At 42.4% G+C, this 57447-nt stretch overlaps 1 protein-coding gene across 2 annotated transcripts; it reads left to right on the top strand.

Annotated features, from left to right (window-relative positions):
* The first annotated feature begins 23680 nt into the window (after positions 1-23680).
* LOC147461960 (uncharacterized) lies at positions 23681-57092 on the top strand. 2 transcript variants are annotated; one of them, XM_086509425.1, is made up of 6 exons: positions 23681-23829; positions 41287-41551; positions 41644-41909; positions 53885-54006; positions 54075-54157; positions 56305-57092. In XM_086509425.1, the coding sequence occupies exons 2-6, from the start codon at positions 41324-41326 to the stop codon at positions 56605-56607; spliced, it is 1002 nt and encodes a 333-aa protein (XP_086365551.1). In that variant the 5' UTR covers positions 23681-23829; positions 41287-41323; the 3' UTR covers positions 56608-57092. The 2 variants fall into 2 exon arrangements, with proteins under 2 accessions (XP_086365551.1, XP_086365550.1); XM_086509424.1 differs by lacking the exon at positions 23681-23829 and adding an exon at positions 23942-24201.
* Positions 57093-57447: the final 355 nt, after the last annotated feature.

Raw genomic sequence — 57447 nt, 5'->3', positions numbered from 1 at the left:
GTCCAAATGATATAATTAAATAATACGAGAGAGAGAGAGAGAGAGAGAGAGAGGTGGACCAAAAATGAGAGGGGGGTATACTCTCCCACACACACATGCATTCTCTCATTGTGTGGGTACAAAGTGCAAGAGCTCCATCTCCTTCTCCAAGCTTGTTGAGAACCAACACTCTTGGCTATGGAATGCAAATCCAACCATGAGCCATGCTTCAATGCTTAAGCTTGCCATCTTCATTACTATGCTATTATTCTATGCTAAGAAATAAGAGTGATGATAAGTGAGGAACTATTTCTTTCTCCTATGAATGATTCTTCTTTCTCTTTTTCCCTGTTGGGGCTGAGGCTTGGGATAGTTAATGCTTTTTACAAATTTTATGTTATGCTCGTGATGCATGAAGCTTTCCATCTTCATAGCATCACCAAGGTCACAAGGAATACAAATATTGTATTGTACCAAGTCTCTCTTGATGGGAGAATATATAATACAAACACATTTTGGAGGGGGGACCAGCTCCAAGTAAATCCCGTCCTCAACTATTGTCATGTTCTCTAATACTCTCTCTCTCTTGCAAAAGTATTGTTCATGCCAAGTTAATTAAGTACTATGTTCATGTTGCTACCATCAATTAAGTTCATCCTCTATGTTCTCAAAGTAATCTCACAAAAATTTTCACTCTAATTCTCTTAATACCGTTGTTCTCAAAGTTCATAGGCCATTTCCATTACAGTGGTATCAGAGCATTTGGTTTCTCTTTTCTTGCTTAAGAACAGAGGTCCTTAAGTAGCCTATTGATGGTTGATTTTGTTAATTATATTAGGGTAAGTGGGACTGGGATCTATTATCGGTTTTGTTGAGCCCAGTATGTGGGATATGGTGCACACCTCGAGAGCTTTGATCTTAATAATGGTGTCTTTTTAGACTTGCCTATGCCTTTACCATTATTGAGCCATAAGAAGTCCGAAAGGAGCTATCCCTCGGCAATTCTGCTATGTTAGACTCACTCCACTACTCTTTATAATTAACCAATTTGAGCCATGGGTGTAGATACTTAAGTGCTGATTTTCAAAGGCGCAGAGGAGTAGCAACTAAGGTTTTGAATTGCCAAAGAATACACTAAGTAAACACATAAGTATAATTAGCATGGCTGATAATAACCAAGAGAGTAGAATGAACATTGATAACTTTGATTTTGCACATGAAGGTGATAATGATGATGCCCCCATGTTTATCAATTATCTTGTTACTAGGTTGCATCAAGCTATGGGCAACCCTACTTTGCAAGCCGAGTTACGCAAAAACTTCGTGCTTATGGGATTTCCCTTCCAAGAGGAGAGAGAGTTTAGGAGGCCTCTTGATGAGACTCCCAAAAGAAGACTCTCTCCCATAAGAGAGGAGGAATCCAAAGAACGAGAAAGAAGTGAATCCCTAAGTTCTCTAAAGATGTGGCTTCATGAAGATAGCAGTCTAGACTATCGCCAACTCCTCCCAAGAGGAAATGGTCAACCCATAGTCCTTCTCTTGATCACTCCAAAAGGGAAGAGAGGAAACAAAGGAAGAAAAAGGCAAGAAAGAGGTCACCCTCTTCTCCTTCTTCTTCACCTTCCTCCTCTTCTGACGAAAGCAATAGTTATTCTCCTAGAGAATACAAGCAGAGAGGACATCACAAATCGTACCCTACATGGAGAAGATCACAAAAGCTCAAGAAATTCAAAGAGGGAGGAAAGAGTGTCTCTTTTCTCACCTATGATGGCACCTTTGGTGCCGCAGACAAAGCATTGGCCTTCATCCAACAATTTGATGCGGCCTTTGGAGATGAGTCCTCCAAGATACGCCATGTAGTTATGCACTTCCAAAAATTTGCTCGTCAATGGTGGGCTAGCCTTCATGGCAACGGCAAGGCTCCAAAGACATGAAAAACTCTAAGAGTTTCCATCATGAAGCAATTCCTTGCAAGCGATGCAAAGGACAAAGTGCTCACCGAATGGTGGAGCTTGAAGCTGCTCTTCAATGAGTCTATCCACAAATATGTAGACAAGTTTTGGGATTTACATCTCAAAGCTACAATCTTTCAAAGGATAGACTTCGTCAAACAAAAGCAACAATTTTGTGCGGTATTACCTGAAGAAATGGCCGAGTATGTCAACTCACAATGGCCTAGCACTATCACCGAAGTCATCCACCACACTATGGTTGCTTCAAGGATCAATTTTCAACAAGGGGCGAGAAGAAATGTCAAGCCCATGGAAAACAAGGATCAAAATGAAGCTAAAGGGAAGAGATATGCTCAAAAATGTTCCCAAGGCAACACCAACAACAACAACAACAAGGCCAAGGAGAAAGGATCCTACAAAGGTAAAAATAAGCTCTCTCCCGAAGAATTAGAGGCCTTTCGGAAAGACCATAAATGCTTTAAGTGTGGGGAGCAAGGACATGGTTATCGTTCTTGCCCCAAAAGAAATGTACTCAATGACACTCCTAGAGCTTCCATGGTTGAAGCTCCAAAAGCGGATACTCATTGCAAGGGCTCATCACTCTCCTATGCTTGGGAAAAAGTAAGGGAGCGTGATGCCTTTATCTTGTTTGACCCTGGCTCTACTCTACTCACAACTTCATATCAACGGACTTGGCCACCAAGTTGAGCATTCAAGCTTTTGAGATGGGAGATACTATAACTGCTGACATAGCTTTCAAGGGATAGCAAGCCTCCGTTACTCCCTTGATTGGGAAGTTGAGGCTTCATGTCCAAAGCTACGTCGACAAAGAAGACTTTTTTTAATCTCTCCTCTCCAACATGAGGATGTTATCCTAGGGGCACCATGGTTCAACCGCATGGCTGCCAACATGAAGTTCCCTAAATGGAGAATCTACTTCACCTACATTAGAAAGAGCGTGTACATAGATGCTAATGAGTTGGGGAACACCATATCCTTGGTAAATACGCTTGCTTTTGATAAGTCAATGAAAAGCTCTATTTCTTTGCGCATATGATTTTTGTTAGAGAATCTGTAAATGATTCTAATGTTTTCACAAGTAGCAATAAAGGGAATCAAGAGGAATTAGTGTTATCTAATTTCCTAAATGGATTCCAAGATGTTTTCATTGATGACATCCCTAGTGAGCTACCTCCAAAACGAGGCGATGATGACCTACTAGGAAGCTCATCACCTACTAATAAACCTCCATATTGAGTTTCACAAGCTCAACAAGAGGAGATCATGAGGCAAGTGCATGAATTGGTGGAAAAAGGGATGATGAGGCCTAGCACCTCTCCATTCTATTCACCGGTACTTTTAGTACAAAAGAAAGATGGCACATATCACATGTCGTAGACACATGGAAGCACTATCTCTTGGGGCTCCATTCATCCTACGAATGGATCACAAAGTCTCAAGAACTTCATGACGTAAACCAAGCTTTTCGACAAACAAATGAGGTGGGCAAATTTTATTTCGCAATTAAATTCCATATTGCTCACATTGTTGGCAAGCACAATCAAGTGGTCGATGCACTTTTACAACGGCCAAGGGTAAATGTGGTGTCTATAGCAACTCACAATGATCTATCTTTTATGATAGATGAGTATGCTATTGATCGAGACTTTTAAGAACGTAATTATAGCCTTTGCATTAGGGAAGAAAAAGAACCATTCACCTTGAAGGATGGTTATCTTCCAAACTGAAATAGGCTATGTGTTACTCACCTATACGGCCTGTCAAAAAGACTATTAAGGCACATCAAACGGAAACCCTCTTTAGATCTCAGATTTTCAAGTATCATGGCTTGCCAACATCCATAGTGTCGGACAAAGATCCTAGAATGACCAATAATTTCTAGAAGGGTCTCTTTGAGAATCTAGGAAGTAGATTAAATTTCTCTTTCGGCCTATCATCCACAAATGGATGATCAAAGTGAAATAACTAATCTAACGATTCTTGAATCTACTAAAAGCCTATGTCATGGAAGTAGATCAACGTTCTCAATGAGAGAAGTACCTACCTCTCATAGAGTATGCGTACAATGACATTGTATATACTTTTATGGGAAAAGCACCTTTCGAGGTTAAAGAGAGAAGATCCAAAAGTCCCTTACTACTTAAAGTACATGGGGAAATGTTCGCTGCTGATGAATATAGCTGAGACTCACAAGAATATTTTCCAAAGATTAAAGAGGTTATATCCATCTCACAGCAAAGGCAAAAAGGGCTGCTGCTAATAAGCATAGAAGAGTTTTAGCCTTTAAGAAAAACGATTGGGTCTTGCTAAAGTTTCTCAAGGCTCATCTAAGGCATACTACGTGCAAGAATCCTACAAGCCACCAAGAGTATCATGCTAAACTAGCAAAAAGATACTGTGGTCCTTTCTTTTTGAATTCTTAAGCCAATCAATGACATGGCTTATCAATTAAAGTTTCCCAACCATTGTCTCATTCACAATGTTAACCATGTGAGTCTACTCAAGCCTTACAAAGGAGAGCCACAAAAAGAACCAATAATTGAGGACCCTCAGAGATCGAAGATCAAAAAGAGGTGTTGCGGCCCGAATTGATTCTTCGACACAAAGACAAGGTACTAAGAAACGGTAACGTTATCCAATGATATCTTGTTAAGTTTAAGGATTATCCTTTTAAAGATGCTAGAGGGATGCAAGGAACCTAGCTTAAGGATAATATGAATTTTGTCAATGCTTACAATCCTACACTAGAGTAAGCAAATGAAAATGCATTTTAAATGAACAATGTTTTTGTCTTATAAGAGTCATTCTCTTTCTTTTATTGTGCACAAAATTTAAGAAGTATGCATGGTTAAAATCATGTTTGTGGTGACGACGTCTCCCAAACACCAAGTAGAACTTGTCACTCTACTTTGGAAGTATGATATGGACTAAAGAGCAGACATGCTTGCAGCAGCTAAGTCTCCCGAGCACCAAATGGATTAGTCATCCATTTTGGAATGATGTCGTAGGGTAAAACAGGATCCTCTACCCGCTAAGAAACATGGACTAATGACTAGGCTTTATCTTCTCTACCTCATAGTCGAGGACGACTATGATTTCAAGAGAGAGGTAACGTCATAAAATATAATATCTAACTTTACCAAATGATTTTCTCATATTCAACTGTTCATTTAACATGGAACATAAAAGGGGAACAAGAGTTAGGATATAGATATGTGCTTCAAGACCTATCTCAACAGGGGACCAAAAGGAGAAATGGTTGCATCTCAATAGGGGTCCAAAAGGAGACGGTCTACCAAAGAGCAATGTGCAATAAGTGCTTCTAGATTTACCTCAGCAAGGGACCAAGAGGAGAGATGGTTACATCTCAATAGGGGTCCAGAAGGATGTCTATCAAAGAGCAACGTGCATCTAATGGAGCTTAAAAGACCTTAGAGTTAGCTTCATTAAAGACCTCCAAAGTTTAGAGTTAAAAAGTCCTTTGACCTTACGCAAGCTAGAGCTAACCTTGAGGTGGGAATCCTACCCAATCATGAGGTGCTTGTTAGCTTGCTAAATAAAGTGCTTAAAGTATTTGTGGGAACCTTGCCCAAGCTTGAGGTGATTCTCATACTTAAATAACTAAGGTTCTTGAAGTGTTCAATTCAAACCTAATCTCTCAAGAGACATAAACGATTTCCATGTTTAATTGACTAAGTGCTTGAAGTGTTCAATTCAAACCAAATGACTTAAGAAGCATAAAAGACGCATGTCAAAATCCTCCACATGTGGCCCTGATGAAGTGCTTGAATCCTATTGGATAGGCTTTAAAGGGGTCCAATGAGAATTTAGATACATAAAAATAAATAATTGAGTTCTTTATCTCAAAGAGGAAAAAGAGGACACATGTCCAAATGATATAATTAAATATAAGAGAGAGAGAGAGAGAGAGAGAGAGAGAGAGAGAGAGAGAGAGGGAGGTGGACCAAGCATGAGAGGGGGTATACTCTCCCACACACATACAAACACACACACACACACACACACACACACTCTTATTGTGAAGTGAAAAGTGCAAGATCTCCATCTCCTTCTCCAAGCTTGCTGAGAAGTTGAGAGCCTACACCAACACTCTTGGCTATGGAATGCAAATCCAACCAAGAGCCATGCTTCAATGCTTAAGCTTGCCATATTCTTCATCTTCATTACTATGCTATTATGCTATGCTAAGCAAGAAGAGTGATGATAAGTCAGGATCTATTTCTTTCTCCTATGAATGATTCTTCTTCCTCTTCCCTACCCTCATTCCCTGCTAGTTCTCTCCACCTTCGAAGGTGTTTGAGGCCTTGGGACTGAGGCTTAGGATAGTTAATGCTTTTTGCAAAGTTTATGTTATTCTCATGATGCATGAAGCTTTCCATCTTCATTGCATCACCAAGGTCACAAGGAACACAGAGATTGTCATAATAACTAATATCTAATTCTCCTAAATGATTTTCTTAGGTTAAACTAATCATTTAATATGGGGAAGTGCCAGGGGAGAAAAAGTTAGAATATTGGTTAAGCTGGCAGACTGCCAACGGTAGGGATCCAAAGGAGGGAAAATAGGGATCCAAAAGGGAGGCCATCTTTAAAAGAGCAAGGTGCAACAATGGGCTTAAAAGACCCTAAGGTTCATCCCATTAAGACTTCCAAAATGCTAAGGTTCCAAAATTCAAAGGTTGTGTCCAAAGGTCATCACTAGGGAAATTGGATGCTTTGTGTGTGTACTAAAAAAGTCTTCATGCATCCTCCCTACATAGGAGGGGACGAGCCCTAGAAGTAGGAGAGGAGAGAGAAACACACACACACACACACACACACACACACAAGCTCCTTTACACAAAGGGAAAGAGGGACACATGTCAGCTCCCTAGCCCAGATGCCCACAAGGTGTACTCAAATCCTATTGGATGGCCATGGAGGTGGACCAATGAGAATTAAGCTAGAGTAAATCTAGTTTAATTAATCTAAAAACACTTAATAAAAGAACCAATAAGAATTAAGCTCTCTAGAAGACTATTGGATAGTCTCCCAAGGGGTCCAATGAGCATTCAACAGCCCCCCAATGGCTTGCCTAATTCCTAATGGCGAGAATACAAAGGGGTCCAACGAGAGTTTAGTAGAATTAATTAATTACCTAAAGCTCTCACAAAAGGGGAAAGGGGGACACATGTCAAAAGGCTATCACTTATGCTGCTTAAATTTCATTGGTTAAGCCTGACATGGACCAATGGGGTGTCAGAATGAGCAAATCGCAAGAGGGGTCGACCAAGAGAGAGAGAGAGAGAGAGAGAGAGAGAGAGAGAGAGAGGGGGGGGGCTGATTTTTCAAAGGCATTATTGCATACACACTCACACTAGTCCATTTGTGGAGTAAGAAGACTCTCTCTCTCCTTCTCAAGCTTTAATGGAAAGCTTATCACCTACTCCAAGCTTGGAGAAGGGAGGCCTACACCAACAACTCTTGGCTTTGTGATGCAAATCCAACCAAGAGCCAAGCTTCAATGCATGCTCGTCTCCTCTACCATGCTAATTACTAAGCTAAGCTATGCTAATATGAGTGATTATGTGAGAAGATGTACATCTTTCTTGTAAGACTACTCCTTCTTCCTCTCAATCTACTCTCATACCCCGCTAGCTCTCACCATCTTTGAAGGTTTGTGAGGTCTTGGGTCTGAGACCGTGAGGGAATTGATTTTGTGTTTGATAAGTGTTTTGCTTAGTGCTTGAAGCTTCCATCTTTATTGCACTAGCTAGTATTGAAGGCACACAAAGAATTGTATTGTAAAATGTCTCTCTTGATGGGAGAAACCATAATACAAAGCCTTTTGGAGGGGGGACCAGCTCCATGTAAATCCGGTCTTCACCTGTTGTCAATAGCTTAATTTCTCTCTCTTTTGAAGTAGTGTTCATTCTATCTAACTAGGTGTTATACTTTTTGTTGTTCTCTCCACACAAGCACTCTTGTTCTCATTAGAAATCTATTCTAATGAAATGCTCACTATGTTCATGCTATTTTCCGCTATACACAAGTATCTAGGCCATTAAATGTTACATTGGTATCAGAGCACAAGGTTTCTCTTTTCTTGCTCAAGAAGGGAGGTCCTCAAGCAAGCTATAAATGGTTGGTACTATTAATTGTATTTGAGTAAGTAGAATAGGGATTTTTCAGCCTTGCAGTGCGCCTACCTTCGTGCAGATAACGGGGCATCACCGTCGAGAGCTATGGTCTTAATAGTGGAGTCCTACGGGGCTTGCCTACGGCTTAACCACTATTGAGTTATTAGAAGCTTGACAAGAGCAGGTGTTGTTTTGGTGTTGAACAACCCTCTCTTCTATTCCTTGCAATTAATGGTATTCGAGCCACGGTTACAGTAGCTTGAGTGCTTTTTCTAAAGAGGTAAAGAGGAGTAGTGTAATGGAAATTTCCTATGAACTTTGAGAGTAGCGGAATTAGGAAATTAGGTGAAGCACTTTTGAGAGATTCTTTGTGAGCCGATAGCGGTTGAACTTAATTGATGGTAGCAACATAAACATGGCATGAACAATACATATGCAAGAGAGAGAGTTTCGAGAACATGACAATAGCTGAGGACCGGATTCATATGGAGCCGGTCCCCCCTCCAATAGGCATTTGTATTATAGTTTCTCCCATCAAGAGAGACTTAGTACAATACAATCTTTGTGTTCCTTGTAACCTAGGTGATGCAATGAAGATGTAAAGCTTCATGCATCACAAGAATAACATAAACCTGAAGAAAGCATTAACTATCCCAAGCATCAGTCCCAAGGCCTCAAACACCTTCGAAGGTGGAGAGAGCTAGCGGGGAATGAGGATATGGAAGAGGAAGAAGAAACATTCCATAGGAGAAAGAAATAATTCCTCACTTATTATTCCTCTTCTTGCTAGCATACATAATAGCATAGTAATGAAGATGGAGAAGATGGCAAGCTTAAGCATTGAAGCATGACTCTTGGTTGGATTTGCAAACATACATAATAGCATAGTAATGAAGATGGAGAAGATGGCAAATGTTGTACGAAACGCGGTCTTTAGGATATCTTCGTTCACTATCCTTATTTGATGGTAGCCACTTTTAAGGTCAGTCCTACTGAAGTAGGTAGAGCCTTGTAGCTTATCAAATAGGTCTTCTACCCGAGGTACGGAAAATCTGTTTTTGATAGTGATATGGTTTAGTGCGCGATAGTCCACACACATGCGGTATGTACCATCTTTTGCACTAAAAGGACTGGAGAGCAAAAGGGAGAGGAGCTAGGCCTCACCATTCCTTTGTCTAGCAATTCTCGTACTTGCCTCATGATCTCCTCTTGCTGAGCTTGTGAAACTCGATAGGGAGGTTTGTTAGGCGGTGAGCTTCATGATAGGAGCTCAATTTGATGGTCATCATCCCCTCCTTTTGGAGGTAAGTCCATAGAGATATCATCAATGAAAACATCTTGGAATCCTTTTAGAAAGTTAGACAAGTCTAACTCTTCTTGATTCCTACCATTCACCTTTGATGAAACATTAGGACCTTTTAGGGATTCTTTGACAAAAATCATGTACACAGAAACTGATCTTTTCATTGATTTATCAAGGGCGAGAGGATTTACAAGTGGTATAGTACGACCAGACTCATTAGCATCTATATACATATTATTTCCCCTGTAGGTGAAGTAGATTCTCCTTTCAGGGAACTTCATGTTGGCAGCCATGCGGTTGAACCATGGTATCCCTAGGATAGCATCCTCATGTTGGAGAGGAGAGATGAAGACGTCTTCTTTGTCGACATAGCTTTGGACATGAAGCCTCAACTTCCCAATCAAGGGAATAACGGAGGCTTGTTGTCCCTTGAAAGCGGCATCGGTAGTAACAGCATCTTCCATCTCAAAAGTTTGAATGCCCAACTTGGTGGCCAACTCCATTGATATGAAGTTGAGAGTAGAACCAGGGTCAAACAAGATGAAAGCATCATGCTCCCTTACCTTTCCCCAAGCATAGGAGAGAGGTGATCCTTTGCAATGAGTTCCTCTTTTGGAGCTTCGATAGTGGAAGCTCTAGGAGTCTCATTGCGAGCATTTCTTTTGGGGCAAGAACGATAGCCATGTCCTTGCTCCCCACACTTGAAACATTTGTGATCCTTGCAAAAAGTTTCAAGCTCTTCAGGAGAGAGTTTATTTTTACCTTTGTAAACTCCTTTCTCCTTGGACCGATTGTTATTGTTGTTGTTGGAATGGCCGTGGAAAAATTTTGGGCATTGATTTTTCCCTTTGCATCACTTTTGTCTTTATTTTCCATGGGTTTGACATTCCGTCTAACCCCTTGTTGGAAATTGATGCGTGAAGAAACCATGGTATGGTGGATTACTTCACTGATAGAGTCAGGCCGTTGAGAGTTGACATACTCGGCCATCTCTTCAGGTAATCCCGCATAGAATTGTTGTTTTTGCTCAGCAAAGTCTATCTTTTGAAATACAGTAGCCTTGAGATATAAATCCCAAAACTTGTGCACATATTTGTGGATAGACTCATGAGAGAGAAGCCTTAAACTCCGCCATTCGGTGAGCACTTTGTCCTTTGCATCACTTGCAAGGAATTGCTTCATGATGGAAACTCGTAGAGTTTTGCATGTCTTTGGGGCTTCGCCATTTGCCTCGAAGGCTAGCCCACCATTGACGAGCCGATTTTTGGAAGTGCATAGCTACATGGCGTAGCTTGGAGGACTCCGTGAAGCTCTCGTCTCCAAAGGCCGCATCAAATTGTTGGATGAAGGCCAATACTTTGTCAGTAGCACCAAAGGTGTCATCATAGGTGAGAAAAGAGATACTCTTTCCTCCCTCTTTGAACTTCTTGAGCTTTTGTGACCTTCGCCATGCAGGGTAAGATTTGCGATGTCCTCCCCTTTATATTCTCTAGGAGAATAGCCATAGCTTTTATCAGTAGAGGAGGAAGGTGAAGAAGAAGGAGAAAAGGGTGAAGTCTTTCTTGCCCTTTCTTCCTTGGTTTCCTCTCTTCCCTTTTGGAGTGACGAGGAGAAGGACTATGGGTTAACCGTTTCCTCTTGGGAGGAGTTGGTGATTGTTTAGTCCTCCTTCTTCGTGGAGCCACATCTTCGAAGGAATTTAGGGATTCATTGCTTTCTTGATCTTTGGATTCCTCCTCTCGTATGGGAGAGATTCTTCTTTTGGGGGTCTCTTTAAGAGGCCTCGTAAGCTCTCTCTCCTCTTGGAGAGGAAAGGAAATCCCATAAGCACGAAGTTGTTGAGTAACTTCGGCTTGCAAAGTGGGGTTGCCCATAGCTTGTTGCAACCTAGTGACAAGATAATTAACAAACATGGGGGCATCATCATTGGAACCTTCATGTGCAAAATCAAAGTTTTCAATGTTCATTCTCCTCTCTTGGTTATTGTCAGCCATGCTAATTAAACTTATGTGTTTACTTAGTGTATGCTTTGGCAAGTCAAAACCTTAGTTGCTACTCCTTTTAGCCTTTGAAAATAGGCACTTAAGTATCTACACCCACGGCTCGAATTGGTTAATTATAAAGAGTAGTGGAGTGAGTCTAACATAGCGAAGTTGTCAAGGGATAGCTCCTTTTGGACTTCTTATGGCTCAATAATGGTAAAACCGTAGGCAAGTCTAAAAAGACTCCATTATTAAGACCAAAGCTCCCGAGGTGTGCACCATATCCCACATAGTTGTCTCAACAAAACCGACAATAGATCCGAGACCCACTTAGCCTAATATAATTAACAAAAACAACCATTAATAGGCTACTTAAAGACCTCTCATCTTAAGCAAGAAAAGAGAAACCAAATGCTCTGATACCAATGTAATGGAAATTGCCTATGAACTTTGAGAGTAGCGGAATTAGGAAATTAGGTGAAGCACTTTTGAGAGATTCTTTGTGAGCATAGCGGTTGAACTTAATTGATGGTAGCAACATAAACATGGTACTTAGTTAACTTGGCATGAACAATACTTTTGCAAGAGAGAGAGTTTAGAGAACATGACAATAGCTGAGGACCGGATTCATATGGAGCCGGTCCCCCCTCCAATAGGCATTTGTATTATAGTTTCTCCCATCAAGAGAGACTTGGTACAATACAATCTTTGTGTTCCTTGTAACCTAGGTGATGCAATGAAGATGTAAAGCTTCATGCATCACAAGAATAACATAAACCTCAAGAAAGCTTTAACTATCCCAAACATCAATCCCAAGGCCTCAAACACCTTCGAAGGTGGAGAGAGCTAGCGGGGAATGAGGATATGGAAGAGGAAGAAGAAACATTCCATAGGAGAAAGAAATAATTCCTCACTTATCATTCCTCTTCTTGCTAGCATACATAATAGCATAGTAATGAAGATGGAGAAGATGGCAAGCTTAAGCATTGAAGCATGACTCTTGGTTGGATTTGCATTCCATAGCCAAGAGTGTTGGTGTAGGCTTTCACTCTCACAAGCTTGGAGAAGGAGGTGGTGTTCCTCAACTTTCACCAAGTGAGAATGGCTTTGCAAAATGAGTGTGTGTGTGTGGAGTATATCCCCCTAGCACCCACCTCCTTGCTTTGGGCGAGTGGTGACCTTTTTGCATGTTGCAAGCTCATTGGATCCCTCGCCCCCTAGCCAATCACATGCAGCATGCAGTCAATTACATGGGTAGTGTTTTGACAAGTGTCCTCCTTACCCCTTAGAGAGAGAGAGCTTGAAAATATCTAGATATTTGTTAGATGGAAGTAGAAGCTCATTGGACCTATTACTGATGCAGATGTACATGATGTGCTTGATGAGGAAAGGGCTGAAAATGAGCAGGCTAGAGGTATGCCAAAATGGCTGGTGCATACTTTGCGTGACAGTAAATTGGATGCACCTTTGTCTAGTCGTACTCGTTCAGGCTCTCGCCATGCATCTTATGCATCATATTGTTATGCTTTGGGTGTGTCTAGCTTACATGATGTTGAGGAGCCTCTGTCTTTTGATGAAGCACAGAATTCAGAAAATTGGATGGCTGCCATGCAATCAGAATATGATGCACTTATAGAAAATAACACATGGACTTTATGTGATTTGCCTCCTGGCAAAAAGGCCATTGGTATGAAGTGGGTTTACAAGTTGAAACGCAAGCCGGATGGTGAGATCGATCGCCATAAGTCTCGACTTGTTGCAAAAGGTTATGCACAACAAAAAGGCATAGATTATGAAGAGACTTTTGCTCCCACTTGTCATATGACTACTGTGCGTTTTCTATGTGCATTGGCAGCTCATTTTGGTTGGGATGTACATCAATCAGACATTGCTACTGCTTTCTTGAATGGTGACATATTTGAGGAAGTTTATGTAACGCAGCCTCCCGGTTTTGTCATAAAAGGACAAGAGGACAAAGTGTGCAGATGTAAGAAGGCTTTGTATGGGTTGAAGCAATCTTCTCGTGCTTGGTATGAGGAAGTTGACACTCATTTGGTTAAACGAGGCTTTCGTAACAGTCCAACAGAAAGCACATTGTATGTAAAGCGTAAGGGTGATGTACTTCTCGTTGTGGTTCTTTCTGTCGATGATTTGCTGATCACTGGACCAAATGAGAGACATATTGTTGAATTTAAGGCTGATTTGAATGCTACTTTCAAGATGAAAGATTTGGGGCTGTTGCATCATTACAGTTTAAGTAGTGTGATGATGGTATTGCCTTGTGTCAGAAAAGTTACATAGAGACATTGCTATGTAAGTTTGGACTTGAGAATTGCAAACCTGTTGCCACTCCCATGGAAACAGGTTTGAAGTTGAGTCTACATGATGCTGGCGATCCGGCTGATGTCACTCTTTACCAAGCTGTTGTTGGCTGCCTCATTTATGTATGCAACATGAGGTCGGATACTCAGTTTGTAGTCTCACAGGTCAGAAGATTTATGCATAGGCCAGGGTCTAAGCATTGGCAGGCTATCAAAAGGATTTTTCACTACCTTAGTGGCACTTTACATCTTGGCTTGTTTTATCCCAAGGGGGGATCATTGCCGCGAGACTTACATGCTTTTTCGGACTCAGATTGGGCTAGTTGTTTTGACACGCGAGTGTCCACAAGTGGTTCTTGTTTCATGCTTGGCAGTTCATGTATATCATGGTTGAGCAAGAAGCAGCCTACTCTGGCCACTTTGAGTTGTGAGGCTGAGTACAGGGCAGTCTTCACAGCTACGGTTGAGTGTGTATGGCTCAGACGCCTTATGGCTGATTTGGGTGTTGGACAAGACGCTGCCAACACTATCTACACTGACAGTCAGAGCGCATTGGCAGTTGCGAGGAACCCATTTTTTCATGCTCGCACAAAGCACATTGAGGTGCATTACCACTAGGTCAGGGAGAGGCTCTCAGCAGGAGAGATCAGCTTGGCTTATGTGCCAACACAGGACAACCTTGTAGATCTTTTCACAAAGGCATTGTCTCGTGAGAAGCTTGAAGCTTTCCGCAAAGCTTTGGGCATACTCCCCTTTGTGGACTAATCATGTCCTCAGGGCATGGCACTTCCCTTTACTCATGTGCCAGCTCTCGTTCACCGCATCACTCCAGGGGGGATTTGTTACCATATAATGTGGTAGTGATGTGTGTGAACACACTAGGACCGCCGAGGAATTTTTTCCCTCTTTAGGAGGTTTTTTCCCCCGAGTATTGTATATACGCCCATCACTCTAGGGCTATCTATCTTTCCATTGCACACTAAGTAACACACTCTCTTTTGTGTGCCTTGAGCTTCCTTCATCTTCTCCAAGCTGTGTGCGTTTCTCTGCAACCCTAATTCCAACAGTATGTCAACTCCCAAAGGCCATGCACCATATCGGCGGTTATACACCATACTATGGTGGCTTCTCGAATCAATTTCCAAACAGGGGCTAAAAGAAATCCTAACCCCATGGAAAACAAGGGTTCCAATGATCCTAAGGGGAAGGACAATGTCCAAAAGTCTCCTAAGGGCAATTCCAACAAAGCTAAGGAGAAGGAAGTTTACAAAGGCAAAAACAAACGCTCTCTTGAAGAGCTTGAGCGTTATCGCAAGGATAATCGATGTTTCAAGTGCGGTGAGCAAGGGCATGCGTACCGTGCTTGTCCCAAAAAGAACACCCACCATGAGCCTCCTAGAGCTACCTTGGTCAAAATCCAAGAGGAGGAAACTTACCACAAAGGATCTCCTTTATGCCATGCTTGGAAAAAGGTAAGAGAACATGATGCTTTTATTCTCTTTGACCCTGGTTCTACTCACAATTTTTATATCCACAGAGTTGGCCACCAAGCTAAGCATACAAGCTTACGAGATGGGAGATGTCCTACCCGCAGACGGTGCTTTCAAGGGGCAAGAAGCTTCAGTCAATCCCTTAATTGAGAAATTGAGGCTCCATGTCTAAAGTTATGTGGACAAAGAGGACTTCTTTATCTCTCCTCTCAAGCATGAGGATGTAATCCCAGGGGCACCATGGTTTGATCGCATGGCTGCCAATGTTAAATTCCCTGAAAGGAAAATCTACTTTAGGTTCAGGGAAAAAGATATGTACATAAATGCTAAGCAAATGGGTAACACCATACCCATTGTACATACGCAAGCTTTCAATAAGTGAATAAAGATCTCTATTTCCATGTACATGATTTTTGTTAAATATTCTCAAAATGAACGTTTTAGCAAAAGAAAATATACACACTCACAAGGAATTAGAGTTATCCAATTTTCTCAATGTGTTTCAAGATGTCTTTATTGACAACATCCCTTGTGAACTACCTCCTAAACGAGGCAATGATGACCATGCAATTGAACTTCTTCCAGGAAGTTCACCGCCTAATAAACCTCCTTATAGAGTTTCTGAAGCTCAACAAGAGGAGATTATGCGGCAAATGCATGAGTTAGTTGAGAAGGGCATGGTTAGGCCTAGCTCATCTCCATTTTGCTCACCTGTGCTATTAGTGCAAAAGAAATACGGCACATATCGTATGTGTGTCTACTATAGAGCACTAAATAGGATCACTATCAAGAATAGGTTTCCCGTTCCATGGGTAGAAGACCTATTTGATAAGCTACAAGGATTGACCTACTTCAATAGGATTGACCTAAAAAGTGGCTATCAGCAAATAAGAATAATTGATCAAGACATTGTAAAGACCGCATTTCGCACTACGTTTGGTCTTTACGAATACATTGTCATGCCTTTTGGCTTGACCAATGCACCAGCCACATTCAACCGCTTGATGGAGAAGCTATTTAGGCCTCACCGAACCTTTACTGGAGTGTTCTTTGATGATATCATCATCTACTCTAATTCATTAGATGAACACAAGCAACACCTCCAGGTAATATTTCAAGTTCTAAGAGAGAATAAACTTTATGTTAATAGAAAGAAAAGTGAATTTTTCTTACAAGAGATTCAGTATTTAGGTCACATTGTCTCTCAAGATGGCATCCAAATGGATCCATCAAAATTAGAGGTAATAAAAGGATGGCCTAAACCAAGGAATCTTCATGAACTAAGAATCTTTATAGGTATGTGTGCATACTGTAGACGCTTCATAGAAAAGTTCTCACAAATTGCAGGACCGTTACATGACCTAACAAAGAAAAACGTTAGGTATACATGGTCTGCCAAGGAGAGCAATGCTTTCAAAAAGCTTAAAGAAAATCTTATCCCTCAAACTGTGCTTACACTACCGGACCTCTCATAGCCATTTGAGGTCCAATGTGACGCTTTGTGGTGATTGCTTGGAGATGTTTTGCTTCAAGAAGGGCGCACCATAGCCTATGAAAGTCGAAGGCTCGACCCTGTTGAGCAAGCTCTAGGCATATAAAAGGAACTCCTCGCAGTTCTACATGCCTTAGACTCATGGAAGCACTATTTATTGGGGACTCCTTTCATTCTATGAACGGATCACCAAAGTCTTAAGTACTTCATGACAAAGACCAAGCTCTCCGACAAACAAATGAAGTGGGCAAATTTCCTTTCACAATTTCATTTTCATATTGCTCACATTACTAGCAAGCATAATCAAGTAGTCAATGCACTCTCAAGATGGCTGAGAGTGAATGCGGTTTTCATAGCAACTCACAATGATCTATCTTCTATGATAGATGAGTATGCTATTGATCTCGATTTTAGGGATGTGGTTTCAGCCCTTGCATTAGGGAAGAAAGTGAAACCATTTACCTTACAAGATGGTTATCTTCTCTATGGCAATAGACTATGTGTTACTAACTCACTACGTGAGAAAGTAATGTATGAATCTCATGCTCCTCCTTATGCAGGGCATAGAGGGATTCAGTCTACCATAAAAGGGATTGAAACATACTTCTATTGGCCTACCATAAAAGCAAACATACAAGAGTATGTTTATAAATGTGTGATATGCCAAAAGACAAAGTTTGGTATATGGAAGCAACTTGGATTGCTTCAACCTTTGCCAATCCCTAAGTCACCATGGGAGAGCATATCCATGGATTTTATCTTTGGATTGCCTAAGTCTATCCATGGGAATACGAGAATATGGACGATAGTAGACAGGTTCAGTAAACAAGCTCATTTTATACCTGTCAAAAAGACTATCAAAGCCCATCAAATGGCAACCCTCTTCATTTCACAAGTCTTCAAGTACCATGGCTTGCCAATGTCCATAGTGTCAGATAGAGATCCTAGAATGACCAGTAATTTCTAGAAGGGTCTCTTTGAGAATTTAGGAACAAGGCTAAATTTCTCTTCGGCCTATCACCCGCAAATGGATGGCCAAAGTGAAATAGCTAACCTAACAATTCTCGATCTACTAAAAGCCTATGTGACAAAAGTAGATCAAAGATCCCAATGGGAGAAGTACTTACCCTTAGTGGAGTATGCCTACAATAACATTGTACATACTTCCACGGAAAACGAACCTTTTGAGGTAATTGAGGGAAGATCAAAAAGTCCCCTGCTACTTAAGGTATACGAGTAGATCTTCGCTGTAGATGAGTATAGTCGAGACCTACAAGAATCTTTCCAAAAGATTAAGGATGCTATCTCTATCTCACAGCAAAGGCAAAAGGCTACTGCTGACAAGCACAGAAGAGCCCAAGCCTTTAAAGAAAATGATTGTGTCTTACTTAAATTTCCCAAGGCTCGATTAAGGCACATGACGGGCAAGAATCCTACGGGACACCAAAAGTACTATGCTAAATTAGCAAGAAGGTACTATGGTCCCTTCCAGATTCTTAGGCCAATCAATGAGATGGCCTATCAACTCAAGTTGCCCAGCCATTGGCTCATCCACAATGCTTTTCATGTGAGCCTACTAAAGCCTTACAAAGGAGATCCACCTCAAGAACCAACTATTGAAGACCCACCGGAGATCGAAAACCAAGAAGAGGTGCTGCAACCCGAGTCCATTCTCCGACATGAAGACAAGGTACTAAGAGGCGGTAAGACTATCCGACGATATTTTATTAACTTTAAGAAATATCCTTTTGAAGATGCTAGATGGATGGAAGGCATACAACTAAAGGATAACCTAAACCTTGTCAATGCTTACAATACTTCCCTAGAGTAAGAAAATGTACAAATGTTTAAAATGAAAAAAGAAGTTTGGGGAGACGACGTTTCCCAACGACCAAGTAGAGCTTGTCACTCTACTATGGAAGATTGATATGACTAATGTGCAGACATGCTTGCGACAGCTTAGGCCTTCAAGCGCCAAATGGACTAGTCATCCATTCTGGAACGATGCCGTAGGGTAACATAGGGATCCTCTACCCGCTAGAAAAAGGACTAATGAATAGGCTTTATCTTCTCTACTCCATAGTCGAGGATGACTATGATTTCAAGAGAGAGGTAATGTCATAATAGCTAATATCTAATTCTCCTAAATGATTTTCTCATGTTAAACTGATCATTTAATATGGGGAAGTGCGAGGGGAGAAAAAGTTAGAATATTGGTTAAGCTGGAAGACTAGCCATAGTAGGGATCCAAAGTAATAACTAATATCTAATTCTCCTAAATGATTTTCTCATGTTAAACTGATCATTTAATATGGGGAAGTGCCAGGGGAGAAAAAGTTAGAATATTGGTTAAGCTAGCAGACCGGCCACAGTAGGGATCCAAAGGAGGGAAAATAGGGATCCAAAGGGGAGGCCATCTGCAAAAGAGGAAGGTGCAACAATGGGCTTAAAAGACCCTAAGGTTCAGCCCATTAAGACTTTCAAAATGCTAAGGTTCCAAAATTCAAAGGTTGTGTCCAAAGGTCATTACTAGGGAAATTGGATGCTTTGTGTGTGTACTAAAAAAGTCTTCATGCATCCCTACATAGGAGGGGACGAGCTCTAGAAGTAGGAGATGAGAGAGGAACACACACACACACACACACACACACACACACACACACTCACATGCTCCTTTACACAAATGGAAAGAGGGACGCATGTCAGCTCCCTAGCCCAGATGCCCACAACGTGTACTCAAATCCTATTGGATGGCCATGGAGGTGGACCAATGAGAATCAGGCTAGAGTAAATCTAGTTTAATTAATTTAAAAACACTTAATAGAAGAACCAATAAGAATTAAGCTCTCTAGAAGACTATTGGACAGTCTCCCAAGGGGTCCAATGAGTATGCAGCGGCCTAATGGCTTGCATGATTCCTATTGGCAAGGAGACAAAGGGGTCCAATGAGAGTTTAGTAGAATTAATTAATTACCTAAAGCTCTCACAAAAGGGGAAAGGGGGACACATGTCAAAAGGCTATCACTTATGTTGCTTAAATTTCATTGGCTAAGCCTGGCACTCAGAATGAGCAAATAACAAGAGGGGTCGACCAAGAGAGAGAGAGAGAGAGGGGGCTGATTTTTCAAAGGCATTATTGCATACACACTCACACTAGTCCATGTGTGCAGTAAGAAGACTCTCTCTCTCTCCTTCTCAAGCTTTAATGGAAAGCTTATCACCTACTCCAAGCTTGGAGAAGGGAGGCCTACACCAACAACTCTTGGCTTTGTGATGCAAGTCCAACCAAGAGCCAAGCTTCAATGCATGCTCATCTCCTCTACCATGCTAATTACTAAGCTAAGCTATGCTAATACGAGTGATTATGTAAGGAGATGTACATCTTTCTTGTAAGACTACTCCTTCTTCCTATCAATCTACTCTCATACCCCGCTAGATCTCACCATCTTTGAAGGTGTGTGAGGTCTTGGGTCTGAGACAGTGAGGGAATTGATGTTGTGTTTGATAAGTGTTTTGCTTAGAGCTTGACTCTTCCATCTTCATTGCACTAGCTAGTATTGAAGGAACACAAAGGATTGTATTGTAAAATGTCTCTCTTGATGGGAGAAACCATAATACAAAGCCTTTTGGAGGGGGGACTTGCTCCATGTAAATTTGGTCCTCAACTGTTGTCAATAGCTTAATTTCTCTCTCTTTTGAAGTATTGTTCATGCTATCTAACTAGGTGTTATACTTTTTGTTGCTCTCTCCACCCAAGCACTCTTGTTATTCTCATTAGGAATCTATTCTAATGAAATGCTCACTATGTTCATGCTATTTTCTGCTACACACAAGTATCTAGGCCATTAAATGTTACAAAGATTGTATTGTACCAAGTCTCTCTTGATGGGAGAATCTATAATACAAACGCCTTTTGGAGGGGGACCGGCTCCAAGTAAATCCGGTCCTCAACTATTGTCATGTTCTCTAATACTCTCTCTCTTGCAAAAGTATTGTTCATGCCAAGTTAATCAAGTACTATGTTCATGTTGCTACCATCAATTAAGTTCACCTTCTATGTTCTCAAAGTAATCTCACAAAAATGCTCACTCTAATTCTCTTAATTTCACTATTCTCAAAGTTCCTAGGGCATTTCCATTACACACAGCAGGGCAAGCCTCATTATTCAACCCTCTTTCTCTCTCTGAGCCTCGAGCTGCGCATCACAGAGAAACAGTAATATCTTTTACTGTCTTTAGCATCTTAAAAAAAATTTAATAATAAAATCTTTGAAATATTAAGAACCAAAGTATTATTAAAACACTTTATATTTGGGAGGCAAGATTATGCCCTCGGTTATGCCATACCTTGTAAGTTTTTGTTTGCTTTTTGCTTTCAATTTTAGTCGCATGTGTTGATGACAGGCACACACAGGTCTTGAGGTTTCTTGACTTGCTTATATCTTGATTCTTCCACATGATCCACATGAGCTTTTATATATCTTCTACATGGCAGGCCTTGTGATTTATCACTTGTTCTAAAACTAAAGCCTTTGCATCCTTTTTTACATGCTAAAGGCCTTAGTATCCATATGTATGAAAGGTCATTCAAATTTGTTTGCTTGACATGTGTCCCTTTAAAAATTGAAGAAAAAGAAAGCATTTCCTTTCAAATGCTATTTCCCAAAGTTGCTGTCATTTTTTTGGCATGCTGAAAAAGACTAAAGAACAAAAGATTAAAGAGGCTCCATAGGAGTTTGATCCATATATGATGTGAAGTATTGATTCAATTTATTTTTCTTATATTCTCACTTGTAAAGAGTCCTTTTATTTAAAGACTTCACCGAGATTCATTTTATTAAATTATTAAATTGCTTTATTATTCTCAATGCTTATTATATATATCTTTTTAAATGACAACATTAATATGTTCTTTTGTTTTAGTTTTTAATGTGTTTTTTTATTTTATTGCTTCTATTTGATTTGTTTTTTTAATAAATAATAATGTGTAATGTGCACCTTTCACCTTATTAATTAAGTGGAGCTTTTTTTTATGTATAAACCATTTGAGATTATGGTTGTGTTCACGAGAGTCGATGAAAGACATTCAAAAAGGAATGTACCTTCACCATGGAGGCTGTCCATTGGCACAAAAGGAAATTATACTTCTCTGGACTCACAAAAAAATTAGCAAGTCTTCTCCCCCTCGAAAGAGTAGCTCTTCCTTCGCTTTTCAGCACAAAACATGGATCGGTGTGATTAAATTGAATCCTACAGCTACATACTCAACAATACTACCACTACACTACAGCTCATTGGATGTCAAAATTGTATAGAATAAATTTTATAGAGCTACCTCCATCCCTTGTGAATGAAGAGAGAGGTGGAAGAAGAGAACAAGGTTTTTGCCGTCGACACTTGTGAATTTAGCTTGCGTATGTATAATGAATAATATAATGTATATTTTATTTTATTTTTTTTCATTTTATTTTGTTTTCAAATGATAATGTGCAATGTGTATCTTTCACCTCATTATTTAAGTGATGCCCTTTCTAATATATAAACTATTTGTGATTATATATGTATAAGGGATAATATAATTTTATATTAAAACATAATAAAAATTTCATGTACTTTCCATAAATCTCATTCCTCCCTGAGATTAACAGGCCTTCGTGCCTCTTCACCTTTTTTAGGAAAAGGTGAAAGTTTAATAAAGACTAAAGTATCACATAGGTCACTTCATCTAGAGGATTCTCTCATGCAAATTCTATTAAAAAAAATCTAAGATTCTCCTCTTCGTTGCTTCCCTTGGAGATGCACTTTATATGCACATCACTTGGTCTCTTGCAAACCCCACAAGCATCACCTCTTTGCTGTATTGCTCTCTTGCAAGCCCATGCAAGTCCACACTCCCCTTCTTTGCCATGCTCGTTTTGCCAATAGTCCTCTATATGTGTGTTGTGCACCCACACAATGGCCTTCCCCTTGTCTTGTGTATATTGCAACAACATATCCAGAGTCTCCATCACATGATTGGCTTGAACATTCCACAACTTTAGGATGCTTCCAAAACATCACTGCTATGTAGTACTTCCTTGCAATGGCCACAATCTTTGCATTTTGCATCACATCCTTCGCCAGCCCATCATTCTCTTGAGAGCTAACTTCGAAATGCTTATTCCTCAGCTCATTCAAATAGTCAAGCGAAGACTTCATGACATACACAGAAGTTGCTAGAAGTATGTTTGCAGGTCTCCCTTGCTTAGTGATTGTGACTAAAAATTTAGGAAACCTTGCAAAAGCCTCTTGATTGATTTGATATGAATCCATTTTTGAGCACATTTGCCTCACCGATAAGAAACTCTAGTTGTCCTAGCTATGCACTCTTCAAGGTAAGCAGCATGCTCTTTCTCAAATTGATAGGTATGCTAATAAAAACGGTGATTGGATTCACCTTGAACTTCATGCTCAATTTGTCAATACTAGTGTGATCGTGCAAGCTAGCCCCGACTTCAACTTCACACTTGTTTGCCATGGTGAGGTAACCGTGCACAAATATATCCAAGCAAATGACATGCTCTTTTATGCACGTACATGCACCCTATATTAATTGCGAAGCTAGGAGTCGTTGTATGTAGAGAAGCTCGTGTTTTGAGTCTCATGAAATTAAGCAAGATCTTTTTGTAGCATGTGCTAATGAGACATATCCTCCAAGAACTCCATTCAAAAGATAGCATTTGCAATAGAATTCAAGAAATTTGTCAAGGTCTAATTATGAACATTAGATTTTCACTTGATCAATGAAGGAGCATCTACTTTTCCTGCTATACTTCTAGGATGCTCTATTGAAAGGAGACTGCCAAGAGTGCATTCGATTGTTTCACGCCTCTCTCGCTTTCATCAATCGTGAGGACGACAACAACTTTTTAATAGGGCTGGCAATACTGAAAACTCTCTAGGACATGGAATATTCTCGATCCACCCAAAAACCCTTCTTATAAAATGGTAAAAAATTGCCAAAAAGATGACAAGCAAGTCCCGAGGCAAGTAATATATGAGTAATGGGAGAGTTTGAAGGGCAATGCACTTGTGATGCCACCAATGTAGGTGAACTAAAATCAACCGGCGTGTGTGTTCGATAGGAAAGCTCTCACCAATTTTGTAGCAGGTACTGTCTCCATACGACGGCCTTGCATCATCATAGCTACTATTCCAGAGCTGTCATTTAGTTTTTCAGAGACTCAGTTGAGGTTCTTTCCTTGTTGATGATGGTAGTTCAGGTTTTGTATTGACGCACGCTCAATGAGCCTGTGATGTTTCTGGACTCTAGTATTCTGGCTAAGTAACACAGGAACATGAGGAAGGCAAAGGATGAAGACCTTTGAGACTCTAGAAGGCACATAATCTAGGGGGAGAAAACAAGAGGCACTTGCGGAGTGGGTTGTGAGCAATGAGGGAAGACTATGTCAGTGAAGTCTTGCAGCAGGAGTATTGTCGTGCTTGTGTTTTCAGGGCTTGCACATCCGCATCTCATGTCCATGTAAAGATTAACTTTCATCCTCTAATTGATTTAAGTTTTTCTCTTGTGTATGCATCTGGTAAGTCTCCAATTGATTTAAGTTTTTTGAACTTTTTTCTCTCGTGTGCGCATTAGACAATGCGTTAAGTTACCCTGAGGCATTTTCCAGTAAATTGATTTTTTATAGGTGTACATGTAATGACCAGTCATTCCCTTTCAGCATTTTGGAGTGGGGGTATGGGTTTTTGGTCCTAAATTCCTAATGCAGGTCCCCCCCCTCTTCACACACACACAAAACAAAATCCCGCCTGCCCCCCTGTGCCCCAACCTATGGTTGATGGGACCATCCATCTATCCAGCTTTTGGACCGCCCAAACTCTCTCTTTTTTGGTCTGTCTATTGTTTGTGCATAAGTGAGGTTGTTATGGCTTGATCCTCTTGTTTGTTGCCTTATGTGTTGGGACCACCATGATCCATTTAGTCACCTTTGAGACCTCCCGCCAATCTTTCTTCGACTGGGTCTAACAATAAGCTGTGCGTAGAATGGTAGTATGAGCCACATTATGGACAGAAAATTTCCAATAATAGTAGTACTTTTTGAAGGCAATAGTCCATTGTAATTGTGGCCTTTTGACCTTGATCATTGATGGCCTTGATTCCGTGTGTATCTGTGTGAAGCTGGGTACTCTGTCCAAAAGTTTCACCAGTTGATCGGTTTTCTTGTGTAGAGCTATGGTGATTTCGTATAAATTTTCTAATACTGGGGCTATTGGAGTGGGCACTCTTTACAATTAAACTATTTTTGACCTGTCCTAATGCTTTATCGCAATAGCTGAGGTTGGTGTTGGACATGCTACTTCTCTTAAATATCATAATAACCTATTTTTGAGTTGTCCATGCTTTATCTTAAAAGTTAAGGCAAGTGATGGACATGGTTCTTCTTTATAACTTGCTTCGTTTAGTGCTGGCAGCCTATGCTTCATTATGGTTGAGTTTGCTCTGCATCTCTCATCAATACAAAGATCTGAGTACTTAGTTTCAATCTTAACTCTAGAGAGGTGTGGGTGTGTGGGAGCATATGCCTAATTCTACAGCGAGGGTTGGGCACTGACGACGTTATTGGGGATGTTGTAGTATATAATCAATATTATGCATGATGAAGTCGATGGTTATATTGTCTTGCTGCTAGCTACCATGTTTTTTTACCTTGCACTTTTCTTTAAAAGTGAACCTATATACATACATACATATATCTATATCTACACACACACACATATGTGTGTCTACATACATACATACAGATATATATACATACATACATATATATATATATACATATATACGCATATACATATATGGCCCAAAATAGCAGTTCTCTAAATTTTAGGAGATGCTTCCATGGCACTTCCATTGGTCATCTGACCATCTATCATCTCTAGGATCACAACCAAAAATGCAATGTAGCCCAGTTATCGGGTGACCTTCTCTTCAAACTTTGAATAGAGCCTACATATACTTTTACTGCTCGAATTCCAGTGCGAAAGGCCCGACCAACTCGTGGCGACAAGGCTTTCCCATTTGTAGGTGAAACTCTCGGCGGTCGGCCGTTTTACACTGGCCATACAGTGTCAGACCATTTGCAACTTAAAAAAGAGGGTCCCAAAAATTAAACAAAAATCAAGGGAAAGAAACCAACAACTAAGGTTAGCAGTTGCTACGAGGACGTGACAACTGCTAACCTCGTGGTAGCTCCTCGTGACATTCCCCCCGTCTTGAAATCACAAACTTCCTCGATTGCATGCCATATATACATGCCATTGATGATCTTGTGTTGTTAGCACGCTTTTATCATCGCATGTACCTACAAGAAAGGTCATAACACATAGATATAAATGACTTAATGAGACCTTCATACTTTTGTCATTTTCATCTATGATAGAAGTGAGCATAATACCTTTAACACTTGAAGAGCGATGCACACTTCTATTGAATCCGCATGTACATTTGATGTGCTAGCTCCATCACTACCCCTCATTTGAACACGTTGGGTTGGGGCATACGTAGGCTGTAACCCAAAGGCCTCAAGGTAAAGCTGCAATACAATTGGTGACTCTGACAGTTCATGCTCTTCCATCCACTTTGCATCCATAGGTGGATAGTTCTTGAACATCACCAAATAGCGTCTTGCAACTTGTCCCTTAACTTTTCTTCCCTTATGTGCCAAAATCTACTTAGGTACCAAGATCTCATCAAGTTCATCGACTTCTGGTTGATCCTCCTGTGGCACATCTTTTGGCACATCACCCACGAAAGGTCTTAGAAGACTCACGTGAAACGCATTATGAATCTTCTAAGTATCAGGCAATTTCAGCCTATAAGCAATATCACTGATCTTATCAAGCGCTTGCAAAGGCCCATAGGAATGCATGCTGAGTTTTGGAAATAACCTTTCCTTGCCCTTCATCTTCTTTAACCTTGCCTTTTCAAACTGTAAAAGTACCCAATCACCAGGTGAAAATAGTAATTTACGACAGTGACGATCAATAACATTTTTTTGCTTTGCCCGAGTCTTCTCCAAGACAACTTTGATTTTCTTATACATTTCATCCATGTTTTCAACATATCGATCTGCCTCAAAGATCTTGTCCTTTGTATGCAAAATGGGAGGAACCTTTTTGCCACCTTCAACAAAATCTCAAAAGGTGCCTTGCGTGTGGACGAATGCACCGTATTGTTGTACGCACACTCAAGCATAGGCAAATACTGTTCCCACTTGCCCTTATTATGTGACACATAGCATTTCAACAGATCCAAGACAATAGAATTAGCCTCTTCTGATTGTCCATCAATTTGTGGATGAAACGAAGACGAGAACTTGAGCGTAGTGCCCATGTTCTCAAACAATCCTCTCCAAAACAAAACTTGTCATGTGAGGATCGCGATCACTGACAATCGATTGTGGCATAGCATGGTACTTAAACACGCTGTACATTAACAACCGTGCCATCTGGTCAGATTTTATCTTTTTATCTTCTTCCTGATAGGAATAAAATGGGCCTGCTTGCTGAACCTGCAAATAATGGTCCATATACTATCATTCCCTGTCGGCGTTCTTGGAAGATCAAAGATAAAATCCATAGCAATACTTTCCCATGGCTTATCCGGAATCGGCAGTGGCTGTAATAACCCTGGTGCCTTTTGCCTATCAAACTTGACCTTTTGGCAAATCACGCATGCTCGCACAAAGGCATCCACATCTCTCCTCAAAGTAGGCCAATAAAAGAATGTCTCTATCGCTTTCATTGTCGCATCAATTCTACGATGCCCTGCATATGGTGGGTCATGACTTTCTACCACGACCTTATGTTGCAATGGCCTAGTAACACAAAGTCTGCCATGCATCATCATAAAACCGTCACCGAGGAGGTAGTGCTCATGACATTGCCCATCTTTCAAAGATCCTTGCAAAACCTTCATTAGTAGCATACCGTTCCTTCAATGCTTTACATTTGACCAATGAAGTGGGAACACCTCCTAATGCAACTCAAGCATGTCCCAACACTTGTCTCTGTTGCCTTGGCATGCTAGAACTCGCCCCCCCCCCCCCCCCCCCCCCCCCCCCCCCTCCCCCTCTCTCGGACTCTTCATGGCAAGTGCACACACCACACACACTCACACACACTTGTTAAGTTCACATAAAGCAAGTGTGTGCTACTTTAGACATGTGGCCTAGCTAAGCTTAGTAAACAAAAAAGGCTAGAGTTAACTTACTAAATGAGGAAGGGCTGGTCTAACCTTAGTCTTTAGCTTTTCCCTTGCATTCAATAAAAACCATAAGCTTATCTTTTAATTAATTAGCTTGGGTGCAAGACCTTTGCACATAGGCTTAAGAATTTGAAATGGGCCATAATATCTTTTTGCTAACTTAACATAATATTTTTTGGCGATCCGTTGGGCGTCCTTGTGTTCCCTTGCCCGTAGTGTGACTCAGGCGTGCTTTTAAAAACTTGAGCAATACCCAATTATTTTCTTTGAAGGTCAAGGCTCGTCTATGACTATCAGCAGCAGCAGCCTTTTGCTTCTGTTGCGTGATGGATATAGCTTCTTTGATCTTTCGAAAAGATTCTTTAAGATCTCTGCTATACTCATCAACAACAAATATGTTCTCAAGTGTCTTGATTATCAATGGGAGCTTGGGTCTTCCTTCAATCACCTCGAAGGGTGCCTTTCCTGTAGAAGTATGGACAATGTTATTGTACGCGTACTCTATTAAGTGTAAATACTTTTTTCATTGATCTCTTTGATCTACTTTCGTAACATAGGCTTTAGGTAGATCATTGTTAGTTGAATTTACTATCTCACTTTGGCCATCTGTTTGTGGGTGATAGGCCGAGGAGAAATCCAACTTAGTATCCAAATTCTCAAAGAGACTCTCCAAAAGTTATTGGTCATTCTTGGATCTCTATCTTATACTATAGACTTTGGTAAGCCATGGTACTTAAAGACCTGTGAGATAAAGAGAGTTGTCATATGGTGTGCTTTAATAGCCTTTTTGACTAGTATGAAATGAGCTTGCTTGCTAAACCGCGAGCTATGTGAGCAATACAAAAATTAATTGTGAGAGAGTGGTTGCTTACCTCATTTCTTATCACTTAACGTCAAAAAGTATATAAGACTTTGGTGGTGTGTGTCACAAACTGCTGACGTGTCAAGCCCTGAAGAATGGGGCCAACTTACAGATGTCAGCCGAGGGGCCTAAACCCTAAGAAGAACAAGTAACAGAAGAAGTCCTACCAACTTATGGGGATCCCGTTCGATGAGGCCCCAAGCGACATAAAGGATTTAAATAAAGCAGGACCCACACACACACAAATCCGAAAATTGCGTTGATATGATGACGTGGCAGAACTGTACGGATTTTCGTGTTTCACGTTGATAATGCTGACGTGGCAAATTTTCCTAAAACGCGTTGATATTGCTGACGTGGTAGTTGTACGGAATTCTGTGATTTACGTTGGCAGCTTTTTGGCATTGCTTTTGGACTAGAAGCTTTTGAGTATGAAGGCTTTTCATGTAAACTACTTTTCATAGGCCAAGGGCCTTTAAATATGTGCTAAGGGCTCATTCTCTGGCATGCTTCCTGGAGAAGGTGTAGAGTCTGGAGTACTGGCTTGTACTGTGTTGATGCAATATAAAGAAATATCGAAAGGGGCGCCAAGGTTTGGGGCCAATACTCTCTGAGATGGAATTCCGCCACTCCGTGGTGCGTGTCGTCTCTCTCTCTCTCTCAGTTCAGTTGTTATTGAAGTGCTAAAAGTCTGCTTAGTCTGTTCTTTTCTATTGGTACGTGGTGCCCGTCTTGTGACAGTGGTATCAGAGCATCATGTGTGTGCTTTTCTGAAAGCATACTGGTCCTACAAAAGAGCAGACAAAGCTATTGGAATTTTACTTGAAGTATCTTCGGTCCCGACCCCGGACTTATTAGCCACTCCTACCATTACTTCATCGCGCATCGAGCACGCTCCCATCTTCATCGCTCTGTCTTACAGGGCATATGAAACCGGCCAGTGGGGCGGTAGGCTTTGGCTTTCACCCGAAATTCTTTACTTTAGACACACACAGAGAGAACGTGCAAAGGAAACTTGCGACGGGAATTAACACTTAAGCACACACACGGCTCGGAAGCTAGAATGCCCCAAGCAGACGCCGACAACTTGTAGGCCCCAAAATTGGCGCCCCTTTCGGTATTTCTTTATTCTTTAGGAGGGTAAATTACAAAGAAGAGTCCTGGGAATCCTTTATCTGTATTGAACTAGATACCACTTGTTTTGGCCAAATTTCGGCAGCATAACAGCCCCAAAACTTTCATGAAATCAATTCCCCTGCTGGAACTCTCTTCCACTGGGATAAACCCTTTGATTCCTGCCCAAAAACAGTAAATTCAGCACGCTGTATTTACTGGTTTTTGCCCTGTTTTCAGCCCCAAATAGTCCCCTAACTGTCCTCTTCCAGTGGGGCACGTGTCACGAGGACGTGGCAGCTGTTAACTATGTCACGAAGACGTGGCAACTGCTAACCTTAGTTGTTGGTTTCTTTCCAATGATTTTTGTTTTATTTTTGAGACCCTCTTTTTTGAAGTAGCAAACGGTCGGACATTGTATGGCCAATGTGAACGGTAGTTTCACCCGCAGAAGGGAAGTGGTCGGCACTGGGATTCTTATAGTAAGAGGATGTCTAGGCTTAGAGCAAGATCATGTAGGTCCCCCCGTTGCACTTAGCAAGTTGTTGGATACTAGGAAGTGAACTCAATAAAGACAAAGTCAAGGTGGGACTACCAACACAAAGTATCCGACAGTTGGGCCACATTGCACTTTTGGATGCGGTTCCAATGAGGATAGATGGTCAGATGACCAGTGGGAGCCCAACGGAATCATTTCCTAAAATTTAGGGAACTGCTATTTTGGGCCGTGAAATGTGTTCGTGTCATTACCTCCAGTATGACTAGGGGAACATTTTACAACTCTGCCGCGAAGTCAACTGGGCAACCAGGCGGGAGATTTTTAAGCGGCAAACCTGAAACAACATCGTTTTCTTCATCAAGTAGCCATCCCGAATGGAATTTCCTGCTACCTCTCCGTTCTGTATTGAATACATCTGAAAAATCTGGATCTGTGGCGTACTGATCGACCATGTCCTCGAAGCTTTTATGATGAATCGTGGAAATAGCCAAGACTAACGGCTTCCGGGACAAAGCATTTGCCACCAAGTTCTTCTGTCCCTGCACATGGACAATCTGGAAGTGAAACTGTGACAAGATGTTAGCCCACCGCATCTGCTTTTCTGATAGCTGCTTCTGTGACAAGAAGTAGCGTAAACTCTGATGGTCAGTGAAGAGCATAAAATCGGCTCCGAGTAGGTAATGTCGCCACTGAGTAAGAGCATGGCTAACCGCCAAAAGCTCTTTCTCATATATCTGTGCTGTCAATTCCGGCCTTGAAAACAATCGCCTCTCATAGGCAATGACATGGCCTTCTTGCATTAAGACCGCACCCAGACTACGACCACAAGCATCACAATATACTTCGAATGACTTTTGCAAATCCGGCAAAGTCAAAACTGGTCTCGTAATCAATTTCTCTTTCAATGTCTGAGAGGCAATCTCCTCTGTGGGTCCCCACGAGAAAGGGACTCCTTTCTGTGTCAAGATATGCAATGGGGAAGCTACCTTTGCAAACTTTCTAACGAACCGTCGGTAGTAAGAACATAAGCCCAAGAAGCTTCTAACTTCATGGACATTCTTCAAATCGGGCCAATCACGTATAGTCTCAATCTTGTCCGGGTCCATCTGCACTCCTGCTGCTGAGACGATGTGTACCAAAAAGTGTATCTCTGATAAGAAAAATTTACTCTTCTTGGCATTGATCACCAACTTATGATCTCTCAATGCCTGAAAGACTTGTAGCAGATGTTGTCTATGTTCTGCCTCATCCTTGGAGAAGACTATATTGTCATCAAAGAAAGTGCCAACAAAAGATCTGTACTCTCTGAAAATTCGGTTAAAGGTCGTTGGAGCATTGGTAAGGCCAAAAGGCATAACCAAAAATTCATATAAACCAAAGCTCGTCCGAAAAGCTGTCTTGTAGACAGCTCCCGACCGATTCGGATCTGATGATATCCGCTCTTCAAATTGAGCCTGCTGAGACAAGAGTATCCCTGTAGTCGGTCAAGAATATCATCGATCCTCGGAATCGGAAATCTGTTCTTGATGGTGAGTTTATTGAGAGCTCTATAATCAATGCACATTCTCTAAGATCCGTCTTTCTTCAAAACCAACAACACCGGAGAGCAGTAAGGTGAAGTGCTCGGCTGGATAAGACCCTTTTCCAAGAGGTCTTTCACTTGGTTCATAATCTCTTCATTCTGGGCTCGGCTCACACAGTAAGGTGGCCGGTTCGGTGGTGTGCTTCCAGGAATCAGATCAATGATATGATCCTCAGGACGAGCTGGTGGCAACTCGCCTGGCAGGCCCTCTGAAAAGAAATCGGCATGAGTGTGGAGAAAATCTTGGCGTTCTTTATCAAGTTCATACATATTTGTCCTATGTTCATCATTCAACTCTTTCAAAAAGACCGAGTAAACAAACAAATTGGATTTCATTAATTTCGAAACGGCCGAAGCCGATGCAATAGGGACGGACTCGCCCTTCAATTTCACATCAAGGACAATTTTTCGGCCCTTTTTCATCAGTCAATGTCGCTTTCTCCGCCCGATAATTAACCACGGGGTTGTTCTTATGGTACCAAGGGACTCCCAGGAGGACATGACAACCTTCCAAGGGCTTAATGTAGAAGTCCTCGTGCCCCAAATACCCTTGACAATGCAGCCGAAGTTTGCCAATGACAGGTGTAATGGCCACGTCCCTACCGGGTGCCGCTAGAACTGCCTTTGCTTGTGGTCCCATCCGATCGGGTGTAATCTCGAGCCGTGCCACCAATTTAGGTGAAATGAAGCTAGCCTTGGCTTCTCCATCAAAGAAAATCAGGGCTTCTTGATCTTTCACTTTCCCCCAAGCTCGACAAAGTTCTGCACTTACATCAATCGTGTTTGGGTCAGTACCCATGCAATCTGGAACCAATCTTGCTTTCATCTTGCCTTTTCGTCCACATTCCTCAGCTGCTCTCTAACTCTTTGGCCTGTCTTCATGTTGTTCTTGCTGCGCCTTTTTAGGGCACTTCGCGGAGACGTGCCCATGTTCCCCGCATCCAAAACACCTCCCCTCTTTTATGTAGCTGGCCCTCTCTCGAAGAGTGAGCCGAGGTCGTGAATCCTTGTCTTTCTTTTCTTGGGGGCTCTTTTTCTTTCTACTTTCATTATTAGAAGTCTGTTGGGTTCTCTGAGTCAAGACCTCATCAGTGGGGTAAGGCAGATTGCCTGAATGTATGGCAAAACCCCGTTTCGCATGACCCATCAATTCTTGAATAGAATTTGACTTTTGTTCTAAGCAATTATCTCGGATCTCTGTAGGAAGTCCGCAGCAAAACCGCTCAATCTGTTCTTTAAACGAGACCTTCTTAAATGAAGAAGCTGGTAGAAAAAAGCTCCAAAATCTCTTATAATACGCGTCCAGAGAATCGCCCTTGGTCATTCGAAGATGATTCCAAGTAGTTCATATATCTCGTTTGTAATCCCAAGTCAGCTAAGAAGAAATAAAAAGCCTTTTGAATTTCAACCATTTAACCGGAGCTTCCTGTCGCCTAAACCCTAAGAAGAACAAATAACAGAAGAAGAAGTTCTACCAACTTATGGGGACCCTGTTCGATGGGGCCCCAAGTGACAAAGGATTAAAATAAAATAGGACCCACATACACACTGATAGTTTTGCATGGCAGCTGATGACGTGGGAGCTGTACGAAGATTTCCAAAAATTTCGTTGACTGCTGACATGGCAGAACTGTACGGATTTCCGCTTTTCACGCTGGCAGCTTTTGGACCAGATGCTTTTGAGTTTGAAGGCTTTTCACTGTAAACTGCTTTTGGGGCCTAGGGCCTTTAAATATGTGTTAAGGGCTCATTCTCTGGCATGCTTCTTGGAGAAGATGCAGAGTGTGGAGTACCGGCTTGTACTGTGTTGATGCAATATAAAGAAGTATCGAAAGGGACGCCAAGGTTTGGGGCCAATACTCTCTGGGGTGGAATTCCGCCACTCCGTGTCGCGTGTTGTCTCTCTTTTAGTTCAGTTGTTATTGAAGTGCTAAAAGTCTGTTTAGTCTGTTCTTTTCTATTGGCAGGTAGTGCCCTTCTCGTGACAGTGGTATCAGAGCATCAGGCGTGTGCTTTTCTGAAAGCATACCGGTCCCACAAAAGAGCAGACAGAGCAAACCAGAGACTTCTGGAATTTATTTGAGGTATCTTCGGCCTCTGACCCCGGACTCATTAGCCACATCCACCCTTACTTCATTGCGCATCGGGCGTGCTCCCGTCTTCATGGTTGTGTCTTACAGGGCATAAGCCATAAAGAACCCAAGACTTGGAATTCATGGATTCGGCAGAATATTTGCAGTTTCTGCTCAATGAGCTTCACGACATTTTTTCGTGGCATCCTCAGCAGAATCTTCCGATGCTGCAAAGTTTTCAACAATTTTTGAGCTACATGTTACCCCCTCTGATGCCCCAGGTGGTACCTCCTCCTACGACACTAGAAAGTACGAGAGCTTCCAACCAACAATTTTCTTAGCCGTCTGTTCCAATCGGGGGAGTCTTCAAGAGTATGGTGCAGCCATCTAACCCTGATCCGGTGCAACTGCCTTTGCCACCGCCATTTCCCCCACCTCACCACCACCGCCACCAGGTACATGGTTGGAGACGATATGGATACCCGTATTATCCATACCCGGGATATGCGCCTAACCAACCCAAAGATTTCAAAGATGGTGGCACGACAACAAATTTTTCACTTTTTTCGAGGTGAAAGATCGCAAGAAAGCATTGCAGTTCCTACAGCAATTCGACAACATCTATGCTTTGGGGAACTATACAGAAGAATCCAAGATTTCTTGAGCAGCGGGATTTCTTAAAGATAATGCTATGCAGTGGTGGAGTTCAATCGTGATACAACATTATGCTCTAAGGACTTGGCAAGCTTTCAAGACATTTTTTGCACGTAGTTACATGACTTCGATGTTTGAAGTCCGGATTTTGGCAGAGTGGGGCAACTTGAAAATGCTTGCCACCGAAATCATGGACGAATATAACCAAAGGTTTCTCGACGTGTACCTTCCGGTGTCCTCCTTTAGATCTGTTCCCTTGGAGGCCCGATGCGAGCGATACACCATTGGACTACCATCACCATTGCATGAATATTGTCTATCCAAGCAAGTCTCTACCGTGCAAGAACTTATGGACCATGCCGCGGTCGGCTACAAACTGGTGAAGGGAAAGCTAGAGTTTACCACAGAAGAATCTTCGGCCACGAACCACAACTCTCGCCAACAAAGAAAAAATTCTCGAGTCTCGTGAAAGTCAACCACAACGGCCTCGTTTGACGCCTCAACAACGAGACACCTTACTACAAGAAGGCCGATGCTTTGGATGCTTTCAAACAGGGCATAATCATTCTAATTGTCCCAAACGCACTGATAGACCAGAGGAGGCGACGCCCGCACCAATGGTCGACAGAACCCCAGCGCCACCTCCTGCTAAGAGATCTAGACCTGCTATTGGACTAGTTCCTGATATTTATGGCGTACATCTTGAAAGTACAAATGAATTGTGTCGAGCATATGGCAAAGTCAATGGCTTCAAAGCCCTTATTTCTTTGACCCCGGAGCTACAGAGAACTTCATTCATCAAAATTCTTAAAGCAGATGCACTTTGATTATGATGCAGAGGGTGGAGAAATTGAAGCTGAGCTAGCCACAGGGCAAACTCAGAAAGTGGTACCGCTCATTCGTGCTCTTCCAGTGACTATTCAAAATTGTCATGGAAAAGCTGATTTCCACATCATGAAGTTGGGCAATTGCGACGTTCTCTTGGGCATGCCTTGGCACGAGACGAATGATGCGACTCTCCAGGTTCGGAACCGAATCATCACCGTGATGCAGAAGGACAAGCCAGTCGTCCTCATAGTTCGGTTGTCCGAACAAAACCTCTAATGAACTCTCTACTTGTTTTTTTTCTTTATAGCTAGAAAGTATTGTTTGAAATGGATGGTATCTGTTTCGAACTTGTCTTGGTGCTGATTTGAAATGTTTGACTCTGGTTTTAATACTGGTTTCAATGATTGGTGATTTAACTCTCGGGTGGAGTAGTGAGAAATGTTGTTTTGCTATTGTTTGAACCTCATAACGACGCAGACGGGATGTATCGGGAGCGTTTGGTTGTATGCTTGTAAAATAATTGTTGTTGCGACTCCCGGCCCGGACCTGGATGGTTATACTGGAGGAGTATTAAGAAGTCTGAGTAGTGGTTACTCTCAGCACCTCCAAACAACGCAGGCTGTGGTCTGGGGGGCATTTGGTTGTAAAAGGCCTCTATATCTCCCGGCCCGGACCTTTTTAGGTTATGCGGGAGGAGTGATGAGGGAGTCGTTGAATATCTCCCGTCTCGGACCTTGTTAGGTTATGCGGGAGGAGTGTTCATCGGCGGCTTTATGTTTCTATGTCTTGTAATATGCATATGTGAGCATTTGTGTTGCATTGTGATGTGCCAACCACTGAATATTCCTAATTGGATGAGATTGCCTGGGTATGTAATTTTAGTGCATCAAGACACCCGTGGAAGATCAGTACGGTCTGGGTGTGATGGCTAATTTTACTACGCCGGAATATCAAGAGTTCCAATCTGGATGAAAGGAGAAGCTAACTCCTTGATCAAAAGAGCCGAAAGGAGAAGCTAACTCCTTAACAAAAAGAGCAACCTGATTGTCCCTTGGAATGACCCTCAGAATGACCCTCGGAAATTTTTGAGCTAACTTGAGTTGTTTTGCAGATATGTTGTAATCGCGGACGATTACTCTCTTTCAAGAAGGGGAGATGTCACAAACTGCTGACGTGTCAAAGCCTTGAAGAAGAGAGCCAACTTGCAGATGTCGGCCAAGGGGCCTAAACCCTGAGAAGAACAACTAACAGAAGAAGAAGTCCTACCAACTTATGGGGACCCCGTCCGATGGGGCCCCAAGTGACATAAAAAATCAAAATAAAACAGGACCCACACACACACTGACAGTTTTGCGTGGCAGCTGATGATGTGGCAGTTGTACGGAGATTTCTGGAAATTCCGCCGACTGCAGACGTGGCAGAACTTTATGGATTTTCGCTTTTCTTGCTGGAGGTGCTGACGTGGCGGGACTATACGGATTTCCGTAAATTGCGGTGGCAGCTTTTGGGCATTGCTTTTGGACTAGATACTTTTGAGTTTGAAGGCTTTTCACTGTAAACTGCTTTTGGGGCCTAGGGCCTTTAAATATGTGCTAAGGGCTATTCTTTGGCATGCTTCCTGGAGAAGGTGCAGATTCTGGAGTAGCGGCTTGTAGTGTGTTGATGCAATATAAAGAAATACCAAAAGGGGCGCCAAGGTTTGGGGCCAATACTCTCTCGGGTGGAATTCCGCCACTTTGTGTCCGTGTCGTCTCTTTCTTTCAGTTTAGTTGTTATTGAAGTGCTAAAAGTTTGTTCATTCTGTTCTTTTGCATTGGCACGTGGTGCCCGTCTTGTGACACTTCCTTTCTCAGTAGAAGGGTGGACCACCATGTTCGAGCATTTCCTTTGAAGAAAGAGGTAGCCCTCCGAATCTTTGAGTGCTCTGAGTAATGTCCAGAAAAAGCTATGTCAAACTGCTGTATGAAGGCCAAAGCCCTCGGAGCATCTCGAAATCCAGAAAAGAGTCAAATTTAATTGATTGTCCACCTTCTTTGAATTCTCAAACTTTTTTGCTTTTATCTTCGAGGAAGTCATACTGTTTGGCTTTATAGAAATGCTTCTTCTTTGCATAAAACATGTGATCGTCGGAGTCCGAACTATTTGAGGATGAGTCCTCTGTAGAACTTTGCTTTTTGCTTTGCTTTTTCCCTTTTCTGGCTTCTTCGCTTGAGTCAGAAGAGCTAGAAGAACTGTCAGAAGAAGAAGAAGAAGAAGAATTGGGTAGTCCTTCAAATCGTACACGCTTCTTCCGCTTTCTTGTCGATGCAAAAGTAGATTGACGACCCAAATAACCCGGGAAGTCAGTTCCTTTCTTCTGCTTTTTGTCGTGCTTTTTGGCTTTGTTGTTCGCGTCCAAAAGCCGATTAATCTGTGTTTGAACCACCTCTTCTAATTCTTGCTCTGTAAACATCCTCGAAGAAGGAGGTTTCTTGAGTGCCGGTTTGATGGGTGGCTCTGTGGCCTTCTGCCACTGGGTGTGCACTTCTTCGAAGGATTGCTGAGTCCAAAATTTTGCAAATTTTGGATCCTTCGCAATGTTAATCATCATCATTGTTGCGTCGTCAACCACTTGTCGATGTTCTATCTCTTCAATCTCAGCCTGAGTAGGCTGAGGTGGACCGTTGTCACGTGACACATCCAACCCTATGTGTCCGTGGACAGGCTACTTCATAACAAGGGTTCCGTCAGTCAGTCAGTCTAGATTAGCAAGTGTTCTGGCACTTTTGTGAGTCTGTTCGCAAACCGTGCATGCCGAGGCACTTAGTGTAGATGCATATCCTCCAGTTGCACACAGCACGATCATAAGCATTCCCATCAGAATCCATCAAAATCCTTTAGGGGAATTTTCCAGTGCATTTAACCTATTTTCCCTATTTTTGACATTTTCCACTTATTAATTTAAGTGACTTTTGTTGGAAAGTAGGTAGGGCAAATTGAGTAAGTTTGTATATAAGCAAACCTAGGCTAGCACTAATTGGCAGAAGAGGAAGGAGAACACGGGCCATAGGCAGCAGGTTCCTCCCCCTCTCTCTCAGCAAGATCCTTCCCTTGGTGGCGTTTTTCCTCCAAGCAAGAACCTCATCCTCTAGCGTTTTTGATCAAGGTCATCCTCGCCAAGACCTCCCATCCTCTAACGTTTTCTTCAGCAAGCATCATCGCCACAGTCCCCCCTTTTTGCTGGCGTTTTCAGCAGGCAATTGTCGCCTCTTTTACCTAGCAATTTCAGCAGTGCGCAGCAGCAGCAAATCAGCGCCTAAAGCATCAAGAATTCAGCCATTCGGGATCAGCCAAACCATCGTTTTTTTGGAGTACTTTCACGGCTGCAAATCAGCGTTTTTATGAGCAGCAAAACAGCGTTTTCAGCAGCAGCAGATTTCAGCCATTGGCGGTTTTGGACAGCAGATAGAGTGCATCAATTTTCAGCCATAGCGTCGGTCTCGGGGCCTTCGGAGGAGGGTTTTATGTCGTCTCTGGTGTCCTATTCTCTTCTCTCTCTATCTCTTAGTCTCACACACTCTCATGCACAGTGTCCATTCACTTTGTCAGTGATCATTGCACTCTCTCATTAAGAACGGAAGGCTCTCCCTTCCCTAAGAACAAAAGGAACCTTGAGCACATTCCGGAGCACTCATCTTGAGAAAAGTACAACATGTGTCACGTGACACATCCAACCCTATGTGTCCGTGGACAAGCTACAGCATAACAAGGGTTCAGTTCAGTCAAGTCAGTCTAGAATAGGAAGTGGTCTGGCACTTTTGTGAGTCTGTTCGTAGACCGTGCATGTCCAGACACTTAGTGTAGATACATATCCTCTGGTTGCGCACAGCATAATCATAAGCATTCCCAGTAGAATCCTTCAGGGGAATTTTCTAGTGCAGTTAACCTATTTTTCCTATTTTTGACATTTTTTACTTGTTAATTTAAGTGACTTTTGTTGGAAAGTAGGTAGGGCAATTTTGCTAAGTTTGTATATAAGGAAACCAAAGCTATCACTTTCTGGCAGAAGAGGCAGCAGGAGCACCTTGCTCAACAGACAACTTCTCGGCAGAACCCAAGAGGCCTAGCGTTTTTGCATCACTGCAGCAAACTAGCGCTTTTTGGACAAGAACAAGGATCAGCCAGCGTTTTTGCGTCTGCATCAACCCGGCGTCATCACGACACAGCAGATCAGCCCTAGCGTTTTTGCATCTGCATCATACCCCAGCGTTTTGCAGATTCTCCGCTACGGAATCTCAAGAAACCCCAGCGTTTTCAGTTTTCAGCCTTTAGACATCGCAGAAGAAGTCCCGAACCTCGTAGATCTCGCTTTTGTGCATTTTTTGGACTTTTTTACTTCCTTCCAAGGCAATTCTTGGTAGTCGATGTGAAGGGATTTGAGGCATCTTAATTGTGTACTCCACAACTCTCTTTATACCCAAAACTTTTATGGGAAGTGATCTGACTCAAGAAGTAAGAGCATGTATGGTGTGTTGACTAGGAGAAAATTTTTGAGAAAATGCTTTTGGATATTCTTAAACTCTTTCCAAGTAGATTTAGAGATGCCACCACCCTATACTTCCAACTACATAAAGAAGCACTAGTGTCACCAAGGTGTCAAAGAGGTATTTCTTGAGAACCCAACATTTACTCTCTCCCGCATAATGCCCCGTTGCACATGTTCCCAAATTCATAGTAGGCTCTCTTTTTGGCTTCCAAGTGTCACATAGCGCAATCATTTCATTTATGATTAGCAAGACACCTCAAGGCTAAGGTATTTGAAGCTCTCTAATACTTCAAGGGGCTCTTTATTGTACACAATACATGGCTTTTCTCCTTGTTGAGAGTTTTCACAAGCATAGTCTTTGTTTTGGGGCCATTCACAAACAGCCTACTATGCAAGCAAAAGTTTTCTAAGACAATCATAAGCTTTTGTGCAGCTTCTAAAGTATGGGCCAAAAGCACTACATCATACGCCTACAACAAAAGCATGGTCACCACATTCTCAATCATAACCTCCGCAATGTCTTCTTGTTGCATAAACTCTAGTATCGTGTGTTCCAGTTTATCAGTGAGAAGAGAGTCGGTGAAAGTGGGCATCCTTGCTTGACACCAATAGTACTCGACGCTCGTGGAAACCCCCCCCCCCCCCCAACACCGCTTGGACACATCACCTTCTCGTAAATACGAGAAATCGGTTGCATATATTCAGTTGGCACATAGAGATAGTTAGGCCGCCTCTTGCTTGAGATTCAGAGACACATAGTTACTCCTCCAAATCAGCCATGGCCCCTAGTGGAGGTGTGACAGTTACGTTTCACTGATGTCTTTGCACCCACATTTTGGTAGCTTGAGTTGGTTTGGTCCCAATCGTGAACCCGAGCACTGGGATATCATTTAGGTACTGGATGGAGCTAGATAGATAGTCATTCATAACATGGTTGTACTTATTGAGCATGTAGTTTTACCCTCCGAGTTTAGAGCCCCATCCCTCCATCACCATATCTACCCAAGTAGTCTTTTTAGGTTGACGGTAGGTAGTAATATATTTGTCGGAGCTAGATAGGTAGTCATTTTGTATCTTTGTCCTTTTTGTTGGAGACCGAGAATTTCTTTCTTTCACTTCAATTATCATCTCTCTCTGACTATTTCTGGAAAAGAATCGTTCAATTGTCTAGACTGGAGATTTATTATTTTTGTCCGCTGTCTGCAGGCTGGTATATTTTGAGTGCTTTATTGTATTTAGAATAATGTATAGGGCCATAGTTCAAGATGGCTTCAACACTGAAGAACCTGAAGCCACTCTCAAAATAATAGAGAAGCCTATACCAGAAGCAACCTTAGAACATGTTGTTGTGCACATGAAACTACGCCCAATCAACCCCACAGACATGGTTGCTATTCGCACCGGCAGATTTGTTCGATTTGCAAAGCATCCACTCACTCCAGGCTCTGAAGGCTATGGAGTAGTTCATTCGGTAATATGCTTGCAGCTTTTCATGAGTTAATATGGAGGGGAGAGTTTTTCAAAGCCAAGCTAATTACCAGCTGAAAATAATTGTTATTTAAGGTTGGAGATGATGTAAAGAATTTCAAGGTTGGAGATCGTGTGGTGCCTTTTATGTGGGAAGGGCTCTTGTATGGAGGCGGAGGATCATGGCAGGAATATGTTTCCGTAAAAGAAAAAATGCTTACTGCAGTTCCTGCATCTATTTCTGATGAAGTTGCTGCCCAGTTTGTTATCAACCCCTGGACCGTCTATGGAATGCTGAAGGATCTTGCCGTGCCTCGAGGGGAGTACATTCTTCAAACTGCTGCAGGATCTGTTTTAGGAAGGTAAGTATGAACTATGAAAGTAAACTTTTGACTGAGTGAAACAATAGGATGATGTTCAATGTGCTTTTTTCAATTATCTTACAAAGTTTTTCAATAGTCTTACAAATTTTTGAAGCTTCCTTTTTCTGAGCTGGCTGTTCACTCATTTGAGCTCGTGGTTACCTATTTGTACTTTTATCTGGAGCCTTGGGGCTTATATAATCTCTCTTTTTGACCTCTTGTCTGTAATTCAATGGCCGTCCAAGTGTTCGTAATTTCTTGATTTACTGGCCAACTTAAACAAACCAATTATAGGATCTTCAACATTTTGAAAGGCCATTTTTGTGATCAAGCTAGATGAAAGTGAGATTGTGAGCTCTTTCTAACATTGGTTAGTCGGCATTAATTGGCCTTTATTTATTACACTTCAAACAAGGTTACAAGTAAGGGTTTCTTGTGGCTCATTCTCTTTGCTGGAAAAAGGCATTTTGTTATGGCATGCACAGAAGCTAGTGATAGAGTTCTCTGCCAAACACACAAACCTTATTGTTCTTGAGTCATGCTTTTTTCTTGTGTGGCAAGTCAAACGTGTACTACTTTCAAAGGCATCCTTGTTTTATTAGGCTTCATGCTTATTTATGCTGGCTAGGTTTGAAAATAACTTAGTTTGGTTTGCAAATCCTTTATATCTAGTAGCGGGTTTGTTTAGGCAACTGAGGACTTATAGTTTATTTGTGTAAGGGACCTTCTGGAGCGATTGTATCATTTGGCTTTGGTAATAAAACCTTGCAGTTTGGAGCAGCCTAGAAATTGGAGACTGCCTCTTACATTTGTACATTCGATTTTACTTCACAAGTGGCCTTTATCATGACTGCATTCTCTGTCACCTCCAGGGTATGTTAGAAACTTGGTTTTGTCGGTTTCATAAACTACCAATTCAAAACATACTGGTTTCCTTGGTAGATACTTGTCATCTTGACGTGGTTTTAAGACAATTTCCTATTGAGAGTGGTGCTTTTCTTTGGCTTTTCCTAAAAACCACGATGTCATCAAAGAATGTGCCCGTGCCCACAAATTGCCCATCCTCTTGAAAGATGAGCTCCATCATAATCTTGAGTGTTGCGGGTGCATTTGTTAATTCAAAGTGGGATGACTCATGAACTATTCTTATTTAATCATAAGCTCTTTAAGCTGATGCTGCTCTAGATTTTTGATATAGGTGATCCAAAATGTTGTAAGTCCTAGATTAGGGAACCTATTGTTAAATCTAATTTTGTTAAATGCCCGGTAACCTCATTGTTCGAAATATGGTCGTAGGAAGCAAAATCCAGCCATTCAAACAATGAACCTAATGTCGTAGAAGGGGGCATATCGCTATTAGTAAACAAATGGTGCATGCTCTGAAAGCTTTTTAAGAGCAATTATTATAATCCTTGATCTATTCCCCTGACACAAGCGAAACTCTAGTCTAGTCTAGTCTAGGACAAAAAGTCATATACGTGGACCTCTTTATTGGCTAGATACTTTTGTAAGCCCAAATCTTTGCGGAAAGCTTCAAACTACTCACGAGGGAGAGCCTTTGTGAAAAGCTTAACAAGGATCTCCCGGGTAGACACGTAAGCAAAGCCGACCTCTCTTGCAAAGATTTCCTCCTTGACATAATGATAATCCACCTCAATGTGCGAGCATGGAACAACGGATTCCTTGCAACTGCCAAATGTCCAACAACCAAGTCAGTCGTAGGACGTCTAATGAAAACACACGCAAGAGTAATTGTGAAAGCTACCTTGTACTCATCCTCACTACTAGAAGTGGCCATTGTAGGCTCCATACTCAACCTAGGTATGCACTAGCTATCGAGCATGAAACAAAAACTGCTAGTGGACTCTCGTATGTCAATCTAAGTCTGAAAAAGAATGTGAATGTGGCGGCAATGATATCTCTTTGGGGTAAACAACCCAAGATGTGTAGCCTTCCAATGCGTAGACCATGGACTATCCATGAATTTGCTTATCTGCAAGACTCCATATTGAATATCTGGCCTCATGATGTATACATAAATTAGGCAACCAACAACCTGCTTATTCAAAATAGCTAACAGCATCAGGTGACTAAGCTTTAAAGTGGTCTCCATGGAGTAGCATTAGGCTTGTGGTCTTCAAGGCCGAACCTACGCAACAATGTCTCAATGTACTATGGCTGACACAAAGCAATACCTCCATCAACCTGCTTAACCGTATGTCCAAATAATTATGCAAAAGCCCCAAGTCTGACATCTCAAAAGAAGCAATCAAATCAGCTTTGGAATTAGCAATATGTCCCTCATACGGTCTAGTGAGAAACATGTCATCAACGTAGAGCACAATGATTAGGACTACATGCCTGACATACAAAGTGCTCTTAGTGGGACTATTTTGACAACAATGTGTATCCAGATGAACACCATGGCTACAGGGAATGGCCATTTATAATTTTATTGGTCTCCATTCCTTATTCTTAGTCCAACTTCCCGTTCTGATTCTCTGTTCCATGTTTCAAACGTGAGTATCTGTAGCAAGGAATGGCATTTCATGGCCGGTGCTGTTATGTCCCCAGACATAAGGATGGGTGCTTGCATTATGTCTGGCCAATGTGAACTCGGCCCTTTAGTTATGAAGTCCTATAAATAGGACTTGAGCCTCGTTTGTGAGATATCTTGTGTGATCACCACACTTGGACTCTTGGCCCTTGGTAGCTCTGCCCGCACACCCGTACTAGTGTGGGCTCTGGTGGTATGGGACACTGGCTCTTGCGGCAGAGGCTAGCCCGCTTGGCTACAGGCTCCCAGGCTCGGGCGTGAGCCCATATTGGCTCCATGGTTGGGAGGTGAGCCTGATGTCCGCTCACTATGTGTGTCTAGGTGTGAGTTTGGCTTGTGTCATGCCATGTGTGGAGGATGGATGTGGCGAGGGACCAACATTGATATCAGACGTACACAAAACCACTAGAGCTCATGGAGCCGTGATGGCCCAGCCTGACAGGCTCTGGTGGTATGGGACGCTACTAGTGAGAGAGGAGGGCAAGGTTGAAGGGGGGCACATGCCAGCCGTTGTTGAGAATCTGGTTAGTCCTTTCTCACGGAATCTCGTGTGTGGAATGTTGATTGTCAGTAGTAGTCACATGGTTGCTAGGTGTGTGTTGTAACTTGTATATCTTCTTCGTATCTGTAGATGCTTGAGGATGTCCTTGAGTGCTGCCACTCAAAGGGCATGGCAGTTCTTCCATTAGCACATGGCGGTGAGAGGAAGTGATTTAATGGAGTATGTTCTTTACGCATGGTCTAGTAGAGGAAGAAAGAGAGCGATTGTCCTTTACATGTTGCTGTTGACAGATAAGTCTCCCAGTACGGTTATCTTTGAGGCACAGTACAATGCTTTCGTTGTAAAGGATTGTCTCATGGCTTGGCCCCTCTCAAATCATCTTGAAACTGATGGACATCCGACAGACTGAAAGCACAAATCAAACTATGAAGGACATGTTAGCAACGACGTCAATCTGATTGGGAACGCTATCTCCCACAGATTGAGTTTGCTTATAACAGTACAAAGCACTCGATTACTGGTTATAGCCCGTTTATGCTCATGTACGGTTATTGGTCGAAACCACCAATTGCCGCCAGATTCAAGGGGATCAAAATTTGATCGGTAGCCGATTTCTGACATGATATGCAAGAAATGCTTCTGATCGCGAAAAAGAGCATAAAGACGGCACAAGATGGTGCCACTTTTTATGCTAATCAGCATCGATAGCCCCGCGAACTCCAGGAGGGCATGTGGGTTTACCTTATGATACTGAAGGATTCCAAAACGATGCGAACTGGTCCATGCTCTATGTTATCTTCTTGTCCGTTTCAGATCATAAAGAAGATAAGTGGGGTTTCTTTTAAGTTGGACTTGCCTCAAGGCATTACTATTCATCCCGTGTTCACGTGAGCCGTCTGAAAGAACGGTTAGGGCAGAATGACTTAGTAATTCCTCCTGAGCAAGCCCCGAAAACTTGGAAGACACCACTGGTTACGTTCCTCTTGAACCCGAATCGATTCTCGACCACATGGTGCGCAAGTCTCGCAAGACTTTGTACCCTGAGTATTTGATCAAGTGGAAGCATCGTCCTGAATCCCAAGCCCATAATAGACACCCTATGTAGCTAGTTATTGTCTCTGTGTCATAATGTATGTAAAAATGTTCATACATATACACGAATGCTTTTGTGTCGAATATACACGAATGTAATGGGTATGTAATATACACGAATACTCTTGTCGATGCCTATCTAATTTTTATCTTAAGGTGCTCTGAAGTGCTGGCCAAGTGCTTCGAAAACTGTCAATGGCTAAGTGGTCAAGTGGTAATAATGTGCGTGTCTTTGTGCCTAAGTCTTTGTTAAGTGGTTTGAAATGTTGGGAATCAGTTAGATTGTTAAGGAATTGCTTTCCCAGTTTCATAACCGAGGATATTGCTGAGGACCACAATTAAAAATAAAGGGGGAAGTGTTATGTCCCTAGACATCAGGATGGGCGCTTGCAGTATGTCCGGCCAGTGTGAACCTGGCCCTTAAGTTATGAAGTCCTATAAATAGGACTTGAGCCTCATTTGTGAGATATCTTCTGATCAGCACAATTGGACTCTTGGCCCTTGACAAATCTGCCCGCACACCCGTACTGGTGTGGGCTCGGTGCAGTGTTTGGAAAAAATGTGTTTCAACTTAATATCATGCCAGTTGAGGGCAAGGAGAAAAGGAAAAATTCTGCCCTAAAATAGAGAAAAATAGTGTAAAAAATCAAAAAAATAACCCAATTTTTTGAAATCTCCTCTTGGCAAATTCAAGGAACAGAATTTTGTATGTTAGGGAGTGATTTTTCTTGAACATTGGCTTGGTGGTATGGGACACCGGCTCTTGCGGCAAAGGCTAGCCCGCTTGGCTGTAGGCTCCCAGGCTCGAGGGTGAGCCCGTATTGGCTCTATGGTTGGGAGGTGAGTGTGATGTCTGCTCAATATGTGTGTCTAGGTGTGAGTTTGGCTTGTGTCATGTGATGTGTGCAGGATGGATCCGGCGAGGGGCTAACAGGTGCCGTTCCCTGTTTTCGACTTTCGGTTCTAGGTAACTATGATAAACATGTTCCTTTTCATACCACGCATGTGGAGCTTGCTCCAAACAACACAAAGCTTTTTTAAGCGTGTACACTTTGTTTTCTTGCCTTTTTTGAATAAAACTACGAGAGTGTGCTGCATACACTTCCTCATGATGATCACCATTGTAGAAAGCAATCATGATGTCCAAGTAATGTATAGTCCAACCATTATGAGCTGTTAATGCACAAACTTTACAAATGGTAGTCATATGACAAGTGGAAGTAAAAGTCTCCTCAAAATCAATGCTCTTTTTTGGGCATACCCTTTTTTGCCACAAGTCTAGCCTTATAGCGATCAACACTATCATCAAGCTTACGTTCAACTTGAAAACCCACTTAGATTCAATGGCCTTTTTGCTGAGGCGAGTCACACAAAGACCATTGTCATTTTTCACAATAGTATGATATTCAGATTGCGTCACATCAAGCCAGTTTTGTGAATTTTATGCTTCATTGACAAAGGATCTGCCTCATCATACATAGTAGACACACTCGAACATAACAATATGATGCACAATGTGTTTTTTGGATTTTGTGTTTATCATATGAAAAAGGTTCTTCCTCATCATACATTTTAAACACATCATACATGTAACAGACTTGGACACTCCAAGTCGAGATTCTACCGCGACACCACAAGAATTCACTTCAAAACAGTTCACAGTTTACAATTGATTCGACACTGGCCCAACGGAGTTCCGTGCCTAGAGATATTGGCCCCAAAGACTAGCGCCCCTTTCGGTTTTTTTTTTTTTGTATTAATCTGCAACTCAAAGTACAAAGGAGTGGAAGGCTCTCTGCGTCTAGATGCTCTGAGAAGTGGGAGGCCTGCCCACTTATTTAAAGGTTTACAAGGGATGCCAAAAGCAGAGCCCCAAAAGCTGAAAACTCAAAAGCCCGTTTTTAAAATAGGCTTAAAAATAAAAGCAAAGCTCTCTCTTTCTCTTTCTAATGCCGTAGAGATTTTACGTAACCAAAAGCTGACCACGCAAAAGGTTCTTTTTCCGTATGCTGCTTCCGCGAATGGTGCTGCAAAATGCCGGCGTCCGTAGAGCAAGCCACGTCAGCAGCTTCAGCGCCGTATAGGGCATTTCCGGGACGTCAGCATTTCCGGCCAAGAGAGGGTGTATGTGTGTGTGTGTTGTGGGCTCTCCACGTCACGAGTTTGTGACAATACATACTAGACACAACCAAAACATAACAATTTGATGTACAAGAGGCATGCTAAGAGCCTGAACTGGTATGACTAGACAAGATGCACCCAATTCATAGTCATGCAAAGTTTGCACCAACCATTTTGGCATACCTATAGCCTAGACCTATCCTCATTAATGACATCTCCTACATTTGCATCAAAGAATGGCTTATTTGTAACGTCATTTAAAGCCTACATAGGTTGTATATGTGCCTCACTAGGATTTCATACCATTAAACAAAGGCAACAATGTCCTACAACTACTGCTTGTCTATCCACTGCGTCACTTGCCCCAAGTGGGCGGCAAGTGACGAGGTTCATAGTCTGACCTCGTGGCGGGAAGAGGTTTGTTTTTTTCCAAGAAAAAGATCCTTCTACTAGTTAATAAACCTCCCAACGGGCTACTAACTGCCCCAACAAGAGGGGGCTACATCAGCATGAGGGGAGACTCTCCCAATGAAAAAATGAGAGGTGTACAATGACGGCTAAATCTGGAGATCGGAGAGGAAACAACTACACAGGTGGCCGGTAGAGCCATCTAGGAACCCCATGGACCATGGTATAGAAAGACCCTGGATGCCAAAGTTGTAGGGATGCGTCTCTGCTCTCCCGCATTTGGTCGGAGTTGCCCTAAAGCCTCTCGAACTGTCCTTGAAGTGTATGGATCAGCTCCAGCCAGATATCTCGTATAGTCTCCACTGGTGGAATGGGACGGGCCTCGAAGATGCGGAAGCAACGAACTCACCAGCTTGAACCAAAGAGTCAGAGGCTGCAGATAAGCTCTCAACAAAGCTCTCTATCACTGCTCCACTGGTGAGGCGTAAGCTCTGTGGCAGGCTGGGGAGTGTAGGCCGGCTCTCATGTATCACAATCATCTTGCTAGCTGACGACAACTCAAAACCAAGTGCTGGGCGTGTGAGGGTGGACTAGGCAGCGGCACCCCAAGTGTAGTGCCTAGCTGACGACAAGGCTGGCATCAGCCTTAAAATCCGAAGCCAAATGTGCTACGCCATTGGGTAGTCCCATAGACAATGCCTCTCTGACTCAAGAGGGTGGTCACAAGTGGCAAAGCCTGTCAAATCGCCACTGTAGACCAACCAACTCCCAACCGCGATAGCTCGATGGGCGACTAGCCGCTAAAACATGGTGGCTCTCCACGGCTGTCTGCTGTCCCACGTGCGCTCACAAAAGTCTTTCAGGAACTCAATTGTGAGGCCCTCCACTTGCCAGTGACCTACTGCAGTAGGGGGGGCCTCTCTTTGAGCAATCAGTATGTGAAGCCTCAGTCGTGCTGTGTACTGGAAGAAAGGGATCCTGGGTGATCAACTGAAGCAAAAGGATCTCCCCAAAACCACTCCCCAGGGTCCCACTGCAATCGTGAGAGGGGGCGACTCTCTCAAGCCCAAAGCCTCCAATGTCTAGTCTCAAGATTTGATGGGTCAGGATCAAGCACAGATGTCCTCCTTGTGATGCCCATAACTCAAATCCGCTGGAAACAATCTGGCACCTTTGGTGCCTCAGTAGTAACTGTGTGTAGGCGACCCTCTCGTTGAACCTCAAAGAGCATGCAAAGGCATGAGCCTGAGCAAGCCCTGATTGCAATGAGGACCTCAAGGCGAGTGAAGGCCCTCATCCAGCTAGCAGCCACCAGCTCAATAGATGTGTGCCACTCTACCGATAGAGCCTCGACGATGTCCTGACACATGCTCTGTACTCCCCTCATACTGCGCAGCTGGGTGCTCTGTATCTCCTCGGAAGTGCTGTAAGCTGCAACCAGTCTCCTAGGGTGCGAGCTAAACCCTCTGTCATGAGACCCCATGTCCCTCTCTGTGTACTGACCAAAGGGTTTCGTTTCAGAGGAGGCTGCCTCAAGCGCTCCCCATTGCATGTGGGTGGTGCTGCTTAAGTCTCCCCTTGAGCTACTCCTAACACCGAAGCTAGCTCAACGCGAAACATTCCTCCCATCTCCTGATCAGGCCCACTCTGCGTATCTCTGTTAACATGCAACGAGTGGATGGGCTCCAAGGGCCACCTGTCTATGGGTCTCAGCCTCTAATCTGGTGTAGCAAAAGTTCCTTCCAGGGCTCCTCGCCTGGAAGAAGACCTCTGACAATGAGCTTCCCAAGGAGGGCTCTACTCTGTTGTGTTGGATCGATGATACCGAGCCCTCCCTGAGAGCAAGGTAGGGTGATCACTTGCCAATAGACTTTGGCCTGAGCTGACTGCGTGTCTCTCCCTATGTAACAGGAGGGCACCACGTGCCAACGGAAAAGAAGAGATTGAACAACTTTAATTACTTCAAATAACAACTGAATGGAAAGAGAAACACGACACACGAAACGCGGAGGGGTGGAGTTCCACCCCAAGAGAGCACTGGCCCCAAACCTTGGCGCCCCTTTCGGTATTTCTTTATATTGCTTCAACACGGTACAATTCCGATGGCTGTGCTTTACATCTCTCGTTGGTAGATTGCGAGAGTGGATCCCATGGGTCTTATTCAAAGGCCCTAGGGCCAAAAGTAGTCACATGAAAAGCATCAGGTAAAAAGCATTTGGTACAAAAGCACGGAGTCCAAAAGCTACCAGGGCGAAAATCCTTATAGCTGCCACGTCACCAGCTGTCAGCGCAAAACGTGGGTTGCCGTACAGTGTGCCACTTGGCATGTCAATGCAGAACGCGGAAGATCCGTATAGTTGTGCCCCATCATCATCTGCTACGATGAGGTGGTAGAAAAACATCCCAAAATCTCTTGCAATAGATGTCCAAAATATCTCCCTTGGTCATCCGAAGATGATTCCAAGCGGTAATCACATCACGTTCGTACTCATGAGTGAGCCATGAGAAAAGAAAAAGTCTCTTGAACTTTAGCCACTTGGTCGGTGCTTCTTTTCGTAACAAAAGTGTGGACCACCATGTGCGTGCATTTCCTTTCAAATAGGATGTTGCCCTCTTGATCTTGGAGTGCTCTGAGTAGCGGCCTCCAGAAAAAGCTTTGTCAAATTGTTGAATAAAAGTGAGGGCCTTGTGAGCATCTCAAAAGGTTGAAAAGGTATCAAATTTTACTACGTGCCACCCTCCTTGAATTCTTTGGTCTTCTTGCTCTTATCCTCAAGAAAGTCGTATTGATTGTCTCTATAAAAATGTTTCCTCTATGAATAAAACATCTTGTCATCAGAGTCCAAGCTCTCAGAAGAGGATGAATCCTCAGAACTGTGAGAAAATTTCCGAGATCTTTGGTGGGATCTGCTTTAGTAGCCTTCTTCTTGTTCTTTCCATGTCTCTAGTTGTTCCGTCGTTTCTTGCCCTTTCTGTCCTCATCACCAGAATCAGAAGAGGAAGAGATGTTGGAATTATATGAAGATGATGAGGACGAACTGGACACACCCTCGAAGCGTACATGCTTCTTGGATTTTCGTGCATTTGCAAAAGAAGGTTGTCGTCCCAAGTAACGAGGATAATCTGTTCCCTTGCTGCGTCTCTTTGAATGCTTCGTGGTCTTCAATATTTTGTTGCCTCGTCGTTCGATCACATTATCAATTTCATCTTCAGTGTACATCCGCGGGGCAGGTGGTTTCTTCAATGCGGACTTTAATGGTGAATCAATGGCCGTACGCCATTGGGAATGCATCTCATCAATTAGGTGTCGGGTCAAAAATTTTGCGTATTGGGGATCCTTAGAATGCTGTAGCATCTGCTTAGCATAAGCATCAACCTATTGTTGACGTTTCATCTCCATTCGTTCATACTTCGTAGGCCGCGTGGCCCGTACTGTGTCGCAAGATAATTTGTTTGCACCCAGAGAGATTGGCCCCAAAGATTGGCGCCCCTTTCGGTATTTCTTTTTCATTAATCATTGCAAAGTACAACTCCCGCGAGTCCTCGGCTCTCAGGCTCTGTGTCCAGAGGCCCTCAAGAGTGGGGCCCTTGGGTTCCTTTTATTCTTACAAAGGGATGCCAAAGGCAGAGCCCCAAAAGCAATTAAACCCAAAAGCAAGGGATCCCAAAAGCAACTGGCTCCAAAAACTGCCAAAAAGCAGCCAGCACAAAATACGGAATTCCGTACAGCCCTGCCACGTCAGCAGCCAGCGTGAAACGCGGAAATCTGTACAATCTGCCATGTCAACCTGCCAGCGTGTTTTGCAGGATTCTGTACTGCTACCACGTGGCCTGCTGTCCGTACAGGCTGCCACGTCATCAATCTGCCTGTGAGTGGTCATGCCACGTCATCAGCTTGTGACAAAGTGCCTCTCTCAAGTGTATTCACACACATCACAATTATAATATAGAGACCAAAGAGAATGTCCCATCCTTTTCAGTACAAATAAGACCAAAGAGACTCCTTTCTTGATCACTAAAATTTTCTTTGGATCATCTTAATACCTTGCTCATATTTACATGTCTTAGGTAGCTAATCTCGTGTATAGAGAACTCTTGTTTTACTATAGATCAGAAGCTTGCTATCTTGATTGTCCCATCCTTTTCAGCACAAATAAGACCAAAGAGACTCCTTTCTTGATCACTGAAGTTTTATTTGGATCATCTCAATACCTTGCTCATATTTACGTGTCTTAGGTAGCCAATCTTGTGCATAAAGAACTCTCTACTATAGCTTAGAAGCTTGTTATTTTGAAGCAGCTTAAGACAATGACTGCCCTTTGTTCTGTGGATGAAATGACGAAGAGAACGTGAGATTCATACCCAAATTTTTGCACAGTCCTGGAAAACAAACTCGTCAACCCGGGGTCTCTGTCTGACATGATTCGACATTCCGAAGATATGTACAGTGAGCAGTTGAGCCAAGTGATCGTCAATGAACTGAAACTGACTTGATACATGACGGAAACACTATAAACAAGAGAATCTACAGGAGATATGAGAGAGTCAGAGTTTCCCTTGAAGAAGATTGGCCCTCAAATAGGTGCCTTTGGTGATATTTCTTTATTTCAATTAATCCAAGGAAAGTGTAAGGCCCTCTGCTTGGAGACACCACTCTCAGTTACAGCTCCTTTAATTTGTACTCTTGATTACAAGCAATCCCCAGAAGCAACCGCTAAAAATAACCCACTATAGTGAAAAACAACTTGTTAACTTTTTATCCTCAAAATCAATCGTAAGCTGCTGCCAACATCCATACATCTTGTAAAATGCGGCAGGAATTGCACCTAGATTTGTCACCCAATCCTTCTCCTTCCATTACCCAGGTCTTTTGCAGTATTCATATCAGAGGCTCTTGCTTGGCTTCCAAGATGCTCTTTGGGATCAAAACTCAAGACATTGAACCTCATACAGTCTCTCTTCGAACCACAGTTTTTCTAAATTGAAAGAGAACTTCCGTCTGCATAATCAGTCACCGAATTGGTATCACATTGGACGTATTTTCAACATAAATGCTCACAGTATCCGTTCTTTCTGCCCTGTTTTTTGTGCAACTATCTAATGCTCATTGTGTTGTTTTAATTGCATCATCCACTGGCTTTTCCTGCATTATTCAAGCAGTTTGTCCTCGTATGTTTTTATAATCAGGATCTAAACCACTTAATGAGCACAACTGGGGAAGTGTGTCTCTCACTTCACTGCACAAGCTTTCTCTTGTCTGACCATTGTCTTCAGATCATAGTGTGGCTGTTCCAGACAGGTAATACAACTTGCCAAGCATTGGGGCATCAAAACCATCAACATTGTGAGACGTCCAGAACAAAAGGAGGAGCTGAAGCTACTTGGTGCTGATGAGGTTATTTGTTCCTCCACAGAAGGTAATTAGGCTATAGCAAGGCTACATCTGCTTGTGAGTTCACAAGCTGTAATGCTTCTCCGGTTTCAGATGTGATCACCAGAGTGAAGGAGATAACCGAGAGGAAGCTTGCATATGGCTCACTTGATTGTGTTGGTGGAACCTTGACAAAGGTATGCCACTTTTACTTACACGTGCGTGCACGCGTGCGCACGTGTACATATGTGAGACTCCTCCATATGTGCAATGTCCATTCATACATACATGCAAACGTGCAGACATACATCAATACATATGTGCAGACATGAATAATGCATGCATACACATGCACATACATACGCATGGACATCCATGCATGCATAAGCACATCTGTAACAGTCTGAGACCATGTGCAAGGTTTTAAACAACTGCCAAGACTTGCATAGCAACTGAAAACTAAGAAACATTGCACAAGAGAGCAACCAGTGAGAGTGGAGTTCCTCTTGGAGATGATTGTTCCCAGTGGTACCCCTAGTGCTATTTCTCTATCGTTACATAATACAATTCTGTGCTGGGAGAAATCCCAATCTGATTACAACTGGCACGTGGCGTTTAAAAGAAAGGACTTGTTGCTAAAAGCAAAAACACTCTCAAGGGCTTGGCTGAAAACTTATATGGTAAAAGAAACTTGTTGACTCTTAGCCCATGTTGGAATTCTCACAAAAAGCATCTGTTATGCTCCCACATCAGCCAAAGCATCCATTCAGTCTGTTGTTTGTACAGCCCACCATGTCAACAATGCAGTCTTTTGTACATGCTTGTGCCACGTAAATGTGCCCTGTCATCAATTTCCCTCTTGAAGAAGAGTAATTATCCTGGAATTGCGAGCCTCACAAAGCAAGACAGTATATGTCTGGCATGATGAGACATCTGATGTCACCAATACACTAGTCTAACACAGATACATTTTATGCATGTACTTGATAGTTAAACAGTTAAAATCTTGACTCTTGACATAAACTGTGTGTAATAGGGCCAGGTATGCTATCCAACCAAGCGTCAAAATGGTTCTCGAAACGGTTTATCTTCTAAGTTGATCTCCATCTTAACACCCTTCTAAAACCTTGTATGCCATCTTTCTTGGTGAAATAATGCCCTTTATAGGTATCTTTAGGCAACCAACAGACCAAAATTGATTGCAATTCCATGCAATCTGTGCTCGACTTGACTTTTTGCCACTCGGATATGCTCTAAACTGCGAGCATCGAGAAGTAGCAATCAAACATATTCTGATTTCTTTATAGAAACCCTAATATGTTACTAGAAGCCTTAAAATTTGGAAGGTGGCCATAATTGAAATCCCGTGTCAATGGGTAAGGCTCGTTGAGACGATCAACTTTAACTTATGCAGCTTCTTCAAATTTTCAACGCTTCAGAGATTTTGAGAATATTCCACAAAAAAAAAGCAACAAAAAGCTTGCTTTTTGTACTTTTGTAAAGCAAAAAAAAGCATATTTAACCACGGAAACTAGTTCTAGTTGATTTCCCATGTCTTCATGCGCTTCTCCATGCCCTTTCTCACTGGTCATTCCGTCAACACTGGTCAAACTTGCCAAAGAATAGTCAAAAAGTTCTGATTTCTCTCTTTTTTTTTTCCATCGTCTTGTATAAAAAACACAGCATTCTTCATAGAAATGTCTTGATTCTTATGCTTTTCTCCTATTTCACTTCATCATATGTTTTTTATTTTCTTTATCCACTTCTATCTTTTTATTATCATCTTCATTACTTGCAAGATGATGATAGTTTGGCTTCCACATAGCAAGCCTGCTTTAGCATCTGGATAGGATAAGAACAATGGACTGAGCTTTGATGACTGATGGTCTGACACCAAGTGTGAGGCAGTGTAACTACTGCAATGACTTGCACATTAACTGAAAATTTAGAAACAAGCACAAGTAAATAACTACAAGACGGGTGAGAGGCGGAGTCTCTCTAGGAGATGATTGGCCCTAAGGTAGGTGTCAGTGTCGGTGCCGCTGCCACTGCCTGTGTCTCTTTATTTAATGATGAAGCAAACATAGTACAAGTGCTCTCTGCTTGGAGAGACTACTCTTATAATCTGATTACAACTGGTGCATGGCCTTTAATTTGTAGGACCTGTTGATAAATGCACCAAAAGCTCACTAAAAACTTCAATTTGTCATAACATTCACACGTCATCCATGGATACATATATGTATGGACACACATGTACATAAATATCAACTATCTATATGCACACATTCCTCTATATAAGTGGAGTTTGTGAACAGTTTCTTCATGGTTGTTGCTGATACAGAGTGTTCTTGCAAGCACAAGGCGAGGAGGGCAGGTGTTTGTCTATGGGGTTCTTGCTGGAGATGAAGCTGTTGTGCTCATCAATGATCTATTTAGGCAAGTCCATGTAACTGGTTGGATCCTCACCAACTATTGGAATGTTGAAGAAAGGCGCAAAGAGTTTGTGGAAGAGGTTTGGAAGCTTTTAGAAGCCAATGTGTTGCAGCCGTACACAGGCGAGAAGTTTGATCTTGCTGACTTCAAGGAGGCCATGAAGAAGTCAGAAGAGGTTGGTAGAGGGGGCAAAGTACTTCTTACAAGCTAAACCTGTTGTGCTGATGCAGCAGGGCCTCTGTTGATACACTATATTGAGTCTGTTGTTGGAAAATAATGTACAGAACAGAATAATGTAAAGAAACTAGCTAAGGGTTTTTCCTGATGGGATTGCTACCGTATTATGTCCATGGATCTCCAAGAAGATATACCATAATGCTCGTGGCTGGCTCAAAACGTCCCATGGTCTGCTCTAGTCAGTATCTATGTCCAAAATCATCAAATAGGCCAATGTGGAATGTGTCCAAGGGTAAACATTTACTCATTCTGCAGGTTTCTCCCTTGGACCTCAATCTACTTGCATGTTTGCTTTACAAAACCAATAGTCTAAATAAGAGAGCAGTACATGACCAGTGCTTCTCCTTGCAGTGTTTCATTCTAAAAGTTTTTACTACTGGCGTCAACAAAAGCTTCATTTGTAATTCTTAGCAGGAACATATTTAATCCAATGTTGTTGGTTATTACCGAAGCGCCAAAGGTGATCTTGTCAAGGTTTATTATTATGTCTTTATACTCATTGCCGCTTGGGTAGGAAGAACATGCATCTTGCGTAGTAGCATGCATGATTCAAAGAACTCAACCTTGTTACCATATCGACATACAAAAAAGCACTACTGTTGATGAGGGATGGAGAGGGAAACCGTAAGGTTTGGATATGGGTGCAAAACTTGATGGAGGGCTCTGAAAATGAATGGAATAAGCAATTGTAGGCCCACTTATCCTATTCTGGGTGTCGCATGTCAATTGAAGTTAACAAATGTCTTCATCTAGTAGATTGAAATGAAAGAAGACTTAACGTTTCCTCTCTTGCTAAGAGTTACTCACACATGCT

The sequence above is a fragment of the Adiantum capillus-veneris genome, chromosome 3, assembly GCF_014529385.1.
Source record: "Adiantum capillus-veneris isolate H3 chromosome 3, ASM1452938v2, whole genome shotgun sequence".
NCBI lineage: Eukaryota > Viridiplantae > Streptophyta > Polypodiopsida > Polypodiales > Pteridaceae > Adiantum > Adiantum capillus-veneris.
The sequence above is the reverse complement of the archived record's forward strand: the minus strand, read 5'-3'. Positions and strand labels throughout refer to the sequence as shown.

Bases quoted from the DNA above. Each gene is read 5' to 3' on its own strand.
- LOC147461960 (XM_086509424.1), top strand. From the start codon at position 24,125: ATGTCAGTGAAGTCTTGCAGCAGGAGTATTGTCGTGCTTGTGTTTTCA. The intron at 54,007-54,074 runs GTAATTAGGCTA...CTCCGGTTTCAG, and splicing joins TATTTGTTCCTCCACAGAAG to ATGTGATCACCAGAGTGAAG. The intron at 54,158-56,304 runs GTATGCCACTTT...TTGCTGATACAG, and splicing joins TTGGTGGAACCTTGACAAAG to AGTGTTCTTGCAAGCACAAG.